The 70,601-nt window shown below is 53.3% G+C and overlaps 1 protein-coding gene and 2 long non-coding RNA genes across 11 annotated transcripts in view; 2 read left to right on the top strand and 1 right to left on the bottom strand.

Annotated features, from left to right (window-relative positions):
• The window catches only part of ZNF407 (zinc finger protein 407), a 530,790-nt gene extending 523,216 nt beyond the window's left edge, over nt 1-7,574 (top strand). For 7 of the 8 annotated variants that reach the window (XM_077135209.1, XM_077135213.1, XM_077135211.1 and 4 more), the window contains one exon: nt 5,169-7,573. In XM_077135209.1, coding sequence (XP_076991324.1) covers nt 5,169-6,508 — 1,340 coding nt within the window. In that variant the 3' untranslated portion in view covers nt 6,509-7,573. Of the gene's footprint in view, nt 1-5,168 lie in introns of all 8 variants that reach the window. The other variant, XM_077135216.1, reaches the window with a different exon arrangement.
• Nucleotides 7,575-32,387: 24,813 nt separating this feature from the next.
• On the bottom strand, nt 32,388-33,879 carry LOC143662507 (uncharacterized). 2 transcript variants are annotated; one of them, XR_013165366.1, is made up of 3 exons: nt 33,541-33,879; nt 33,124-33,236; nt 32,388-33,031 (listed from the first exon to the last, which is right to left on the bottom strand). It is a non-coding gene; the product is annotated as an uncharacterized LOC143662507 (long non-coding RNA). The 2 variants fall into 2 exon arrangements; XR_013165365.1 differs by having other exon boundaries at nt 33,124-33,189.
• Nucleotides 33,880-33,896: 17 nt separating this feature from the next.
• LOC143662506 (uncharacterized) lies at nt 33,897-36,675 on the top strand. Its single transcript, XR_013165364.1, has 3 exons — nt 33,897-34,025; nt 34,301-34,427; nt 35,992-36,675. It is a non-coding gene; the product is annotated as an uncharacterized LOC143662506 (long non-coding RNA).
• The last annotated feature ends 33,926 nt before the right edge of the window (nt 36,676-70,601 follow it).

Below are 70,601 nucleotides of genomic sequence, written 5' to 3'. Positions count from 1 at the left end.
AATATAAAATACAAACAGTGCCTGAGATTTCACCTAGCAGGTTATAAACATTGATATAATTTCAGGAAAAAAGCTTCAAAATTCAAAGTAAACGCTGGCCGGTAGCAACCACGTGGTTTGCGGATAAGGTCAGCCCAGGCTCTCCGACGGCATGAGGCGTCTCACTGGTGGCTGGCCTTCCTACTGCCATCTTTATCTGCTTCACGATGCATGAAATCTACTTTCAGTTTTAGAACTGCTAACAACCTCTGACCCCTTTAGTGGAGACTCAGTGTGACCTTTCTATTGTCATCAGCTTTCATTCTCCCGAAAATTCTATGAATTTTTATTACAAGTTTTTTTTTAAGCCAGGCTGAAGCTTCAGCGAATTACTTGACACAGATGAGATGAAGTTGTTGCGGGAGTGTGAGGCAAGTTTTACAGCCAGCATGTGTGTGTGAAGAGCACACAGCCAGCGTCCTACAATGTCATCCCCCAGTAACTGCTGAGCCCACTATTGGATAAATACATCATTTTATGGAACATTGATTGTTCTATAAACCCAATGGAGTATTATGCTCTGTGATCAAACCATTTAGATTGTGTGTAGAGCACAGAAAATGCCATATTCAGGATGGTACTAAAAGTGCCATTTGTGTATTTTATGGATGTCATTACAGGGGAAACTTCTCTCTGTAGGCCCTGTTTACTGCAAAATTTTTTAGGCTGTAATGACATTTTTCATTCACAACGTATGCCTTCAAGAGAGGGGGCCCTTGTTTTATTTGTTTCATTCGAGTTTACTGCACAAATTCTGTACATTTTAATTAAATGTAAGCTTAACAAAAGCATAAGGTATTTATTCCATGGGAAAAAATGATGACAGTAATGAAAGAATAACATACACACAAAAAGGAAGCAGTCAGGTACTAAACCCTATTTGTAGAAGCACAGCAGACCACAAAACAGAGCCGTTAACACGGTTTTGGGGAGTGCCCCTCTCTACAACACAACCCCTCCATTCCTCCAGTAGAGAGTTGGTGGTTTTCAACTCCAGAGATGTTCTCTTGTAAAAGGACAAATAACAAACGTGACAGCTTTATAATGATATTCTAGAACAGGGAGTGTAATTAGAAATCTTTTCCCTGAAAACAAATCCTCAACTCCCCCCCCAAAAAAAAACTTTTTATTTCAACTGAGTTGTCAACTTACAATGCATTTTAGCTGTTTGAAGGGATTATAATATCTTTGTACTCATGAAAGCAAATGAGCAGTGAGTTGGGACTTCATCGCCTGGCACCAAGCTGCATTTGAACGTCATCTGCACCTCCCACACAAAGCCACTCAGCATTCTAAGGAAGACTGGGTATAGACACACTATTTGATTAACTACTATTATGGTTCTGAAATGTGAGGTTACCTCTGAATAATGTAAAATGTAATAGAAATATTATATGGGATCAATGCTATTTTAAAGACTTGTGTTTTAGAGCTATTCTAATTCAAAACTTTGAATTTTAGAGCTTTAACAGACATCAAGCAGTTAAAGACCTGTACTCAGAGTTCCTGTTTTCAAAATATCTTATCCTTTGGCCATTTGTATTGGTGAGCTCTACCGTTCATATTTACAAGAAAGAACTCAAAAATTGAAGTTGATGTGCCCATTGAATTCTTGGTCATTGTCCAGCTAAAATTTAAAGTTACAGCAGAGATTCACATTAGTGTAAATGACACTTGAATGTCTACATAGCTCAACATTAATTCATTATGGTTGAAATGGAAGAATCTTCAGTGGGTGAATCTTTTTCAATCTGATTGAGGCTGTTACGTTTTATGGGTGCTATTTTTCAAGGCCTTTCTGACAGCACTCGAAGTTATTAAATTGCTGAATCAAAAGACGGACCTGCAGTCACATTTATGAACTGATGGAGCAGCTGGGGCTGTGCTGCGCCGAGGTGCGGTGCCGGCGGTGGTGAGCATTGTCGCAGCCCTTCGTGACGGCAGTGTTTACCCACGCAGTTTGCTTTAATGGTCTGAAAGTGGCTTCACCCACCTCTAGATTCAAATAAACCCACTGAGTAGTTCAGAGTAACATAATTATCAGGGCTGCAAGAGATTTCAGAGCATAATTCTACACCCAGGAGATTTTCTATCCAATTGCAGATTAAAGAACAGAATTGCTCAGACTCAAACTTGGAGCATTTCTTTCAGCGTCTACCTAAGAATGGGATGTTTTCTTTCTTTCCCAACTAAAGAAGTTTCTCCTTCTTTTAATGTAATGGCATTATGCCCTTTTCTGCAGTTAATGGGGCAGGGGGATAGTTTTATAGCTGACTTCTTTTTTTTTATCCTGATCCTTATTTCCTTTTTTTTCAAATGCTGAATTAGACTGAAATGGCCTTGATCTACACACTGGATCAAACTCAGAGTTTAACGAAGGCAAGAAGATTGTGTCCTAGGTAGGAAAGTAGGGTGTAGGTGATAAATTGCAGTGTACAGGAGAAAGAACTTGGCACATACAGTAGAAAAAAGATCTACGGGTTCTAGTGGGTGACAAGTTGGGCAGGTGTCAGCAGCATGCCTGACGTGAATTTTCAGGCTCCACGTGGAGTATGAAAAATCAAGAACACCTGGAAGGTGGCACTCTTATCAGGCCCTTATGTTCCCATAGTGAGCCCAACTCTTGACTCCTCCCAGAAGAGAGAATACAGGGGGAATTAAAATTCAGGAACTAACCACCCTGGAATTAGGTTGAAGCCCATGAGCAGTGGTTCCTCTTTTTCTTTCTGGGATCTGTAAACTTTAATCTGCTTATTATCTGAACTTTCATTCTCCCTGGGACAAGACACTGGGTCTTAGGTGGGTGAAGGATGTGTTGTTGTTGTTTTTTTTTGTAAAGCAGGAGAGGGGTGAAGGGTGGAAGGAAAGGGGACCTCTGCCTTAGGCAGATCAGTTTAAATTCACTGAAGCTGAGGACCTGGAAATCAAGTCCCTCAAAACTCTCCAAGTACCCACCCAACCTTTGGAAAGTCTTCTTGTGCCCTAGAGGTATGAATACCCCAGCTTGAAGTCTAGCACCAAGCCATGCAGTTAGGCTCAATCAGTGCTTGCTGAGTGCATGTACATAGGGGCAGGCAGTCCTTATTCTACTAATAAGTAGTACCTTATTCTCCATCTCTGCTTGGGGATGGGGGGGAGGGGTTAAAACAGAAAATAGAGGTACCCTATAGTTAGGTAATTGTTTAGCTTGAATCCCAGTCATTGTAGACTCACCTGTTGGAAGGTTTCATCAGCTTGAAGGTAGGATGGTTTACTTCTGCCTGGTTCACACACCACCTGTGCCCAGCACTGCCTGTGGCTTGTCACAGTGCACACTCACATGCATAAATGGGAAGTTCCCCTTGCAGGGGCTGGTCCTGATGGACCCTACAGGTCTCTTCTTGACCTAAGACGTTGTAATCTTCCTAAGATTCAGAATAAATGTCCACTGGTCCTAATCTCTGTTTAAACATTGGATCACTTACATATTCTACTTCCTCACTGGACTCTTGGTCCTTGGAGGCTGAGAGAACACAGGCCCAAGGCCCACACTGCTGAGCCCTCCTAAAGATCTTCTTGGCTCAACTCTTATTGCCCTTTCAAAGTATAAGGCTCCCCGCTGGCTTTGCAAGTTAAGGAGAATAAATTGCTATGATTTCATTTGAATTTTGATTACTGAACAAGTAAATTCAGAACTTCTAAACCTTGTTATTGACACATATGGAATGGGCCCAGAAGTTTGCATTTCTGAAACTCAACATGTGATTTCAAATTTGGGCTGTTGTCCTGTAGGGTATGAGTGGACATGTTCTCTTGGTAAACGTGTTTATTAATAGCTCTTGCAGACTCTTATACGAGATATTTTAACCAGTTGGAGAGGATGCCTTGTCAGAAATTGGTACTTTAAAATTAGCTCTGTGCTGAAAAATACTTTCTTCCACCACCAAAGTGGTAAGCAAAATAATTGTTTCTCCTTATTTAGTTATTTATTTTTATATACATGCTGTTCAGTGGCTACAGATGCTCATATTGGCTCTATGGAGTATAATTGTAGAAGCATGCATGTGTCTATGCAATATGAGTTTATAGACTATACATTTCTCTAATTCACTTTCTTTTTAATGCAGTTTCATTGAGATATATCCACACAGCATAGAAGTCATCCAGAGTATACAGTCACTGGTTCATAGTATCATCATAGGGTTGTACATCTAGACGTGCTCCTTATTTTTATGGGATGTTAGCAGTAAATAATGTCTAACAATTCTTAATCCTTTTTAGAGGGCAGAGAGTATAAGGATAAAGTTTGCTTTAAAGAAAATTGACCTACATTAAAGAGAGTAAAAAGGAATATTTCAAAAACATGATTGTCATTGAGATATCTTTAAAGCACCATTCAGTGACAATACTCAATATAATCCATTCTCATATTCAGGAGAGGAAGAAGGCAATAATTAGAAAATGGAAAATTTTGAATTTAAAAAAGTAAACAGGGACTGTTAAAAGAGTCCACTCCTATTTTATGAAAATAAAGAATACAATTCTCAGCTAGATTTTACCCTCTCGAGTTACTGAAAACATTGCCTGGCTCTGGGACAGTGCTGTGTCCGACGCTCACCAGACACCCAGGGGGTACTTGCTGCATTAAACCGTCGTGGCCTCTTATTGAAGGCATATACTTCTATAAAATTTGATATACAAGACTTTTGTACTTTTTTGTTGAATAGATATACTATATATATACTATTTGAACATTAAAAAACAAAAGATTTTCTTTGGTTAGAAGATGCTGCTATTGGCTGTTTACTGAGGCTCACTTAACTACCAATGATGGAATATTAGTGATTGATAGGAGTTGACCGGGCCCCTCCCTGGGGACTGGAAAAGCTACCAGTGCTTGTTCAGAATTGTGTTTGGACAGTCACACCAGGAATCTGGAAAAGCCCATAACAGACATTTCCTCTGTAGACATGCTGGTCCCTCTAGGCCACTTAACGGCCACCCTGAGCCACGTGCATGAGCACAAGTGTGCTCTTGAGTGGGGTCCACAGCAGGCTTTCCTTTGAGGTCACAGAGCTTTTGCAGAGATTGTCTACTTTTGAGGCCACAAGTCATTGCCCTAGGGTCTAACTGGTCACTGTCTTCCATAGGCATTGTCTCCAAGTCCTACGAGTGCCGGCTGAGGGGACAAGGCGCTGCCTTTGTGGAGACAGACAGCCCCTTCACTGCAGCAGCCCTGGCAGAGGAGCTTCCAGCCAAAGACAAGTCCCCCCGAGCCGGCCGGAGACCAGCCCCACCTGCCGAGCACGTGCAGCAGGTCATCATCATCCAGGGCTACGATGGAGAATTTGCCCTCGATGCTTCCGTGGAGGAGACGGCAGCCGCCACCCTGCAGACGCTAGCCATGGCCGGCCAGGTGGCAAGGGTGGTGCATATCACCGAGGACGGCCAGGTCATCTCCACCAGCCAGGGCGGCCCGACCACGGGCAGCAGCATGGGGCCAGGATCACTCCTGCCAGAACAGTTGGCTGGCGGGGCCACCCAGGTGGTCGTGGTAGGTGGCTCGGTGGACGAGAACGACGATGAGTCCATGGGCTCTGGCAGCGCTGTGTTACAGCAAGTGACAAAACAGGAGATGCTGGGTCTCTCGGAGGCCGGAGCACCTCCCCCCGACTCCTCGTCTGCACTAGATGCATTGCTATGCGCAGTCTCCGAGTTAGGGGAGGTGGGCAGCAGGACCAGGCAGGATGAGAAAAGCAGGCTTAGTCCTGAAGTGCTGCTGCAGCTGCCAGTGCAAGAGGTAGCACCCATGCCCACCGGCCCTGAGGCCTCTGAACCCCAGCTGTTCCCAGATGTCCAGGAGGGCCCAGTAGACACAGGGCCCCTGGATGTGCTGACACAGGTGGTCCGACCCTCAGCTGTCATTACGTCTCAGGAGAGAGCCCAGGTGGCCTTCAAGAAGGTGGTGCAGGGCGTGCTTCAGTTCACTGTGTGCGACTCGGCTGCAGCTGACCAGCTCCTCAAGGAGGGTGTCACGCAGGTCATTGTCAACGAGGAGGGCACAGTGCACATGGTGGCCAGGGAGGGCTCCCAGATCCTCATGCAGGAAGCAGGGGCACACGGCCTGCGTGTGCCGGGGGAGCGCGTGGATCTGGTGGCGTCGGACGGGGAGATCTCGCAGATCATCGTCACCGAAGAGTTGGTGCAGGCCATGGTCCAGGGGTCCCACAGCCACTTCCCTGAGGGCGCCACGCACTACATTGTGACAGAGCTGCCCCCAGGGGCACAGGACACACCAGGCGTGTTTGCGCATGCCGTGCTCGAGGCTGCCGAGGCCCAGGAGGCGCTGCAGGCAGGGGCCACCCTGGATGCCCGGGGCCCAGGCACAGCCGAGCCACTGACAAGCATGGTCATCTACACGCAGGGGGCCGCCCCGGCCACCGCCGTCATCCACAGCTCCCCTGAGAGGGACGCACAGCCCGAGGCCTAGAGCTCCAGGCCCTCTGCAGGTCCAGGCCGAGGGACAGGGCCTGGACCGACCCGGCCTAGCCTTCCTGGTGAGAACCCACACTTTCTGTTGCTTTTTTCCACGAATGTTTTCCCGTTAAAGTTATCAAAAGATTGTGCCCCGATGGTGGAAAAGTCAGAAAAATATATCTTGTGGCTTGGGACATGTCTGTCTTGCAGTCAAGCATGTAGCTGCTTAACGTTTTGTTATATATTTGGTTAAAAATTCAGCTATGATTACTGTCATGAAGTAGTTAACTTTCATTCTTTTTTTTGCAATTTTAGGATCAAAGTGTCCCCAGACCAAAGGAAGTGTGTTCATTTTGTGTATAAAACTTCCTCTCTTTCTGCATTTCATGTATGCACCATTGCTCTGGTTGTGTTCTGCATAAAGGAAATATTTTTATTTAAGTCTACGGTTAATAAGAAGCCTTGACATTTATATTCAATTAAAATATACCTTGGTTAGGACAACCTGATGCTTCTCACTTTGACTTCATTTCATACAATAAAGTCTATATATGAAATATGCATTCTGGGAAATATTGTTCATATCAAATTTTGCTTTTTATAACAACTGTTCATATCATTTTTACAGGATTTATTTGTGATTTATGTCAATATGAAAAATCTGACATTAAACATTAACAAGTAGAAAAACATGACCCTGTAACCATTACTTTGACGAGGATTATCTGTGTTTAGTTGTGGATTTACTGCAACTGTTGAATCCAAGTTTATGTTCCAATATTTTTTCTTGATACAATTGCTCTTCCTTTTCAAAACTGTCAAATAATCCCCTCCCCCATATGCAAAGGCTATTTTTGTTCTGTTTCTGGATTTTTTTTTAAATAAAATTATACCATTAAATGAGATACTGATATTTTATTTCAAGCAGCCAGCCAATGGGCAGCTGTACTGTGAGCGAAGCGGTTCTTCTGGTTGGGCCTTCCCTGCCCGCTTTCGGGGAACACCATGCCGGCCCACACTTCGGCCCCCAGCACTGCTTGCTGAACGTGTGGGCTGTGAGCCCCCCAGATGCTGAGGACAGCAGCATAACCCATGGTGGTCAGTGTCCATGCATCCCGAAGCATGGACATGGGAGAAGAGGAAGGAAAAATGGAACCTTCTTTGTTTAAGTAGAAGTACCAATTAACACATCTCCCAGAGATAACAGGAAGTGGTGCCTCCCAGAGAATGGAGCCGGCTGCTCTGGCCCCCGCGTCCTGCCACTCCTGGAGGGCTGTCCATTCCAGCACCCCCTGCCACAGCTGCCCCCCGCGAAAAGGAAACGAAGGTAAAATTACAAGTTTGACACCGAGAGCCATAATTAGCTGAGTATGACTTGCTCATATTTCTTAAAAATGGCAGGCCTATTCACTTCTTCTTAAACACTGTCTTCAGCAAACAGTGACAGGATCAACTCCGTTTGTTAGCAGGAGAAAGGTGACCTTTACAAAATGATGGCCCTCTCCAAGCTGCTCATACGTGTTTAAAAAAGAAAAAAAAAAAAGCGAATGTTTTTCAGTGAAAATATTTCTTCCTGAGCGTTTCTCCCGCTCGCTGTCGCCCTGTGGTCTTGCAGCTCGGATGCTAATTCCCGGCTGCGTGAGGCCTGTATGGCTAACCTTTCTGCTGCAGTACAGGGTGTTGACACTGACACGCCGCAGTTTACCATTTGTGATTTATTTAGGATAAATATGTCTCAGGTGGCATTTAATCCTTCATAAAACCAGTGTAGCCTGCAGTGTCAAACCAGCAATCACACTGTATGCACAATGAAAAGAGCAGACCTTTGCATTAAGAAAAAAGAATTGTACAGAAGGCGTCGTAGGCTCAGAAGTCCCGCGGAGTATGGGCTAGGCCGCCTGCCCTGGGACCGTCCTCGGGCCCCGTTTCCCGGCCACCGCCGTGGACGGGGGCGCAGAGGGGCACATGCCCGGGCCTCCGCGACCCCGGGCACCGCGGCGCTGTGCGCCAGGGCCACGCCCTGCAGCCTAGCCTGGGTGCAGGGGACCCGGTTAGCCTAAAACCTTCCTCGGGGTTCACGAGGTTTTCGCCCGAGAATACACAGCACTTTGGAGGGAAGTAAAACACAAAGCAAATGAACTATTTGCTTGGAGACTGTAACCCAGGGAGCCTCAGTCTGTTATTAAGCGACAGCCAATTAAATGACTGAGCCTCAAGGACGCTGGGCAGGCCGGGGAGACCAGCAGCCGCTCCCTGTCAGCGCGGCGAGATGGTTTGGATCTCAGCTTCCCTGACAGCAGCGCAGTGCGTCCATATATGGAGGGGCCTTACAGGGCCCGACGCGGAGCCCACACAGATGAGGTCAGAGCCATGGAAGGCCCCGTGCCACCTCCTGCGATGCCGCCGGCCTCAGGAAGGGGGGGGCTCACTCCAAACGGCTGCCACCGCGCAGGGGGGCCTCTCCTCCTCCGCTCTGAAGAACCACGACTCTCAAGTTCATGAGCCTCACCGCAGAAACGTGGGCTCCAGAGGCCCAGACGACCCAGGACAAGGGCCTCTGTGGGGAATGGCCCAATCGCCTCCCAGCGCAGGAGAAGAGCCCAGGTCCCTGCCGGCCTACCAGTCTCCTGCAGGCCACGCCTCCCCTGGGGGCCACGCCTCCCTACAAACCGCAGTCTCCCGCGAGCCACGCCTCCCCTGCCTGCCGGACTTGCCTCCCCTGCCGGCCACGCCTCCCTACAGACCAGTCTCCTGTGAGCCACGCTTCCCCTTACAGGCCACGCCCCCTGTAGGCCACACCTCCCTACAGAACACAGTCTCCCGCGAGCCACGCCTCCCCACAGGCCACGCCCCCTGTGGGCCACACCTCCCTGAGGAGTGACTTCCTCCTAGGAGCCATGCCTACCTAGTGGACACGCCTCCCTGCAAGCCACACCCCCTCCAGTCCTTCCTTGCCAAGCCTCCATTTAGACCCCGCCCCATTTAAGCCACGCCTCTGCCAAAGGTTCGAGGCTTGCCTGCTACTGCCCAGTCACCAAGTGTCTAGGAAAACCTGTGACCTGATGGACAGTGTTTGAGCTTTTATATTCTCGCAAACGTTTTGTTTTCGTGATGGTAAAAAATTTTTTTTAAATGGCATAAGGAAAGAATTGAGCCAGCTTGGAATTCCAAAGCAGAGTTGATTCTAGGAAGAGAAGGAATGAGAAATGTCGTTCACTTAGCAAACTACAAGTCGGCCTGGAAGTTTCCACTTGTTTTCTGTTCAGGATTAACCCAGCATTTAAGAGAGCGGGTGGCTGCATTCAGCCACCTCCTCCTGCTCCATCCTGCTCCATCTTGTTGAAGAATACAATTCGTTTTCTCCTCCTCTAGGGTGATATCATTTTACATGAAGAGAAAAGTTAGCTCAGTTGGCAGTTATACGTTTCGGAAGCACCTTCTAATCAGGGATTGGTGTGATTCATTATTAGCTGCAGCGGGCGATCCATCTGACATGTAAGGGGAAAAAATTAGCAGCTGTCACGGCGTGATGAGTTAATTTCCTGATAGGCCTGACTCTGAAAAGCCATTTGGAGACATGGCAATGGCTGAAGAGAAAACCTGGCACTGCTTTATAATTGGAGATAAAGAAAGGGCAGCAGAAGGCCTGGGGGAGGGGCCCCAAACGTCTGCGAGTTGAGTGGGGGGAGCTCATTCTGTGTGCGCCCCAGGCCCCCCACCCTGCAGCGAGGCTGTGGGTGGCCAGGGGGACTCTGCGCCCAGGAGGAGCCTCAGCCCCGCCTTCCTCGGCTTTGGCCCAGGTGGGAGCCGGGGTGGAGCCTCGCCACCGGCCTCTCCCTGGGCAGCCCAGGCGCTTCCTGGGCGCTGTGCTCTCCGGGGTGCAGGCCTTCAACGGGATCGCTTTTCACCACCATAAAAAAGTAACCCCAGGAACTAAACACAGTGGAAACTGGGGCAGGGCGTGAAGCTGTGGGGCGCCGTGTTGTCCCCTAACCGTGCAGGGGAAGGCCAGGCCTATGGAGGCCCTTTCCCATGGGAGCCATTTCAAGCCCAAGTTGAAAAAAAAGGGTTGTTTTTTTCCCTTTTAAATTTCCTGAAGATGGAAATGCTTAAGATGCTTAAACCAAACGTGATATCACCAGGAAGGCCTCACATCTTCCTCCTTGGGGGCATCAGGGGAGTTCTTGGTGAAGGCTTCTCATGTGGGAGTCCAGAGTAAGCACCCTAAAAGTTGTCTGGCACCAGAACCTTCTGAGGAGTCCACCGAATTGGACACGGAAGCACACCGAGCAAGCGGGGTCTGGATGCAGGAACCCTGGGCAAGTGCCACCTCCTCCCTGTTGCCTTTCATGGGCCCCGCAACTGTGAACCCAGGAAGCAGAGCCCCCTGAGCAACCCCATGCTTTAGAAGTGAGCCCAGGCAGGCACCTGGTGTCCGCTGCCTCTGCCAGAAGCAAGGGGTGGAAAGTTCTGGGCTGTGAAGGCCTCACCTGGGCCGTGGCCTGGCGACCAGGTCTCTTATAAGAACTAAGTAAACACACTGGAATCCTCTCTGTCAAGGGGTCACTTACTTATTGTGTGGCTCTGCATATTCAATACTTTTAATCAATCCTTTTCAAGTGACCTAACTTCAGCACAGCTTCCCGCCTCACGGAAGGACCATTTCTAACCGGGGTGAAGGTGCCTGTGGCCCACCCCTCCGCATAGGGTCCTCCTCAGGCCCGGAAGAGCTCACATCACTCCTAGAAGGATTTTTAAAGAAGAGGAATAAAAGCCAGCACAAGGAGGAGATTTGTTTCTTTTCATTTCCAAACTGACTTGTGTTTTAGAGACAAGGAGCTTTGTAACCCTGTGGCTGCCAAGGACTCCAACCAGTGCCAGGGCTGCCTCCTACAGGAAGCTCTCCGAGGTGGCGGCCCCCTGCCGGGCTGCCCCGGAGCCACCCCAGGACCACCACCCAGCAGGAAGCGCGGCACCTCCGGGCTCCCCTCCCTCCACCTCAGCCCCACCGGGTCTCGCAGACGCAGGAGTCCAAGCCACAACAGGAGCTGCTTGAGCAGGCGTGGTGGCGGTGGTGGCGTCACACGGGGGCACAAGCAGCACCCTCTCCACCTCTCCTTCTCCCCAGCTCTGCGGGCCCCGGACGCTGGGCTGTGCGGGCTCTGGACTGCACTGCGCTCTACCTGCAGCAGGTGGACTGGTGGGGACGCTGGAGACGGAGGGACCCCCGCGGCGGCCTGGACGGGACCTGCTCCTGCACTGACCCCCTGACCCTCATGGGGTTTGAGCTGCCCACCCCTCATCTCCAGCTCTACAAAGGCAGCGTCTTGCTTTTCACCTTTGTGTTCTCGGTTCCCGGCACAGCTGGCCACACAGTAGGCTCTCAGGAAGTTGTATTGAAAGAATGGATAAATGCATGAATGTTCAGATTTCTATCAGTGTCTTCTTTTCTTACTCACCTTCCTTTCTGTTCATTTGTTTTTGTTTTTTCGGTCGCACCAGGTCAAATGAATGTATGGTGAGCATAAAGTCTTATTAGCAAAGCTGGTTCAATACGCATTCTCCCCACCAGTGCCCACTGTGTTCCAGAACATTCCTTGATGAGAAGGGTCTGAGACCAAAGCTCAATGATGATCCCTGAGTCAAGGCCACACACCCTCTGATCCAATATATTGAATTGACTCTGAAGCTTTTTAGCAACAGGAACAGATGACGGGAGATTTCCTCTTCTCATGATTTCCGTAATTGTGAGGGAAGCACACGAGTTTGTGCCCGTCACACCTTGCTAAGTGTGTCCTGTTTCTATTCAGGTTTTATCTGCTTGCACCCTGATTTCCTTCCAGCCCTGAGGTCTGGGGCCAGGCCACTTCTTCCTTGGCACGGCGTGAAAAGGAAGGCTGGCATCTCGAAGCTCCCTGGCTTAGTCTTTTCTGGAGGACACTTGCTGAACCCAGCCAGGAAGTGTCGTGGGTCACGAGAGCAACGGAGCTGGTCAGCCCCGATGTCAGCAGGGCCACCGTGCTCCCCAGGCCCTGCTCTGGTGCCGCAGGCCAGGCTGCGTGGCTTTGCCTCTCGTGGGGAAAGCTGGTGCTTTTCTAATTCGGAGACCGTCGAAGCACCAGCTCTCCTCGGAAGGAACAGAAGGACTGGGGCCCTCCATGACAGCCGAGGCCAGGCCGGGCCAGTGCCCTGTCCCCACAGGCCTTTCCTCCCAGACCTTGCAAGGCAGGAGGTGGGAGCAGCGCGTCCGTCAGCCAGGGCAGAGCCAGGCGGGGGCCGGTTGCAGGATGACAGCAGCCCTGGAAAGCAACCCGCCGCCTGCGCCTGCAACCCGTGGAGCTGCTCGTGGGAGGGTGGAGCACAGGAGATGGAAGGGTGGTCGGTGCTAGAACCGAAGGGGTGAGGCCAGGCCCCAGAGGAGGGAGGGTGAGCGGCCAGCCCCACAGGGTGCCGGCAGGGAGCCAGGCGGGGACAGACCCGGGACAGCAGGCTGCAGGGGCCAGGGGCCTCTGCGCTGCCGGGGCTGCCCTTGTGGACCAGGCCTGGGCCTCGGGGGCCCAGGACCCTACGTGCTCCGAGCCCCCCGTCCCCAGGACAGCTGCCACACATCCGCCTTCTTAGTCCCGTGGGGGCTCAGTGGGCAGCCCGGAAGAAAGGAGGTGGCGTCCACGCGGCCTCAAAGCCCAGGGGCCTCCACTGCTTCTCCAAAGCCCCAAGCTGCGCCAAATGTTTTGGGGTGCAGCAGGCCTCTCACTCAGCATCGCCCCAAAGCCATCAGCAGGAGGAGGCTCCACGGCCATCCCATGTAGACCTGGTGAGACAGTTGCCCATGACCTGCAGCTGGGGTGCCAGAGCCGGGCCTGGGGAAAGCACCACTTCCCAGGTCCCCCACGGCACCACGCACTGCCAGGCTGGGCCTGGGGAAAGCACCGCAGGCCCGTGGACCCCGGGGCCCCCCACGGCCGCCCTGCCCCGAGGGCCCTCCTGACCCCCAGGTGAGGGGCCCAGCCTCGGCCTCCTGCCCTCCTTAGGCGCGGTCCCCGCCCACCCGTACCCCCAAGTGGGCCAGCGCGTCCCTGTGGACGGAACAGGTGAGCGACCCAGCGAGGAAACGTCTCGTGTCCACAACCGGCGGGCGCACGGGGCGGCCCGTGGAGTCAGAGGCAGGGCTGGTGGTGGGTGCCCAGGCCAAGGGGCCCCAGGCACCCAGGAGCTGAGGGCAGGCCCCCAGAGCCGCCTGGACGGCCGGCCCATGGCCTCGGGGAAGGAACAGGTCCCTGTCGTAGGCTCCGGGGGCGCCACACCGCAGGCGGTGAAGGGGGTGGGTGCCGGCCCCTGTGCCCTCCAGGCACATCGCCCGCAGGAGTCAGAAGTCAGGGGAAGCCCTGGCCTGGGGGCGCCTTTGGGGGGTCCTTGCTGGGAGGGGGAGGCTGGAGCCAGGACTGCAGGGACGGGGTGCACCGCACACCAGCAACTCAGGGACAAATGCCTGTGCCCCATTGCCCACCTGCCCACCAGCACCCTGGCTTTGTCAGGGCCCCCTCCCCCCACCCCCCACCCCCACCAAGGCCTGGCCCTGAGGGCCCAGGGTGCCTGGGGGCGGGAGCCTGGCCTGGGGGCGCCCCTGGGCCTGCGGGGCCTGTCCCAGGCTGGGGAAGCTTGAATTGCCTCTTGGCCCCGATGCCTGGTGCACCCCAAGCCCAGGGCCACGGGGGGGACCCTCCCGTCTCCACTGTTGTTCCCTGCGCCTCTCCACCCGGAGACCCCCAAGCCGCCAGCCGAGGCCTAGTTTCTTCCTATTTCTCTCTTTTAGTGCCATTTCTTGTCACGTTTCTGGTTGCTCTCTCCCAGCGCCCTCTCGGGGCAGGGCCGGGGACAGGCCACTCAGGGGGACAGGGACGGGGCAGGCCGCTCGGGGACAGGGATGGGGACGGTCCACTTGGGGGAACTGGGACAGCCTAGCTCCTGCCCCAGCGATGTGGCCGAGGGCTGAGGGGCTGGGGGCTGGGGGGTGGCAGTCAAGGCAGGGCCCCCCGGGAGGGGTCTCAGGCCCAGGCATGCGGTTGCCTCTCTGGAGTGACAGGGGTGCTGCCGCCCCGGCCCCCGCCCCCCAGGAGAGAGATGTCCTCGGCAATTTGCTCCTTTGAGTATTCCACCTGTTGCCAGGTGTACCCTTGCGAGGATGGGGCCCCTAAACCATGAGACCCAGAGGCTGGCGCCTGCTCAGCCACCTTTCAAAGGTTGTAGCGTTTTCAGGTTCAACAGCTGTCGTCTTTGAGAGTGGAACAGAGGGTCTCTGGGAGCCCCGAGCATAGGGGAAGGGTCATGCAGGGGGCAGATGTGAGGAGGCCACACGGGGAGGGGGTGAGCTGGGGGGCACGTGGGCACAGGCCGCTTGGGGTACCCCACTAGGCCCCTCTGCTCTGCCGGGCGGACTTTGCTTCCTGTCTGCAAGTCGCCGGCGCTTCCCCCTGCCCGGTGCTGCTGCTCCTGCAGGTACCGGGGCCAACCCCAGGGGACAGAAAAGCCACAGGGTCGCCTCGGGCCTGACGCCAGGGGCGCGAGGGTGCCCACGGGCTGGGGAAGCTGGGAGAGCAGTGGGCGGGCGGGAGGGGGGCAGCGGGCAGGCCGGGTTCCTGACGGCCCCGCAGGAGAGGACGCTAATCACACCCATAGGATATGTCAGCGGCTCCTGTGGGGAAACAGAACCAACAGGGAGAGACACGGACACGAGGCTTATAAAGGTGGGCATGGAAGGGTCCCAGGTCCACAGGGCCGGTGCTGACCACTCCGAGGATGGTCCACGGGAGGGGCGCTGGCTGACGAGGTGAAAATCCTCTCTCCCGGCTAAACATCTTCAACTGGTTGGACCAAATCCACCCGACTGGATTCTCCTCTGTAGAAGGCAGGCCCGTCACGGACCGCAGGTGCCATCAGCCACAGCTATAGCCGTCTGACTACTGATTCGATGCCCCAGCCTCCGGTTTATCCAGCAGCCGCAAAAGGTACTCACAGCCACGGTCAGGCCACTGCTCACCTGGCCAGACCCCTGGGCACCGTGAGCTGGCCACACTGACACCAGAACCCGATCATCACAAGAGCCGTGCACACGTCATATACACAGGTGCACTAATGGTGTGCTCTCAGCACAGGCACAAAAACAGAAGGCATCAAAGATGAAAGAAGCAGTATTTTCAATGTCTGGGTAATCCAAAGGCTCTGCATGACTGCCACGAAATACATTAGAACAAAATCCATCTTTTTGTACTAGAGAGTGAGTTCTTGGTGATGCAGCCTGCCTGGGGCACGTGGGAGGGGGCTCAGGGCACAAGGAGGGCTGGGCAGCCCAGTCCAGAGCACGTCCTGTGAGGGTTTGCTCGGTGCATACTAGGTGCAAAGACAGTCCATCCCCTGACCCAGGTGCAGGCAAGCTGCCCAGGCAAGGCACCGAAGGCCAGGGGTCAGCTGCAGGCCGCGGGTCCTGAGCCTGCGGCTGCCCCCGTGGTAGCACCATCCCACTGCACACACCAGCAGACAAGGCGCCGCCTGGTCTCTCCTACGTTTTGTAAAAACACGTGGAGATGGAAGTTGTAGGACTTTCTCTCTGCACCCACATCCACAACCCCGCCAGTGACCTCCATACAAGCACACAGCCAGAGCTTCCCTTGGCCCCTGCGGGTGCTGGGCTTCCAGGCGGGAGCTGAGCCAGACCAGCTCCCGGGAAGCAGAGATGAGGCTAAAGCTCAGGGAAGGTGGAAGGGGTCGGGGGCGCTGACGGGGCCCAGCAGGTGGGGAGGCAGTGATGGGACACGGCTTTGTGGGGCACAGCGGGAAGCAGGCGCCGGGGACCAGTGGCAGGCAGATCCCACGACACGTGCCAGTGGGGGCTCGGGGGCCTTGGCCAGCTCAGTGCCGTGCCCGGGCGAGGGGGAGCTGGGAAGGGGCCCTCCCTGCACCTGACCTCTGCAGCCGGCAAAGGCCCCCCGCAGCCCCCAAGTCAGGAGATGCCCGTTCTTCCCCCGGAGTGATCCAACAAGGTAGGTGCTGGCGCTGGGGATACGGCAAAGAGGTTGCCAGGGGAATCCTATGATTCAGGGCCCTAAGGGAAATCCTACGATTCATCAGGAGACCCCCTCCCCCCACCCTGCCAGGTTTTGAGAAGGATAGAAAAAACATAGATGTCCCCTCTCAAGTCTGCAAACAAAAAAGCAGGAACTTCTTGTTTGAAACCTGAAACAAAAAGCCAACACCACCAGACAGTTTGGCTGCCCTTGGGGTGGGGCCTAGGGTGCGCAGGGGGTGGGGCCATCTGCGTGGCCCTTGGCCTGTCCACACTCTGACTTTGCAAACCACACACACAATTACTCTGCTGAGAATGAAAATGTATCTAAAGAAATGGCTGAAGCAACAATCCGATTGTTTGCGGCAAAAGCTGCCCGCTGTCCACCCGACCCCCACCTTCCCTCTTCAGGGGCCCCCGTATTTTGAGGGATGGACACGCCTCGCTGTGCAGAGCCACCTTCCCCGCCACGGTCTGCCCTGTGCAGTGTGGACTGGGTTTGGGCCCAGGAGCTGCAAGAAGGGCGAGCGGGACTGGCCGGAGCGCCCCTGGGCGGGGCGCCTGTGCCCCTCTCCTGCCCACCCTCTCGTGCCCCACCACCTGGCAGCAGGTGGCCCCGGGAGGACACAGAGGGTGCAGGGGCTCTGAGGGTCAGCAGAGCCAAACGCTGGGCGCGCTGCGCCCAGGGCTTCTTCCAGGAAAGGACAAACCTTCATGAGCCTCGGCAGGTGGGCGTGGGGGCCGCTGCCTGTGGGCCCCGCTGAGGAATCACTACCCGCAACAGAATGGTGACCGGTCCAGGTGGCTCCAGGCTCTCCCTCGGCATCTTCCAGCTGGAGCCCAGACGCCCCCCGCACTCCGTAGGGAGACGGCTCTGGGTCCCGCACCCCACCCTGACCTGGCCTTGGGGCGGAGCGCCTGCCCTGCGCCCACCCAGACCTGCTGCTCCCAGGAGGCAGCTAAGGGTGCAGCGAGGACCGCAGGCGGCCGGAAGTGACAGCGCAGCTGTGAGCCGAAGCTGAGGGGCCAGGGCGGTCACTTACTCATGTCACTGGCCAGGGGCACGCACAGCCGGTTCCGATCTGTTGGGATCACGAGTGGCAGACAACCCCGCACCCACCCTGGGCGTGTGCTGGCGGCTGTAGAGAGGAGCCTCCGGGAGGCCGTGTCCATCGCTGCGCGCCCCGCGGGGTGGGGAGGGTCGCGGGGGGCTGGGGCCGGCGGGGGAGGAGGGCGCGGGTGGGGGGCCCTCGGCCGCGGGGGCCGGGACGGGGCACCGGACGCCGAGACTCGGCGAGAAGCCGGGCGGGGTCCCCTTCACCTCGGTGTCTCTTCGCCCGCGCCCCGCGGGTCCCCGCCCTTGCCGCCCAGGCCACCGCCCGGGGTGCGGGCTGCTCAGCAGCTCAGCGAGGGCGCAGAGGGGAGGCGCCCCGCATGCAGACGCGTCCTCGCGCTTCCCGCGCGCCCCAGGGGCCGACGCCCGGGGCACCCGTGGCTGAGGCTGCGAGGCTGGGGGCAGCCAGGGTCACCCGTCTCAGAGGGGCCGAGTGGGGCTGAGAGCACGGCTTCCCCCCCTCACCCTGGCGCCACCCACCCGACGGTGGCTGCACGTGCCTGGGCGCCGGGACCGCGCCGGGCAGAGCCCACGGCCGCCGACAGGCCCGCGGCTGAGAGCCCCTCCCGAGGGAGCGCAGCCCCCACCCAGCCTCGTGGCCGCCTGGGAGAGGCCGGGGTGGCTGCGGGGCTGCCCAACCCGACAGGGAGACAGAGGGCAGGAGGGACAATTCCCAGGGCCCGGCAGCTTGCCGTGGACAGGGTCAGGGTTTCCACCAGTTAAAGCAGCAGCAACCCAGGCTTGCAGGAAGCTCAAGAAGGACACAGCCTTAGTATTGTGATAGTTATAACCGCGGGAGACTTTAAACTATAAGTGAATACTTGATGAGATAAGTGAATAATTCTTCATAAAAATGAACAGGTGACGCTTTCCTCTCTCCAAGAACCCAAGCACTGGAGCACACGGCAGCTGACCTGCCTTGCTTGGCTGGAGGTTGGCACAGTGCCGGGCACCAGCCCAGACACACCCGGCAGCGTGGGCAATGCCAAAGCCCTGGCCGCAGAGCAAGACGCCCAGCAAAGAGAGCGTCTCCGTCCAGAGCCCCTGGAAGGAAAACGTCCCCCATCCCCTGCCAGTTGCTGGTATATGTGAAGGCCACTCCCTCCTCTTTTTGGCTACTGGAAAGCAACTGAGACAGTGGCTTCTAATGGATGATAATTCCTACCAATTAGCTGTGTAACAATCATCTTGGCCATGTTTAGTTATGTGAGCAAGAGACTAAATTACAGCCTATCGCATACCAATAACTCCATAATATATATTTAAGTGGTCAGAAGCGGCCAGAAGCACCAGAAGACTCTGTCTCAACTGGTTTTTCTAACAGACTCTGCCATCTCGAGCCTATTCGCAAAACTTGATTTGCGGGTGTAAACAAGGTAGAATAAGGAAAAACATGCATGCTGCAAGCTAGAAAGGGGTGGATTTCTACCAAGAGAGGAAAACTCCCTGGAATGGGAAATTTCATCAGGTCCCATCATGAAGACCAGCTCTGCTCGCTGGAGCAAAGTGACACTAGAGTTCTGCCTTAACCATCCCGGCTTCTAAGGGTTTGTGTTCTTTTTGGTGGTGGGATGGAGGGTTGCCCAACCAAAGAATATCAGGACTGAATGTGAAGTGACTTCCACGTGGGCCACCACTGCCAGAGGGGCCCTGCTGACCCTGGTGTCCCCAGGACTCCATCTGGACCTGCATGGCCCCCAGCCCCTCTGTGAGCACAGCCTGCCCTCACCTGCCAAGGTCGGCAGCAGGTGGACACGGAAGAGCGGACCTGGCGCTCAGGGTGGCACGCGCTGCACAGAGGCTCCCTGGAAGACGCCTGGCCCCTTCCCTGCCTGCCCACTGCTGCCCCGGGCTGCGGAGCCAAGCGCCCAAAGCCTGGAGGCACTGGTGACCCGCTGGCTTGTCTGGCCCCTCAGTCCTGAGTCACCGTCCTCTCTGCTGAGCCAAATGTTCCCCTGGGTGCTTTACCCAAAGCCTGTGTGGAGGGGAAGGTGGGGTGTTCAGGCAAGTGAGTGACGCATTACAGTTACTAGCCTTGGACCTCAGGTCCTTCGAGCAGCTTATTACGAATAAAGCTGCATCCTCATCTTGGTCCACACAGTTTGGTATCTTGATTCTCAGTGGATTCTGAGCTCGGAGGAAAAAGAAGGGGGCATTCCTTCTTTATCACATAACGGCCCCGACATGGGAAGCGCTCGGGAGGCTCTAGCACTTGCTACTGTAAAAGCAACGTAGACCCAGATAGCCGGCCTCGCCTTCCACCCCGAGACTCGGGTCCCCGTGCTAAGCACAGCTTAGAGAGAACGTGGCCCTCCCAGCTTCTGAGACGGGCCCTGAGAGTGGATGGGGCCGCTGGGCTTCCAAGGGCTCAGGCCCCCGCGCTGGTGTCCTCTTCAAGTGGGCGTGCCGAGAAGCAGGACTGCGGCCTCACCGGAAAGCCACGGATGACTCGGGTTCAGAGCTCCGAATCCAGGGGCTCCCAAATTTGGCTGGTCACTGCAAGGCCCCTGGTAGCTTGGTGGAACTTTTTCTCCCAAGTCCCACTCTGAGACTTGAAAAGTGGCCTGAAGTCTGAATAGCTAAAAGCCATCCTCTGGCGGGCCCGGCCCATGAGCAGCCTTGGGAGACAACCTTGGTTTTCCCACGGTGACTGGGCGGCGGCGCTGGGAGGGTTCGGGCCCGCAGAGGCTCAGCAGGGCTGGGGACCCGGGCTGACCGGAGCCGGGACGGGAAGGTCAAGGCGAGCAGGGACGCGAGCAGCGACCGTCCCATCAACCCAGGCGGCTGGGGACACTGGGGTCTCCGAGCCCTTCATGCCGAGGAGAAGGTACCCAACCCGCCTGCGCCCTCCCTCTTGTTTGGCCCTTGAGAAGGCGGGGGCGGGATGGAGGGAGCAGGGACTCGGGGTCTCTGAGGGGCCGTGAAAATGTTCTGCAGGTGCTCACGGTGACAGTGGCGTACCTGCGAACGCACTAAAAGTCACTGACCTGTACATGCGCTCCCAATGGGTGAACTGCACAGCATGTGAATTACACCCCAAAGAAGCAAAAAAAGGAGCAACTAAGGGGCACAGCAACCAGGGGGCATATAGATTTATTTGAATCTTGATTAGAGCAAAAAATACAAATTTTATGTGACAACTGGAAATTTAGGGAAAAAATTAAGGAGAGAAATAGAACGGGATGCATTTGGCTTCATAGCAGTTATGCATGAGACAAGGTCCCCACCACACACGTGCACAGCTGCACACATACGTGCGCACACACCTGCACACACACACCTGTGTCACCTGCCCGCTCAGAGCTCCCACACACAGGACTGCACAGCCCAGGACCCTGGCTGCCCGCAGCCCCACCAGGCACGACGTCCCTGGAGGGCCAGCGCCCAGGGAGGAGACCTGAGACGGCGCCTGCGAGGCCACAGACCAAAAGACCAAGAGGCCGCTGCCCCGCGACGTCTGACCAGAGCACCTGGAGAAGGATGAGCTCCTCAGGTTTCCTACGCTGCAGCCCCAGAGCCCAGGGCTGGAACCCTCCATCCTGCAGACCACCTTGGAGGGCAGCGGGGGGTGGCGAGTGTCCGGGCACTGCCAGGCCTTGTCCTGTGTGTCCCTCCATTTAGCTGGGGAGGAAAGGGGACGGCTTAGTGCAAATCCACCCTCGGCCCCATCGAAGGTCAGCCCCCAGCACTGCCGCCAGCTGTCCACACCTTCCCCTCCCTCTGCCTGCAGGGCTCAGGCCCCCCCCAAGCCCGCTGGCCTTTGGGTCCCAGGGTGACCCTCACAGGGCCCCCTTTCCCTGTTGACGGGGGTTGCTCGTGCCACGTTCCTGCAGGAAGCTGCATGGCCCGGAGCTGTCATTTAACTTGGGAACCCTCCTGCCCGCGGGCAGCTGCCGCACCCCGGGTGCTCAGTGTGGACCGTGGAAGGGGGCGGGGGAAAGGTAGGAGCTGGGGACGCCCAGGGCCAGACCTGGGAAGGGGCTCAGGAGAGGAGCCACTGAGACTCGTCCACACGGGACGTCCTCGCGGGTGAAGAGGACCTCGGATGCTGGCCGGGGAGGCCGGGGCTGGCTTCAAGCTGGGAGCTGAGGGAGCAAGTCAGCAGGGGACAGGGAGCTCCACCTGGGCTGCCCAGTGACCACCCCCGGGGGCCACCCCGGAGCAGCAGAGGCAGTTGAGGCTGTGCGTGGGAAGCCTGGGGCCGAGGTCCCTGTGGCACCCGAGCAGGGTGCGGACAAAGGTGCCAGACAATCCTGGATGGCGTGTCCCAGGTGTGATCCTCAGGCCAGCGGCCTCTGAACCGGCCTGACCCTGGACCCTGATGGGCCGCGAGGCCCCCACCCGCCCGCACACCCCGAAGTGAGGCAGACCTGGAGGGAAGGTTCCCGGGAGCACTTCCCGTCCTCTCCCCGTGACGCCCTTTGATGGGTCCTGTCCTGTCCTTCCCGCTTCCGTGAAACTGCTGGTCACAGCCCCAGAGGGGCTGAAGGCACCGTGGTGCCTGTGGAAAAGTGGTTCCCACCCTCACCTGGGGCCTGCCGAGAACCCGAGCGGGACCCGGGCCTGGGAACCTGCATCCCCGCGGGTGGCGCGGGCTCCGGGCGCTGAGGTCTGCGCAAGAGGCGTGTCCCCGGCTTCAGGAGCATTTTCTTTGTCTCCTGATGTGTCCTCACCGCATAAGCATCAGACACCCTGGGGGGGGTGGCAGCAGCAGGTGAGGTCCATGACGGTCGCCATGGTCACCGCGTACCCCCTAAGCAAGCCCCGAGCCATCCCCCCGCTGCCCAGGCCCAGGCCGGCCATCCCGGCCTCCCGTCCCCCTGCCCTCGTCCCAGTGGCCCGCCGCCCTGGGCGCCCACCCCCCCAGCCCCGCAGCCACCCCCCACGCGCTGTTGCCCGAGCCCCGCCGCCACCCCCAGCTGGGCAGGTGCTTCACAACCGCAAATCAGACCACGTCCCCTCCCTCTCCTGCTGCACAACAAATGGGCCCGGGGCAGCGGCGTCGCACAATGGGCGCTGCCCCCCTCAGGTCTCCGGGCCCAGCGCTGGAGCCCCTGGGGGGGGGTCTCTGACCCGGGGCCTCTCGCGGCATGGGGGGTGGGGGTGCTGCAGGCAGCTGGGACGGGCCTGTGGTCCCCGGGTGCGGGATCCGAGAGGAAGGCTGCAGCCATGCTGTCTTCCAGGACTCCTTCCACCTGCAAGAAGCCAGTAGCCAATCTGCTGGGGGAGGGGCGCGCCTCAGTTTACAGGGCCCCGCGCCCCCCTGAGAAACCTCAGGCCCTTCGTAGGCGCCTGCACCTCTCCCCACTACCGATCGTTCAGGTCCCATCATTTTGTCTGATCCCCATAGGCTGGGCTCCCTGAGCGTCCCCTCTCATTGGTCATCCAAAGCCTTTGCACTTCGTTGTCCTGGAAGGTTTTTGCAGCAGGGCTCATTCCTTCTCGTCGCCCACGCCTCAGCCTGTGTCCCTCTCGCCAAGAGGCCTTTCTTGACCACCAGGCACAAGGCAGCGCCCCGCTTACCGAGGCGGGAGGTGACGTGTTTGGTTTCTCTGCCGTGGCCGCACCCCGGGACCGCGGCTCCCCGAGATCGGTGGCCTGTCGCCGTGGCACAGCCAGGCCTGGGCTGCGCCAGCCAAAGCAGCCCGCCTGGAGGAGGCCCGAGCCCCAGAGCGGACCGAGGAGACGTGACCCGGACAGTCACAACGTGCCGCGACAATCCAGTTCGCCTACATGGAAAGTGAATGTGTTGAAGCTTCAGGCTCATTTTGTGTCTTTAGAAATCGGGCGAAAATGGATTAGGAAAGTGTTCTCATTTCAGTTCAGAAGCCGGGAATCACGCTTCCTTTTTCCGTCATCCATTCTTACATCGTATGGTAAAACCACAATGACTCCCACGGGACACACTTGTGCATTTTTTCATTTATTAATTTCATCCAAAGTCATAATTTTTAGCTTTTCCTAAATTTACCTAAGACTTTTTAGAAAACCACTCACATCCCCAACAGACTGAGAAATTAAATCCTGGTGAAAAGCCTGAGCATAACCAAAGAGGAGCACGGGGGAAGAAAACCATAGCAGCTGTTGCTAAAATGAACTGAAAGGAGGTAGAAATAAATTCTTTACCAGAGGAGCGTTTTTTGTTTTTTCGTTTTGTTTTTCTCTTTGCTGAAAAGATTCCCGCTCCCTGGAGGATTTGGGGGGGACACAGCTAACTGGGAACGGGGCCTGGCTTCTCTCCCCGGAGGCCCCGCAATTCACTCTGTGTGTGTGCTCGTTTCAGACATTGCAGAAAACACATATGTTAAATCATTTTTATTATTGTCGGGTTCAACAAAACCTCTTTCTTCTCCTTTAAAAAGTCTGTTTAATTTTGAGAACTCTCCCACTAATCATTTCTCCATCGCTAATGAGCCTCTCCTTCCATGAAACGACTTCTTTCACGTCTGTCTTCATTTCATATCTCGCTTTTTCTTCCCTCTCGCTCTCTCCCCCCAGATTTCCCATTTTTCAAGCTACAAAGCGGACTCAGTCTGTTGAGCCTCGGTTACTTCTCCCTGCCTTGGATTGCTGATTACCTATTGCAAAGGTCATTTTAAGTGTCATTCAGCTTGAATTACTTATTTTTTGTAATCACCAGATCGTCTCCTCTCTCCACCGTCCTCCCTCCTGCTCCTCCTACCCCGCCTGAATTTCACTTTTCAGGGACTTCTCTGCTCCCAGCAGGAGTGGCTGAAACCGTTCCTTGGACCTGCTATTTTAGAGGATCCGATGCATCTGCTCAAGCCTGGCCGCGGAGGGGGAGGGAGGCACTTTCTAGGGTAAATATAACCGAGAAGTCTGGTAGCCCCCGAATAGCAATCTGCCATCTAGGAACATCTGGAGTTGCCACCCCTCACCCAGGTTCAAACTCCCCAACAGTCTCGACACTAAATGGGAGGGGCGGGCGGGCACCAAATCACTTCCACCCTAGAGCCTTGGCGAAGTGCGCGTGCTCGTGCACGTGCCAGGGAAGCTGGGCCCCACCTCTCATCACCTCCCCACCCGCCAGCTCCTTCCAGAAGGTTCTGTTCCCAGCTCCTTCCTGGAGCCCTCTCCTTCCTTCGGCCCCCACCTCCTGCACCTCCGGGCGGAGGGCTCCGCGGGTCTGCAAATGGCACGCCAGTCTCCCAGGGCGCACAGGGATGTGCAGGGTGCACCCACCCGAAGGACGAGTGGGCAGCGGTGGCCCGGGTGCGGCCCCCAGCAGGCAGGGGGACCCCGGCAGGGAAGACCCTGTGCCGGGAAGGGGATGTGAAAACAACACGCACTCAAAAATAGAGCAAGAGGCAAGAGTGCAGCCCAGGCCTGAAGGGGAGGGGGTCCTTGGTCAGAGCTGGGGTGGGGGAGTCCAAGGTCAAAGCCAGGGTGAAGGGGGTCAAAGGTCAGAGCTAGGGTGATGGGGTCTTAGCACTGGGGTGAAGGGTCAGAGCCGGGGTGAGGGCTGCACAGTCTGAGGAGGGGCCTGGCTGCCTCTGCTCACAGCTGATTTGGAAGAGAGAGCTGTGGGCTCTGAGCTCAGGGGAGCTTCTCCCCAGCTCCCACGTTCCCCCTGCCTGGGCCTTTGGGACCCCTCCCCCCATGAGTTGACACAGCTATGCCTGCAGGTTCAGGGTCGCAGCTCTGCCCCCCAGCCCGGCTCTGGGTTGATTCCCTTCTGCTCCGGAGAGGGGCCTCAGCAGTTGACCTGAAATTGAACAAGGAATAAGCGCTGGGGGGTGGGGGCTCGGCCTTCAAGCTGCTGCAGCCCCTGGGCCGCTCTGCCCCGCCCGCCCCGTCAGGGCTCCCAGAGGTGGTTTTATTGGCGGATCGTCCCATCTGCCTTTCCTGGGTGCAGGCGGGGTGGTCAGCAGGGGCACGACCAGGTCCTGCGTGGGCGGCCGGGAGGCTCAGGCGGGCCATGCGCGGGGCGGGTGGCGGGGCACCGTCCCCCACAGCCGCGCGCCAGGGCAGCGGGAGGCGGGTGCCGCCTGATGAGCCCCGAATTTCCCCACAGCCTAATGGCCGGGCCCCCGGGCCCATCTGCCATGACCGCACTGCGGGGAAATGCGCCCCCAGGCTCCGGCAAATTGCTATTTTTATGGGATATGATAAAGGAAATGCTGCCTTATGTTCCCATTTTTAACTGTCTGGCGCATGGGAACCACGGCGTGGGGCGGAGCTCGGGGACCCCAGGGCCACGCTCGGCCTCACGGGGAGCAGCAGGAAGGGCAGCCCCTCCCCAGCTCCCCTCCCCCTCCGCCACCTCCCCCACCCCAGACACTCAGCTTGCTGGCCCTCTCTTTTCTTGCCTCTTGTTCTATTTTTGAGTGCGTGTTGTTTTCACATCCCCTTCCCGGCGCAGGGTCTTCCCTGCCGGGGTCCCCCTGCCTTCTGGGGGCCGCACCCAGGCCACCGCTGCCCACTCGTCCTTCGGGTGGGTGCACCCTGCACATCCCTGTGCGCCCTGGGAGACTGGCGTGCCATTTGCAGACCCGCGGAGCCCTCCGCCCGGAGGTGCAGGAGGTGGGGGCCGAAGCACCTGGCCCCGGGCCGGCCTCCTGGACTGCCCAGTGGGGTGCACTCGTCTGGAAGGGCCGCTGCTGTGAGGACCCTCCAGCCCCAGCTCCCCGCTCCGGGGCCGGTCAGGGGGCAGGAGGCTGACCCGGCTTTACAGCCGGGCGTCTCTGCGCACACAGGCCGGAGCCAACCCTCTCCAGACCTGCTGCGCCCCTCCCTGTGTGCGCGGCTGCCCCAGCCATGCTGCAGGCCCTGGGCTTAGGGACGCGCCCCCGGGTTTGCACCAGCCTGCGTCTGAGGGTGGAGCCAGGTTGAATAGTGACAGACGCCAGCTCATCCTGCTTCCCAAGGCGGGCAAGCCCATGTCATGGGGGCAGCAACGGTGTCCTTCGCAACCTGGGGGTCGGCGGGGGCGTGTGGCCCTACCCTTTGCCCAGGGTAGAGATGCATAAAAGATGTAGCACCCAGGGGTGTCTTTGCGCCAAGCCTTGCAAAATTCATTCAGCTGCTCACCAAATGCAGACCCATCTCACCCCTTCTGATTGACATTAGGGTTTCGATGAAATAAGTCCCAATAAGCCTGTGTCATCGTGCCAGAAGTGTCCTTGCACCAACCTGTATGTGTGGGAGGGCGGGGGGGCCAGCAACGTGCCACATGGTCCCAAAGGGGCTCAGCTCCAGGCCAGGGCGAGAGGACATCTCACTTCTACCCCACGTGCTGGACTTCCGTTCAGACACCGGACCCCTCCCCAGCCCCTCTGCCAAACTCCCCATACCACCCTTTATAAATAAATTCAAGACACTAAAAATAAATTCATGCATCTCAACAGATTCCTGCATGGTTTCTGTAAAAATATATTCATTTGTGATGCCCATGGATTTCAGGGCTGCACAATCCCCCCGCCTCTGGGAAATGGGGACCTGGCACGTCGCCACCCCTCCTTGCTTAACTGCAAACGTAATCGGGTGGTTTTGAGGATAAACAGCAAACATTCTGAGTTCCTTGGGGGAAATATGTTTTACAAAGTTTAGAAATTATATTTTAATCTTGTTATTACAAACACGTGACACAAAGTGTAACTGGTGATGACACATGTAAACCTGAGCTGAATCAGCCCGAAAGGTCTTGGGGGAGGGGTGAGCCCCTCGTCCCAGGAGCCCTCTCCGTGGTCTACATTCGTCCCCAGGTCCTGTCTGGGGCCCCAGAGGGAGTGAGGGACTTGCAGCCCTTCCCAAGTGCCAAAGCGAGCGGGACAGGCTGCTCTGAGCCCAGGGCCCCAGGGATGGTGGGGACACAAGGCGCGAAGAGGTATCTGCCAGCGGAGGTGGTAGAAGGCCGCAGGAAAGTGGGGTGCCAGCGTCACAGGCCGGGGGCTCCAAGAGGGGAGCCCACGTTCCAGAGGTTGGAGTGCGGCCAGGGAGGGGTAAGCAGTTTAGGGTGGCGGTACTGGTGGCCGAGAAAGGGCGGTGCAGAGCAGCGCTCTCCTCTGGAGGGTCCGCAGACACGTCCTCAGTGGATCCAGACCCGCCACCCCGCGGGGCCACCTGTGGCCGGCTCGGGGGTGTGCCGCGGGTGCCCGGGAGGCAAGCAGCGCCCCCCACAGCAAATACTGCGGCGCCCACAGCAGCGAACACCGCAGCACCCAGTGCAGCATCCACTGCAGAGCCCACCGCAGCGCCCACCACAGGGAACATCACGGCGTCCACCAAGGCACCCATCGTGGTGCCCACTGCAGCACCCACTGCAGCACCCACCTCAGCGAACACCACGGCGCCCACCGCATCACCTACCGCAGCACCCACCACCTCAGCACCCACGGCAGTGAGCACAGTAGCGCCCACCGCAGCACCCACTGCAGCACCCCTCGCGGGACCCACCTTGGCGCCCACCACAGCAGCCCTGTCCTGGGGCCCTGGGGCAGGGACTCGTGCCTCTCAGAAGAGAATTCCGCATCTGAGCCCAGCCGCCACCAACCTTTACCCTCCCTCCCTGGGCCTCCGCATGGGTCCCGCCCAGGTGCAGCCCTCAGCCCCTCCCTCCCCCTCTCCATGGCCATGGACACCATGGCCACGGCTCCTTAGTGTTTCTAAAGTCGGAGGAAGGCAGCTCTCAGGTCAGGGGAACAGCTTAAACACCAGACCAACCTTCCAAAATACTGAATAAAACAGTGACCCATGGGTTCCCTCTTCAACATCTGGCAACTCTTGTTACAGAAGCTTGCGGGTGTCCCTGCACCATGCTTAACATTTTATAAAAATACTATACACACATGTGTACACCTGTGTGCACATGCACAAAGGCACATGCATACACATGTATGCACACATGCCATGCATGCACACAGCCACATGCACAGTGCACATGCATGCACACATGCAAAGGCATATACATGTGTACACACATGCACACGAAAGGCATACACATGCATGCGCATGCACGCATGCAAAGGCACATGTGTGCACGCACATGTGCACATGCACATGTTTGCGTACACACATGTGTGCACACACAAAGGCATATACATGTGCATGCATGTACACACACACAGAGAAGTGGGCACCAATGGCAAGGGCATCGTTTGATGACTTTTCACAACCTGGTATTGTGCATTTCCAGGCCACGGCTGATGGGCACGAGGGCTTCCAGTTCCGGACTGTGGGATGGCACACTCTGTGCCCCTGCATGGTCCTGACCTAGTGAGCGCATCTGCACACCTTCAGGAGGGTCCCCGGCAGCCACCGCCCCACGGGCTGCACCTTTGCCATCACTTACCTCCTATTTCCTTGTCCGCCTTCTTCCTGGTTGTTCTGGCCCTTATGGAAAGCGGGTCCTGGAGCTTCAGCTGTCCACAGCCAGCTGTCTACTCCGTGCCACGCTGTCCGTTTCCCTCTGTGCCTTCTGGGCCTCTGTTTCTAGGTGCGTGGAGTTTATAGTTATGTGTTCCTGTTGGATTGTTTTATCACGGTAAAGTGTCCCTCTTGATCTCTGGCAGCACTTTTTGACATAAAGTTTGTCTACTACAGACACAGTGTGCACCGCTCTCAGGGCTGCTGTGAGCGCGGGGTCTCTCCTCCCAGCCTGTCACCTTCGCCTTTGCGTCTTTGAACCTCGATCGTGCCTCCTGGAGACAGCAGATACATAGACCTTGCTTTTTTTTTAACCCAGTCTACTGATCTGCTCCTTTAGATTTTGTATAATTTGCCTGTTTCTTCACCGCACATGAGAAGGGCTGCGTTCGCCACCCCCTTCGCTGCATGGCACCATCTTGTCGTTGGTCCACGTGAGGCCTCTCTGGTTTGGTTGGTTTGAAGTTCATTCCCTTTTTCTCCATCTCCGCCCTGTGCCCCCCCCCCCCATAGACAACCATTTTAATGCGTTCATGTCTATCTTTTTCTTTTCTGGTGGATGTGTGGAGTTTCTCACATTTGGCAAATTCATAGTTCATATTCCTTGTTGGAATTCATTCCATGGGTGTTGGCTTTAACTTGCTGAACTTCAGTATGTCCACAATTTTCTATTGGCTTCTAGAGCAGAGCATCAGAGGAGAACTGTCCACACGGGACTGTCTGGTTCCTGCACACTCATCAGCAGTGGGGACAGAGTGAAACTGTACTTCGGGGACTTCTGCCTCATATGGGTAAGGAAGGTCCCCAAGTTAATTTGCTGGTCAAGCTTTCCTGCAGGGAAACAAGGTACGATAGTGCTGTTTCCTCTAAGCCATAGTACAGGCCTAGTAGTTGTGGGTGGAGCTACCTGCTAGTGGTGCCAATAAGCTAGGAGTATTTGGGATAGTAAGTGAGTGCTACGTCACTATGTGCCGGTGTCATCTCACCATGAGTTCACCAGTTGACAGTGGAAATGTTGAGATGCTCCCAACTTATGCACTACATGTATATAAGAGTCTGATAATGCTCAACACCATATCAAGCTTTCTACAATAAATATGAAAGACCTTATCATGATGCTCTACTCACGTATTATGAAAGACCAACTCTTACACAGACACGTCCAAATCCATAGCCTTCAGAAGGAAGTGAAACCCCAACTTGCAATTGTGCCTTAAAGCAGGAAAGCAAGGGCCACTGTGGGCTGAGCTGGATGGAATCTTCTCGGGATTGGGGCTCATTTGCCATATTCTACCTGTCTTGTCTGCCTCATTATATCGGAGTTTAGTTTGTCCTTCCCATACCTTGTTTCATACATCTGCTTGATATATCTTTGAGTTTTCATTGCTTTGTTAGAGGTAAGTCTCAAAATACAGATAATCCTGGACCTTCGTTCACCGAATGAAGCTGCTGTATCCCAGGCTCAGTCAGAGGCACTGGAGATAAAAGGATAAGTGGTAGTCCTGTCCTGCCCTGACTCACAGATCCTCCAGGAACCAAGGGCTCAGCAGGGACGTCCACACAACACTGTAAAAGACTGACTTGAGCCTTTTTCCCAGGAGCCAGGTGTGGACGTAGAGGAGGAAACTGTGGTCAACAGCAGGATGCGAGAAAGGGGCACAGAGAGGGGCAGGACAGCCACGGAAAGGAGAACCTGTGATATGGGGAAACGGGTGCTACATAATTTTCAATTTTTCCCTGAGCCTGGTCAACATATTCTCAATTCACTGAGCAACTGACTTGTGTAGATCCAAACCAGTCACATCAAATTTTTGCAATATGTTCTACCAAGTCACATTTATTTTCATGTTTGATATACCTGACATCAAATAAACAGTTATTTTTTAAAAATTGGGTACATCACAACACGATGACACAGCCAACCTTTAAGAAAAATGAATGACTTATTTAAAAGGTTGGATGTGTCATACGAGCATCTGAACCAGCAAGTGAAAAGTCCAACATCCCAGCAGCTGGGGCGGCCGGCAGAGAACAAACAGAGGGAAAGTGGTGCAAATTAAACAAGGATCTTTTTCCCCAAGAAATTAGAAAACAGTGAGTAAATATGACAGGGTTGGAATTAAAATGACCAGAATGTGTTTACTTTGCATTACCTTGAAGAATACTTGCTCAGACCTTATGTGGTAAACCCTTTTTCACTGGAATCACTTTTAAAGGTGTGCTACGTCCTGTGTTGAGCACTCAGAAAGCTTGGGGTGAAGAGGAACCTACCAATAAATGTGTGGGGGTTAAATGATTTCCTGACCTCTGATGCCTACGGGATTTCTAACTGCAAAGGAAGCAGAGCAAATCGGCAGGACTCGAGAGTCACCAGGACGGACATGTCCCTGCATGCTCTCCTTTCTCTCCCACAGTGCTGCAGTCCTGTGGGCCTGCCTGGGGCTGGGGGCTCAGGGAGACCTGGGCCCGAGGCCTTGCACGCGGGCTCTGAGCCAGATGGCTGTGAGCAGTGCCCTGCGCCCTGGGGTGTTCACACGTGCAACAGGAGGCTGGGGCCAGCGGATCCGAAGGGCTCTCTGCTTTGATCCCCCGTTCCACGGGGTTCTTTACCGCCGTGACCGAGGGTCCTGTGCCTCACCCGGGTTTGTCCCCAGGGTCGGGGCAGGGAGGAGGTGCTCCGTCCGTGCTGGCGGAATTGCAGCAACCCCCAGAGCCCGAGCCAAGCCCGTGGGCAGGCTGGCAGGGGAGGGAATCAGCAACCTGCGGCGGCTGTGTCGGGAAGAGGGCAGCCCAGCCCTGAAATCCACAATTGATTTCCGTACAACCGAGTGTGGGATTCAGAAGAGACTGTCAGGGAAAGGTGGCGGAGCCCCAGACAGGCCGGAGGAGGAGAAGGCTGAGGATGACACAGGTTGAGAATCATCTGTTTAGAAACAGACGAGGTCTCGGGATGCATGTGGGACTCAAGGGAAACCTACCGGAGGGTGGGAGCAGAGAGAGAGGTGGTGCCCTTAAGCCACCTTCCCTGTGCCATTGCTACCTTCCCTGTGCATTGCCTGTACCATTTCCTGCAGCCTTACCTGTGCACTTCCTCTACTGTCACCTGCAGCTTTACCTGGGCCACTACCACCTTACCTGGGGATTACCTGTACGTTGCCTGCAGCCTTACTGTGCTGCTGCTTGGGGTTGACCCAACCCCAGGGCTGACCCGTGGCGCCTGCGAGCCTGTGGGATCGCACACCCCAGGGAGCCCCTCACTCCCGCCAGGCCTTGGGGGGTCAGCTCTTCGCTCCAGATGTTCCTTTTGTTCAACAAAAATGATTTTAGGGCAGCACCTGGGCAGTAGCCTCAGAGGTCAGAATTGGGGGGGAGGGGCAGAGAAGACCAGGTCGGGGAAGGACAGGCTGCCTGCCCCTCCGGGACCACCTCCCTACTAGAACTCCCCAGGTGAGAAGTCCATCCCACCTCCCACGCATGGGGGCTGTGCTGTGAGCTGGGCCCTGCTTGGGGGACAGGGCACGGGCTTGGCAGGACACATGGCCACTAAGCCTCCCTGAGCTGTTGCGGCACTCCCGCAGTTTATAAGCATGAACCCAGAATATGAGTCTATTTGTCACCCTATCAGGGTCCCCCTGGTAGTTGTGAAGTGCCACCTGCCTTACAAAAATTATTTGAAACTAAAATAGGGGAAAGCTTCTGGAAAGGTTTTGAAAGTAAAGACAGCACTGGCATCCATGATGCTTTATTTCACGCCTTACATGCGACGTGCAGCCTTCCAGCTGTGACGGGGTTGGGGCCACCATGGCGGGTGACAGAGGGCTTCCCTTCGGCAGCCGGCCACCTGCGGGGCCCCCGCTGCCCCTGCCCCGAGCTGCCCCGGGCAGGGCAGGGCAGCGGGACCCAGAACCCGCCCCTTCTCCTTTGAGCCCCCGAGTTCTTGGCCACAAGTGCACGGTGCTGGGAAAAGGTCACGTGATCTGTACACAAAATTAAGGGGGCAGAGGGGAGTCCCCGGCTTGGGAAGCAGACCCCCCACCTCCCCGGCCCTGGAAGCGGAGAAAGAACCAACCAGTCCTCAGACCATGCACAGCGGGCACACGTCCTCACACAGCACGGCAGGGAAGGCGCCGGCACCCTAGGAAGTCGGGGTCCAGACGGAAGTGCCCCACTTTGCAGAGAGGCCTGGGGAGGGTCTCATCACGCTCCGTCTAACCCCCTCTACTGCCCTCCCGGCCCCGTGGAGAACTTTCTAGAACTGCTCACCAAGGTGGGCCTGAGACCCTCCACCCACCCTATAGGCCGGGCCTCCCAGTAGAGCATCTTCTGGTACCTTGCCCTGGGCCCCACCTGGGCAGCCCCTCTGGCCTGGCTCCAGGACATGCCCTCCCCTTTGACCCTGGAACAGCTGGAGGACCTGTGTTCCCTCCTCTGAGTGTCTGGTTAGCCCCCACCCCTTTCTCCAGGACCTTGGCGAGCCCCTCCGCACCCAGTCACCCCAAGCGGCCAGCACGTGGCGTCCTGCTTCTCCCTGGCACGTGGCGTCCATGCTGGGAGGTGTGGTGGCAGCTCCGATCAGGCCTCTCAGGCTGCATAACCAGAACATGCGTTCACTGGACGTGCTCCCAGGTGCCGTCTCCGCCACAGCCAAAGCCCCCCGCTCTGACAGTATCCCATCAGCTCACTCTCCTGGGGCTCTGCTGGCAATAGAACAGCCACTCCTGTCACACAATACTTGGTTAAGAGGGGATAAGGGGTAAACCAGTCAGCTCAGGTGACACCAAGCAGGTGGGCAGCTGCACAGCGGGGGCAGCACTCCAGCAGTGCCGTCTGTTATGTGCGCTCTGCTTTGTGACGTCATGACTATCGTCTCAAGGCCCTAGGATGGCTGCTGCTGCTCCAGACATCACACCCCCCCTGGAAGAAGGGGCAGGGAAAGGGATGGGCTCTTAAGAGGCCCCATCGCTTCACCTGGTAAGAAATTCTTTTCTGTAAACCTTCCCCACGTGTCCCATTGGGCAGACCTGGGTCACAGGCCTGCTCCCAGAGCAGTCACAGAGCAGCTTGGGGAGGGGAGCACTCTCACTCCTAGGGCCTGGGGAAGGGCCCTGCCTTCCCCAATATCAAGAGACCTGTGCCCAACACTGAGCCAAGTCAGAGTCCATTCATCAGGAAAATGGGGGCAGACAACCAACAGCATGTACCCCACTTCTACGCTCCCATACCCCCTTTCTCTCTCTGCTCCCCAGACTTGACACCATGCTGGCTTGCTTGCCTGTCCCACACTGCCTTCTGACCCTCTTCCCAGGCCTCGGCCCGATCCAGGAGGTGACCTGACCCCCGGGACAAGAGACCCAGGATCCAAGCCTGCCTCAGGTGGGGCCCCACAGCATAGGGTTGGGGAGAGAGCCCATGGGGACCCTGGCTCTCGTTCCTGCGTGACCTTCCAGCAGCCCGAGGCTCCCCCTGCTTCCCCCTCACACGTCGGGTCTGTAACAAACGCAGCCGGGCTCCGTTTGCAGCCCAGGTGTGCTCCGAGCCCTGTCACTGTCTCCCTTGGCGCAGAGGGTCGTGTGTACCTCCCAGGCTCCTGTCGCCGTGTGGGGAGGTGACCAGTCAGCTGCACCCATAAAAGAGCAGCTGATGTGGGCAAGACACACCGTGTGGCTGGAGTTACAATGTCTCCCCTTGGCCTCCCCTTGCTTAGACCCAGAGGAGAGACCCCACTTCCCTCCTTCCCACCCCCCCGAGCGAGCAGAGGGTGGCAGCAAAGCTCCACGCTGGGAATCTCAGGGGCCCCTGGCCCTCACGTGCCAAAATTCCAGTTTTGTCACCCATGAAACGAGAGGACTGAGTCAGGACAGTAAGCATCCCCCGAGCCCTGGCAGTGGACTTCAGGCAATGCGGGGACCGTGTGGGTGAAACTGAATGACAAGGAGCAGGTGGGAGGAGGATGGGCTTGGGGGGGGGTGTTATGGTGGGGGGATAGTAAATATATCACAGCCTCTTCACAATCCCATAAATATGACTCCCCAAATCCTGCCCAGGTCCTGGTCGTCTCTCTCTAGAGGGCAGGAGGTATTTCAGAGCCTTCCTGTACGCTGGGACACTGTGTTATTATTTGCACACTCGTATCCGCTCAGCCTCCTGCGTTGTCCGCTCCGCCGTGCCCGAGCCCCACCGCCTCCCGCGACCCCTCTGTGCCTCCCGATTCCGGGCATTCATGGCCCAGCTGGGGGGTGCCGTTCCGTCCCCCTGCGGCAGGCCAAGCCTTACATCGTCCGGTTTCTTGGCAATTAGAAATGCAGCCGTACGGCTGACTCGTGCTCTTGGGGACACCTCCGGAGCCTTCCACCCTGGACCCTGCACTCGCGCAGCTCTCTGGTCTGCACTTACTTTGTTTACTGGAGAATTTAGCGCAGGTGGGGGGCAGGGGAACCCTTTCTTCCTCTTGGGAAGATTTTTATCAGGCTGTGAAAACATGAATTCACGTTGCGGCGGGGCCTTGGGGAGCCGAGTTTCCACTCGAATCACGGCGCCTGGGTTTGGCCCCCGTGGCTCCCCAGGGCGCCGAGCTGGGGCCACCAGCTCCCCACCCCCGCTGCTGCATGTCCAGCCGTGGGCCAGCATCAGGTGCACAAGGCCATGGCCACGACTCCCAGGAAACCCCCCCCGTGCCCCCCCCGCCCCGTGTGCCCGCGACAACCTCCCCCTCATGTCTCCATCCCTTTTGATCAAGGAGAAGACCAGGCAGGGGCAACACAAATCACGGGAGTCAGGCTTTCCTTTTTCCCCACTCGAATGCTGAATTCTTTGGCTAATGGAGTCATTGGTCTGAGTTCAGGGAAACAGCCAGGGAGTCGGGGTTTCGCTTTAAATCATGTGCCTGGGCTCACCAGTATATTCCTGCAGTAGAAACACTGTGATTTATTCTCTGCAGCTGGAAACTAACCTTTCACTCTCGCTCGTCTCCACTTGGGCCCTTGAAGCAGCAAACGTCTTTCCACCCTGACCTGTGTGCAAGGAGGCAGGCCTGGATCCTGAGCCTTCTGGAAGCTTCCATTCTGCCCATGCCATCAGAGGCTCCTGTGGTCCCAAAGCCCTCTGGCTTTCAGGAGCTCTGGAAGGCTTCGTCTCTCATGGCCCAACACAGAATGCTGCAGAGAAACGTGCCAGTCGCCGCTGGAGTTTCCAGAAATCAGATGGCGGCCCAGCTGTGTGGGTGACCGGGCAACGTTCCAGCAGAGGGAAGCGAGGGGTGCGACCTAGGTTTATGGAGGGAAAGGGGGCTCCCCGTCTCCAGTTCCCTCCCCTCCTAGCCCTGGGATGACATTTCCCACTGCAGACCCTCCGGTAGATGTTCAGCCATGGGGAGGGGAACAGGGGGTGGACAGAGCTCCTGGACCAGCAGCACCCCAAGTCTCAAAGCCAAAGGAGCCTGGGCAGCTGGGTGCTGGGGCAGCCGGAGTGGGTGGTCTCCCTTGCCCCCAGGCCGGCTTTCTTGGGCTCTCTGGGCTCCCTCCAGGCAGCAAGGAGCTGCCACAAGCTCTCCCCGCATCCCCAGCCTGCCAAACGGATTAGGAACTAAATCGTGATAATAAAAAGAATAAATACGCCAGGTGAGAACCGGATTATTAATTCAAGCTGTGCCCTCCAGCCCAATGATAAACGACCCCGCGTTAGGGAATGCTGCCGGTGACATCCGCAGGGCTGCAGGGGCACGGCCGGCCCCCGGCCTGCAGGGGTTGGGGGGCCCTGGCTGGCTCCCCTCCCTTGCCGCCGCCCTGGCCCCCACCTGCCGGTCCCTGCACAGCCCAAACTGACAGCCCTTCAAAACCTGCCGAAGGAACCGGCATTAATTAAGCCATTGCTGGACCGTAATTTCCTTGAGAAGTAAAAAATTCTCACACAGAAAAGGTTACAGAGACCTTTTCTGTGTCAAAATTACCATGCCGCATGAATATTAATGCGCTTAATGAAGACAACCTTTTTTTCATCAAGAAGGGCCTGGAACAGGTGCCAAACCTGAAGTCTCACCCCGTGGGGCCTGCAGCCGGGGGAGGGGGCTTGGGGCTTCCCAAGGAGGCAGAACCCCCAGGGGCCCCGGGCCTGCGCCACCCCCACCTGGAGCCCCCCCTACTCTGCTGTGAAAGCTGGCCTTCGGACACCAGGCCCTGCTGTGCCCCCACCCCTCCCGGGGGCCCCTGGTTGCAGCGCCCCCCGCCCCCCAGAACCCGTAGGCGCCTGCTGGAGGTGGCCAGATCCCGGCTGCTAAAAGGGCATCGGGGCCTCTGTGTGGCGGGGGGGGGACGGGGGAAGGGAGGGGCTGGGAGGGTTCTAGGGCTGGGGCTGGAGAGTCCCCAGGCGGTGGGGGGGCGGGAAGTGTCCGGGAGGTGGGGCAGGGCAGGGCGGACCTAGGAGCTTGGGTGCTTGCTCTGTTCGAGGGAAAGGGTGATTTCTCCATAACACTGGGTTTTAGTTTTTCAACCAGAAAGCAGACTCCCAGCCCCCTCCCTCGCCCAGCCCCTTTAGATTCGGGGAGGAAATGAAAGGGGTAATTTGGAGCTTGTCAGGAGAGCATTTTAGCACCTCTAATAGGAGAGGCTAAAAACATAAACATTATTATTGGTAATAACCCAAGGAAATATTTTTGGGGTTCGGCCACAAACGCAGACATCGTGCCTGTGCTGGGAGGGGCACAGGTTCCCCCAGGGCAGTGGAATTGCAGGCCCTCGGTGGAGAGAGATGTCGTGGCAAAGCCAACTCATGAACGAGCCGATGAGCTGGAAGCTGCTCCTTCCTTTCACCGTGTCTGTGCCTCGTCCCGTGGCCTCCAGCTCCCACCGTGTGGCGGTGCAGGGGGCTGCGGGGTCCATTCTCTCCTGTCCCCATAGAAAAGCCAGGAAGTGAGCGCCTGCCATCGCGGGGTCTCACCTGCTGGTCACTGGTGACATAAGGCATCTGGCTGTTGGGGTCGAGCCGCAGGACCCCGGCGCCACCCTTGAAGGTGACGGGCGGCTGTGGCACTGGCTGTGGCTGCAGAGGAGCAGTTTCACGGTGCCCCGCAGTCGCTTACACTCTCCCCTGGCACTGCTGGCGGGTGTGCAGGCCACAGCGGGCTGTGCTGCGCCTGGAAACAAGCAGGGGTGCCGCCGTCCTGGCCAGCATCCGCTTCAGGTCTAGGCCGCCGGGCCGCGAGCTGTGGGTACGCCTTTGCCCCCCACAGGGATAGGAGCGCTGGGCGGCCTCTTGGCCAGGCTGCAGGCTCCAGGCAAGGGTCGCCGCCAAGCCTGTCCATCTCAGTGTCTTCTGGGTTCACCAGGAGCAAACTCAGCCCGAGGGGCTCTGCCGTTTGGAGTCACCGGAGCACGAGCTGGAATCGCAGCCATGTGGGGAAGTTGCTGGAACCTTCCAGGCCGAATGCCATGTGGGCTGGATCTGATCACGCGGCTGGGAACTGCGAGGTCCCACGTGGTGCTGCACATGAGCTCACTGTGAGCCGCTCTTGAGAAGCACACTTTATTTGCAGCCAAGGAATCACCATGATTTTCACAGCTATCCAGATTTCCCTTTGCATCTGCAGCCCTATTGAAAGTTGTAAAGGAATTAAATAAATCAGAACACATGCTCAAAATTGACAAGGTTTTTCTATTTTTATTTTTTTACGGAACATTTCTGAGCTAGGACAGTTGGATTAAAATAATCCAGAAGGTTGTGGTTTGCTCTGTGCGCCCTGCCTCATGTTTGGGAATCTTCTTATGCTGACCTGATTAGTCACGGGACAAATGAGGGTGAGAAACGCACTCCTCTGGTCTAGGCTGGAAGTCCACATCTGATTTCTTCTCTGGACTTTGTGTTGCTGACTGCATCCCCTCCTGCCAAGGGGCATTTGGCATTCTTAGTTTTCTTCCTGGAAGCTGAGCTGCCTGAGCCATGGGTCCCTCGGCGCAGCTCTGCGTCCCCCTGCAGCGTGGTGCACACGGGGAGTGTTGGATGCATCAGCGAGTGTCTTCCCTGCCCCTGCGCACTGCCCCCCTGCGGCCCAGCCACTGCCACGGGTGCTCTGCAGGCTGCAATCATCACCGGCGCGGCACGCGGTGTTCCTGCCTTTCAGTGCCACCTTGTTGCCAATGACACACACACACAGTGGGCCAACTAAATACCCTGCACAACTTCCAGCGCCTGCAGCCATTCACACTGGGGGGCTGTCACGCACAGCGATGTGTCTGTGAGGACCAGAAACACTGGTCCCAAGCCATGGAGCCTGGGGTCTGTCCTCATTACTGACTGTTCACTCAGAGGCAACTGGGTGACGCTGTCCAAACACAGCCCTTGAGAGAGCAGGTGCTCAAGAAATGCTTGTCCAATTACATGGAAATGGACTGCTTCCACTTACACCAAAATACAAGCTGGTGGCCTGAGAGAGGACCAAGAGGTCAGCCCAGGAGGACCGCCACTGAAGGGTGTGGGGTTTGCACTCAGGGGGCTGTGCCGGGATCAGCTCTGCAGGGGTCAGCTCTGCTGGGATAAACTCTGCAGGGGTCAGCTCTGCCCAGGTCAGCTCTGCAGGGGTCAGCTCTGCAGGGGTCAGCTCTGCTGGGATAAACTCTGCAGGGGTCAGCTCTGCCCAGGTCAGCTCTGCAGGGGTCAGCTCCACCCAGGTCAGCTCTGCAGGGATCAGCTCTGCCCAGGTCAGCTCTGCAGGGGTCAGCTCTGCTGGGATAAACTCTGCAGGGGTCAGCTCTGCCCAGGTCAGCTCTGCCCAGGTCAGCTCTGCAGAGGTCAGCTCTGCCCAGGTCAGCTCTGCAGGGATCAACTCTGCCCAGGTCAGCTCTGCAGGGGTCAGCTCTGCAGGGGTCAGCTCTGCTGGGATAAACTCTGCAGGGGTCAGCTCTGCCCAGGTCAGCTCTGCAGGGGTCAGCTCCACCCAGGTCAGCTCTGCAGGGATCAGCTCCGCCCAGGTCAGGTCTGCAGGGGTCAGCTCTGCAGGGATCAGCTCTGCCCAGGTCAGCTCTGCAGGGATCAGCTCCGCCCAGGTCAGCTCTGCAGGGGTCAGCTCTGCCCAGGTCAGCTCTGCAGGGGTCAGCTCTGCCCAGGTCAGCTCTGCAGGGGTCAGCTCCGCAGGGCGGAAAATGGAACGTTCCACAGCCAGACACCTCATGGTGCTGGAAACAGCAACCAGCACCCACAGAGGACGGTCTTGTTGGAGAGCTGCCGCCTGAAGCAATGCGAGCAGAAGGGCTTCGTTTTGTCTCCCTTGGTGTTTCCTTGCTGCTGGGAGTGGGGTGCTCGGGCCCAGCAGAGCCTTGGCTCCCCGGCCTCCCGGGTGGGCGGGCGGGTGCCTGGTGCAGGTGCAAGCCGCACGTGCTCACTCAGCCCAGCCCAGGTCGGCACGCAGTGACCAGCGCCGACCAAGATGGAATGATCCTGAGCCCACCAGGCCCTGCGTGCTGTAAAATGGCATCCTGAGTGTCAGGGCCCGTGACATTTACACACCACTTGAACTTTACCTCGGAGGCTTATATATTACTATCAGCAATCCCTTACAAGTGTGGCTTCAGAGTCCTTCATTCTCTGCATTAGAATTATTTCTAGACATTGATGCAATCACATTTCACTGGCCGCCAACAGTTTCAAGTTCCTCATAACAGCTACCGTGGAGCCTTCTACCACAACGAAATGCTAAGGCAGGCGGTAGGTTTTGTAAAAATAAAGCCACGAGACAAAGTTTCTGTGCGCCTGACAGCACTGAACAACAAGACGCTCTCCTCACCTACACCCTACCGCACTGGACCTGGAGAACTTCTCAAACAGCCCAGCAAGAGAAAAGCTTCCTTCCAGCCTCAGCCCGATTTCTGCCGGACTCATCTCAGAGCCAAGGAAAGGGCAGCATCTTCCATGGGCCACTGTTGCCCCCTGGTCCCATGCCAGCCCCAGTCGGGGACCCTGCCACTCTCCGGGACCTCCCCGGGCATGTCCTGGCGGGATACGTTGGACTGGGGGTGTCCCGCCAGGCTGCATCTCACCCACCCCCACCCCTAACCCTGAGGGTCAGGCATTCAAAGATGGCGCCTCCTAAGCCCCTGCCGCCGCTGGCTCTCCTCCTGCCTCTGCAGCAGGCAGTGAGCATGCCTGTGTGTGAGAGTGTGCGGTTGGGTGTGTGAGGGTGTGAGTATGAATTGTGGGGGTGGATTGCGTGTGTGTGAAGTGTGTGACTGTGAATTGTGCTTGTGAGTATGGGGGACTGTCAGTGTGATTATGAGTGGATGTGTGAGTTGTGCATGGATTATATACAAGTGTGTGAATTGTGAAATTTGAGTTGCATGTGTGAATGTGTTTGGTTTTGGATGAATTGTGTGGGGCTGTGAATCCTACATGGGTGTGCCTTGTGAGTGTAAATTGGGTGTGATGTGTGTGTGCTTTAATTATCCGTGCGAATCATGTATGGGTGTGACTTCTGCGTGTGAATTGTGTGTGAGTGTGTGTTTGAATTGTATATGAGTGTGGATCGTGTATGGCTGTGACTTGTGAATGTGAATTGTAGTGTGAATTGTTAGGGATGTATGCTTCATGCAGGTATGAGTTGTGAGTGTAAATTATGAGTCTGTTTTAATTGCATGAGTGTGAATCATGTGGGTGTGACTTGTGAATGTGAATTGGATGTGAGTGTGCTTGAACTGGGTGTGGACGTTTGCTTCATGGGGGGGAGAGTTGTGAGTGTGCCCTGTGCATGTGTGAGGCTGTGGGTGAGGCTGGCTGAGATGGGGTGACTGGGGGGCCCTTGTCTGCAGCTGAGGCAGATGGGTCCTGAGCTGGTGCAGGGAGGGGAGGGCCCGGCACAGACCCTTTCCCTCTATTTGGCCTCCCCCAGCTGTTCCCATTCCTATTTCACCAACTCCCTGACCCCATCACCCTGGGTCAGAGGTGGATGGATGGACAAGGAGCAGTGGCAGGGCCAGGGGCAGGGATTTATGTCCTACATGACCTCTAAGATAACAGGGTTTTCTTGTTTTGATGACATTTGTCACGTGCAGTCGACCAGAGAAGATGAGGTTCTGGTGGGTCTGTCTGGGAAGGCTGGGCCTGGGGTGCCAGGCCCCACGTGGAGGGACGCTGGGTTTCCTGCTCCCTGCACCCCCAAACAGGAGGCTGGAGCCAGCACCCACCACCCCATACCCCATCACCCTCCCAGGAACCCAACACCCCAGGTACCCCCAGCTCCTCTCCCAGCACCCCTGTACCCCAGGTACCCCCAGGACCCCTCCCAGTACTGCTGTACCACCAGGTGCCCTCAGCACCCCCAGGTACCCCCAGCACCCCTCCCAGTACTACTGTACAACCAGCTACCTTCAACATCCCTGGGTAATCCCAGCACCCCTAGTTTTTCCCAGCATGCCCAGGTACCTCCAGCTCCTCTCCCAGCACCCCTGTACCCCAGCACCCCTCCCAGAACCCCTGCATGAACCCACACCCTTAGTTACCTCCAGGTACCCCCCAAACCCTCACATAACCCCAGCATCTCCAAACCCCCTAGCACCACCTGCACCTCCTGCAGCCTCCAAAACTCCAGTACCCCAGCACCCCAGTACTCTCTAAGCTACCGCCCCAGCAACCCCCAGTACCCCTTCAGCACCTTTCTGGCTGCCCAGTCTCTCCAACCCCCATGTTCCCCCACCCTGAACCCCCACCATGTCGCTGAGCCTGGGCCTGAGTAGGCTGACCCCTCAGGGTGGTGTGCGGGGAACACAGCCTGGCTTTGGGTCTCCAGCCCCCCCCAAGCCCCTCCCTGCCCAGAGCGGCCCCTACCCAGCTCTCAGCTCTGCAGCTTCTCCTAGGCTCCCAGCTCACAGGGTGCCCATGGCAGTGATGGTGTCAGGTGACTGGCAGAGCCCCTGCTGGGGACACACATCACAGTGGCCTCTGTAAAAAGGAGCAGGCCATCCCCAGTGTGTCACCTAATCCCACAAGTGTTTCCCCAACAGCAGGTATGAGGACTTCCAAGAGTGCTGGAGTGTGCAACACCAGGTGTGGATCCCGCTGAGGCAAAGACTTGTTTGTGTGTTGGCACAAGGTGGGGACAGTGGGGGGACAGTGGCTATAGCCCCCATTTAACCAGGTCAGATGGAGGAGCAGAATTACATGCTGTTCTGTGACGTGCATTCCCCCAGTTACTGCGTCATGTCACGTCATGCCTGTAACTATGAAACAATGGCACGTGCCCACCTGAAATCATATTTGAGAACACTCTTCGCCTCACGCGTCTCTGGGGAAACGAGCCGCGGTGAGGTGGTGGACAGGAAGCTGAGGGAGAGGGGAGAGGAGAGTTCACCAAGAGACCCTGCATTTCAGGAGAGCATGAGAACTTCGGTGAGTGCAAACCCACAGCAGAAGGGGCTGAGCTCGTGATCCTAAACACCAGTTTCCAAAAGGAGGCGTGAGTCTGCCGGGCAGGGGCCTCCTGTGTTCCGACGAGCTCTGCAGCTCTTCGTGAGTCCTGAGCAGAGCAGCCCCTGGACCAGTGGTGGCTCAAGGGGGCCATGATGTCAGGTACCATCATCGTCAGGACCTGGTATGCGGCAGTCAGTGTCCACCTACGGGAAAGACCCGCGAGGACAGGAGTACATTTCCCTTTTGACAATACTTCCCTATTTTTACAAAAGCATGGATGTCTGGCTGAAGGAAAATAAGAAATGATGTGATAAATGCAATGAATCATTGAAAGTCCTCCGAAGGACACATTTCAGTCCTTTTCCTATTGAGGCACAAAGGCCGGCTCTGACATTAATAACACGCAAGTATTTATTCAAGTAAGAGGGGAAGGTCTGTTGTTTGAGAAGCATGACATCTTCTCCTCTTCTGGACACCTGGAGAGTGTCTTCCTTCCTGGTGCCGACCATCCCCACGTCCCTCCCAGGTCCCTAGCCTGCTGGCCATGGCGGTTGAGGCAGTCTTAGAGAGGCTTCCTTCTTTTCCAGCAGTTCCAGTTCAGGAGGCGAGGATGAGAGGGATGTTGGGAACGGGCCTGGGGTATGGGAGCCCATGTGGTAGAAAGGAGGGTGGCAGGGGAGGGGGCCCTGCTTAAGGCATGACAGGAAATGGGACTGTGCTGGGAAAACCCAGAGTATTGGGTCATTCATTTGTAAGTGGATGAAAGGAAACAGGGAGGGGACAGGCTGGCCAGAGATGGGGTCCCCGAATGGCACAGCTGCCCCAGCTGGGGCCCCTTCTGGGTTGGGTGAATTGAGGCTGGGTTCCTTTGTGTTGGGAAAGGTCACCCAGGATGTGAAGGGACACCGAGGCGCAGCCCTGGCACGCCTGTCTCTCAGCGGGGTCTTGAGTGGGAAAACTGCACAGTCAGGGACACCCAGGCCTCCCCCGGGAGAGTCACGCCGCCACCACCTCCTGGCCAGTTCCCAGGGGCTTTAGTTGGGGCCTGGGGGAGGAAGGAGAGCCAAACAGTGACCTCACTCAGTCCCAGGGTGGAGCAGGAACTTAATTGCAGGTGCCAGAAACCAGTTTTCTCTCTAGTGAGTGCCACTTTCTAGATGGAGAAGGGGGTCTTCAAAGTGCCATTCCATCTCTTGCAGGGGGCTTAGTGTGTGAGTGGTGAGCTGCTTGGGAGGTCCTGCAGGCGCTGCCTGGATTCCACGGGCCAGGTGGGAAGGAGGAAGCTAAAGGGAGCTCACTCCCAGGACCATACCCCAAAGCAGAGCCTGTCATGTGCTCTGTGTGTGTGTTCCGTGTGCTCCATGTGTTCTGTGTACATTCTATGTACGTGTTCTGTGTATGTGTCCCATGTGTTCTATGTCCCATGTGTGTGCTCCATGGATGTATATGTTCTGTGTTCTGTGCTGCACATGTGTGCTCTGTGTGTATGCTCCATGTATGCATGCTCTGTGCATTTCTGTGTATGCTCCATGTGTGTTCCATACATGTGTTCCGGGTGTTTCGTGCATGTGTCCATGAGCATATCTTCATATATGTTTTGTGCACAGTCCATGTGCTCCATGTGTGTTTCATGTGTTCTGTGTATATTCCATGTATGTGTTCTATGTATGCATCACATGAGCTCTATGTCCCATGTGTGCTCCACACATTTTCCATGTGTGTGTTACATTGCTCCATGTGTGTACCAAGTGTTCAGTGTGCTCCATTTATGTGTTCTATGAGTGCTCCATGTACGTGCTCTGTGTGTTCCATATGTGTGCTCATGCATGTGTTCCATGTAGGCATGTACTCTGTGTTCCGTGTGTGTCATGTGTTCCATGGGCATGTGTTCCGTGTAGGTGTGTGCTCTGTGTGTTCCATGTGTGTGGTCCATTAATGTGTTCCATGTGGATGGGTTCCATGCATGTATGCTTCATATGTGTGCTCTATGTGCCCTGTATGTGTCCTATATGCATGCTCCATGTTTGTGTCTGTCCCAGGCCCACAGAGGCCCTTCCAAAAACATGTCCTGCCCTGACTAGAAACAAAGACTTTGGGATTTTCTCTGCTGGTTCCCTCCCAGAGTGAAGTGGGAGATGAAGCAGAACAAGTGAAAGCATCCAAAGGAAGCCCTGCTCATGCACTGAGCTCCCAACCGCTGCAGAAACAACGGCCCACTCGAAAAGAGCCTCCAGCTAGGCAGGAGATGAGCAGTCACCAGTCTGGGGCTCAGAACCCAGTCCTTCTCTGGTAGGTGCAGGAAGCACGGCCTCTTCCACCACTGCCAGTGTCTCCATCAAGAATGTTCTGGAAACGGAAATGTTCACCAGATGCCTTGCTGCAATGTTCAATCTTTTAGATTGTCAGCAGAAATGGGTGGAATTGTTGGTTTTTGTGTTTTGAGCCTGGCCTGCTTTGGGGACAGACGTCAACAGGCACAGCCTGCTGCAGTGTAAGCCTGCATGGCAGCCTTGTCCTGGATGGGGTAGGCAGCCACATCACCGCACACAAGAGCAAGTGTGATGCGAGTGCCTCGACTTGCAAGCAGCTCCACCCTTACACATGCACTTGCATCCGCTGCTCTACTGCGATGGGGAGGCCCCCTTTGCTGATGGGGAAACTGAAGCTTGAAGAGGCGGGGCAGTGGCCTGGAGCCAGCATGCAGTGCCTATCTCCTCCATTTTCATACCCTCTCCTTCTGGGTCATGTCCTGGGTACAGTGAGGGCCAAACCTGTGTTGGAAGATAAAGAAGCATTGGAGGCGGGCACTTGATGGTCATCAGTGCCAGGGCAAGTGAACCCAACCTTCAGGGCCTTCTCACCGTCACTGGCTGGGGGTGACAACCACGGATCCTTGGACATCCTGCCGCACTTTGCCCCTTGCTTCCTGAGAACAATTCCCTCTCTAAGAATTTTCTTGTGCTGGGCTTGATGTCCTTGTGGGGTGGGAGGGAAAGGGTCTGGAGTGTTCTGGGTACACACTGGTCAAGCCACCAAGCTGGAGGTCTGCTCCCCTGCACAGAGGCCTGCTCACCTGCACAGAGGCCTGCTCACCTGCACAAGAGCCTGCTCACCTGCACAACGGTCTGCTCACCTGCAAAGAGGCCTGCTCACCTGCACAACGGCCTGCTCACCTGCACAGAGGCCTGCTCACCTGCACAACGGCCTGCTCACCTGCACAACTGCCTGCTCACCTGCACAACGGCCTGCTCACCTGCACAGAGGCCTGCTCACCTGCACAGAGGCCTGCTCACCTGCACAACAGTCTGCTCACCTGCACAGAGGCCTGCTCACCTGCACAACGGTCTGCTCACATGCACAGAGGCCTGCTCACCTGCACAGAGGCCTGCTCACCTGCACGATGGCCTGCTCACCTGCCTGAAGGCCTCCCAGCCCCTTTTGCAGGCTCCTGAGGGTACAGGTGCAGTGAGCTGGCTTGGTGTGGGCTCCCACGGCCCTGCCCACACACCCCATGGAGTCACGGTGGACCCCTCCAGCTCAGCTTTGGGGAGATGTTTCCCTTTCATGATACAGCTAACCAGCAAGAACCACAACACAAAAAAATGGGCATGAACAGTAAAATGATGAATTTAAAATCATTATGTTTTTGTTGTATGTTTGAATGAGCATTAAAATTCATCGTGGGGAGATGTGGAACACAAGGCACAGAGCCCCAGAAGTGCCCTAATCCTTCTCCTTAATACATGCACCAGAGGGGGCCGAGCCTGGGGCTGGCCGGGAGCATTAACCATCCCAGCACATTTAGGTTGCATTAAAAAAAAAAAAAAAAGGCAAAATGCCTTACTGTAGATTTCTGCTTCCCTCTAGAAGAAAAAACATGATACTGTTTTAAGTTGCAGCAGTGAAAAAAATAAAAAAAACATGTGAAATATGTGATGTGGTGTTTTTACCAACTGTCTAAATAAAGGTTTAGTGAGTCACTATGGAAAAGAGAAAATCTTTCTTTATTTTAAGAGCTGCAGTTTAAGAGATTTTTTTTTTTTAATGCAAAAAGCTTCCCTTAGGTTTGTAACTTAAACGTCGCCCATCTGCTAGCTCCTCCCTGGTTGGAATTCACAGCAAATCTGAGATTTTCTTTTTCAAAGAATCCTGCTTAAAATCTGCGGGGTGGCGGCAGTGTCTACACCGACACGGAGAAGCCGCACCAGGCTCTGCCTCTCCTTATTTAGCTTGGCCAAAGTGTTTGGAGGGAGGCCCCGAGGGGGCCCCAGCTCTGGGGGCAGGAGAGGGGGCCACGCACCGCTCTGGGAAGTCACGCGGCTGTGTGGGGGGTGGGAGCCGGGGTGGGTCCGTTTTGCGCCCCTCCCGTGGCTCTGCTCTGTGCACGGGTTTAAGGAGGGCTCCTGGTGGTTCCCATGGCCCCCACCTTCCTTCCAGGGCCAACAAGCGCAGGAGTCGGGTGGCCCAAACCTCCCTGGGACCCTCCACGCGTTATTTTTTTCTCCAGGCAGAAAAGATTGTCCCAACTTCAAAAATGACCGCTGAGGGCGAGCTTCCAACCTCGTCCACCGTGGCCTTCTGCCTGGGCCCCGCTTCTGATGAACTCGTTCACTTTTATAAGCACACCTGCGCAAGTGTCCCTTACCATGTCCAGAAAACTACTGAATGCACTTTGTGCAACAGCCAACCTTCTGGTGGCAGTAACTGCGGTTTTGCCAGCCCTTTAAATGGGACGCAACCACTGATGAAGTTTTGCCATGAGGAGCCCATGAGACAAGTTAAACATAAAGGCACGATTTACTGGGACCGCGGCCCCCCACGGGCACCCACGCACAGCTTGGCGCGGGCTGAGACGGGAAATCCTGCTCTGCGCTCAGCTTTATGGCACTTACAGGTTGCAAGTAGTAAAGGGGAAAATGCTGGATTTTACAGGAAAATAATATTCGTAAATCTCCCGCGGTGAATTACAGTGTAACCCAGGGCTGTCTTTGTTTCGCCGCAGCGATGAATTCAATTCTGTTGCCAGGGTGGAAACAACAACCCCGAGCACCAAAGTGGAAACGGCTCCCCTTGCACGTGGCAGGCGGATCCTCAGACGAGCTTCGGGAATGCCGGCAAGTGCCAAGCCGTTCCCGGGATTTTTATTTTATTTTCTCAAAGGTGCAGCAAGCCAGGGCTGCGAGGGGAGCCTGGCGCCTGCGCCCTCTCCCAGGCTGCACTGTCCTGGGGACCCCCAAAGCGCCCCTCACCGACGGCCCCGAGAAACGGTACCTGCGGTGTCCGCCAGGGCGCTCGGGGGCCAGGCCGTCCCTCCCCGCCAGGCCGCGTCCACGGGCGCCGGGGAAGCCCTTCCGTCGGGGCCTTCCTGGGGCCTGGCACCCAGCGGCCTCCCCAGGGCCCTTGCAGGCGGGTGGCTCTCACTGCCCGGCCAGGGGCACCTCCGCGGCCCGCCCGGCGCCCTGCCTAGACCCCGCCCACGGCCCCGCCCAGGCATCGCGACCCCCTGCGCCCACCCTCGCCCAGTCGGCTCCACCCTGGCCTGAGCTCCTCGGCGGGGCCCTGAGAATGGAAGGGGCGGGAGGGGCTCGGTCGCCTGGTCCATTGGGTGCCCCACTGAGGAGAGGGGGGCCAGCTCAGGGAGCAGAAGAGCCCCCCCTTCAAAGGCCTGGAGCAAAAGCACCCCAAAAAGAAACGGTCTCAGACTACTGACACCCAAACACCGACAGCCCCGGCTCCCGGAGGTCGCGCCTTCTCCCCCCCTCCCGTGGCATGCGGCAAGAGGTCCCGGATGGGCCGAGGCGCGGAGCAAAGGGTGTCGCGTGCGTAGCCCCGTGCGGTCTCCAGGACCCCAGGCTTCCGCAGCCACTGGTGCGTTTGTGGCCGAGAGCCGGGTGGGTGGTCCCGCCGCTGAGAGGGATCTGGGCGCGAGCCAGCCCAGCGGCGCCCGGCCTTGCCTCCTGGTGCCACCCCGTCATGGGCGCCATGGACATGTGGCAGGTGGGTGTGCCGGGGTTGGTCTCCACGCAGCAGCAGAAGCAGGCAGGGATTTGGGTGCAAGAAACCTGCTGAGAGGACATTGGACATTGCTACACAGTCAGATGACGGCATGCCTGTGCTTGTGAGCAAGTGTAAGAATGTGCGTGGGTGCGTACATGTGAGGGTTTGAGAGTATGTGAGCACTTGTGTGTGAGAATGTGCTACTTTGTGTGTATACATTAACATTAGTATATGCGAGCCTGTGTAAGTGTGTGAGCATGTGTGCATGTGTGAGAGTTTGTGCAAGTATGTGAGCATATGTTTGTGTATGCATCATGTGAATGTGTGTGTGCAAGTGCATGGTACATGTTTGTGAGCATGTGTGTATGTGTGTGTATGTATCTGTGTATAGGTGTGTGAGCGTGGTGCATGTGTGAGTGTTGTATGAGCATGTGTGATGTGTGTATGCCTGCGTCTGTGTAAATGTGTGTGTGAGTGTGTGGTGCGGGCATGTGAGCATCTGTGTGTGCAAGCGTGTGGTGCATGTGTGTGCATGTGTTTGTGTGTGTGTGTATGCATCGTGTGAGTGTGTGTGTGTGCCATGTGCACATGCATGCACACCTGGGTGAGATGGGTGGCTCACCAGGCTCCCTGAGCACAAGGGACAGGCCAAGGCCTGGGCTCCAGCCGCCCTCCTCTTTCGCTCTTGGAAACTTGCTTTCCGTTCTCCCAAGGCAGGGACTTCAACTGGCCGGTGCCCCTGCTAAGGCACCTGGAAAACCCCAAGCCTAATCTGGAAGAGCAGTGGGGAGATGCGGGTGCCACAGGCTTGCCGTCCCCTCGTTTATCCTCTTCCCCAAGGCTGTGTTTTACTCAGGGAGTTTTCTCATGACCGCAATGCATTCTAGACCCTGTGAGTCCAGGCTAGAGTGGGCCGGCGCGTGGTGGCATGTGTCCACGTGGGCCCCAGGGCGCCTGCCCCAAGGCTCAGGCCAGCCTTGACTGTCACACCCTACCTCCCCCAAAGACACCGGCTACCTGGCCCCCAGGCCAGCCTCTCTGGGGTTCAGGGCTGCTGCTCCCCGGGGTCTCATCCACGTGTGCCAGCACATCGGGGAGAGGGTCCCTGGGAGAGGGTCCCAAAGAGAGGGTACTGGGGAGAGGGTCTTTGGGAGAGAGTCTCGAGAAGAGGGTTCCGGAAGAGGGTCCCGGAGAGAGGGTCCCGGAGAGAGGGCCTCGGGGAGAGGGTCCCGGAGAGAGGGCCTCGGGGAGAGGGTCCCAGGGAGAAGGTCCCAGGGAGAAGGTCCCAGGGAGAGGGTCCTGGGAGAGGGTCCTGGGAGAGAGTCCTGGGAGAGGGTCCCGGGGAGAGGGCCTCGGGGAGAGGGTCCCGGGGAGAGGGCCTCGGGGAGAGGGTCCTGGGAGAGGGTCCTGGGAGAGGGTCCTGGGAGAGGGTCCTGGGAGAGGGTCCCGGGGAGAGGGCCTCGGGGAGAGGGTCCTGGGAGAGGGTCCTGGGAGAGGGTCCTGGGAGAGGGTCCTGGGAGAGGGTCCCGGGGAGAGGGCCTCGGGGAGAGGGTCCCGGGGAGAGGGTCCCAAGGAGAAGGTCCCAGGGAGAGGGTCCTGGGAGAGGGTCCTGGGAGAGGGTCCTGGGAGAGGGTCCCGGAGAGAGGGTGCAGCTCCTCTTCTTGTCCCAAGCGCAGGCCACGCAGCGCTCCTTCTAAAGCTGCCCAGGACACATGGCATGTGTCTGGCCGGGCGCTTTCCCTGCCCCTGCCAGACATTTCCTCTGACTGAGTCCCACCCGGTCCACCCATGTCCCTGGCCAACAAGATGGGGGCCCTCGGGGAGGGGGTTGCTGAGGACACTGGGGAAGGGAACTCCAGGAACTGGAGCGCCTTAACCCATAAGGACAGGAAGATGTGGGTTTGGGGATGCACAGGGGGCTGGTGTTCCCCAGAAGACAGACTTCTGCAGAGAAGTGGTTAGGGGGGCTCGGGGGCCTCTAATGAGCAGGTAGGGACAAGTCCAGGGGACAGGTGTTCAGGGATATGTCCAAAGCCAGGACCCCCTCTTGGTCTGCAGGTGCTTCATTTGAGGGGACCCGGTTGCTTTGCCTGGCATTTAGCGCTGGGGGGGAGTGGGGGGTGGTCTTTGAATTTTACACCTCACCCTGCTATGTCCCCTCCAGTTTGGACTTTGGTAGCTAAGTTGTTAAACCTGAAAACCAACCATCACCCTAGAAATGCCACTTTAGCTGTTAAGGAAAGAAAAAAATGTAAAAAGCGAATTTGCATGTACACGCTGGTGGCATACAACCGAATTTAGATTGAAGAAATATTTTTTGATAGAAGTCAAGCTTGATAAAAAGCACGCACGCGGCCGTGTCTGAAAGTACGGTATTAATAATTAAGTCGTGCGATCATTACCTCAGGATATTATTTCTTAAATATCTCTTGCAAAGGCAATATGATTACATATGAATGATATCAATTTTCTACCAACAAAAAAATCTGCAGAAATCGGAATTGAATTACACTGTCCAATTTGCGTGTAAAGTTCACTGTGTGTGAAGGAATTAATCAAAGCCACCACCCCCCATTTTTATGGGCACATAAAATGATGTGAACTTCCATTTTTAATAAAGATGCATAGCACTTTTATGAAGACTGACTAATAACACTGTAATGAACTGAAAAGCGACTGATAGCGTAAGAATGAAAGTTTTGAGGAGTGTATTTACAGAGACTTTTTCACGCAAAGCTGGGTTTTTGTGAAGTCCCCATTTGAGCTGTTCTGAAACAGAGGAGACGTTTCCAGGGAATGCGCGGTAAGAGCCTTGTACAAATCCTTCCTGGAGATGTGAAAATGCTCCTTGGCCCCATGCACGCCTAGGACGTTGTTTGCGCTCTGGCAACACCACCACCAGGCCTCCTGGCTGGGCCTGGGAGGAGGGGGATCCGGCTCGCTTCGGGCCTTGCCCGTTTTCTCTCCCTGCCCGCTGGCAGCCCGGTCTTCCACAGACGGCTCGGGGAGCAGTGCAGAGAAGCCTCTGGAACTCCAGGGGTAGGGACGTTTGTGCCCAGTGCCTCTGAGTCTCCCAGGAGGGCTTCCTGGAGGCGGCGGCATAGCATGACACACTCTGGACCCGGCTTCGGGGGGACCCAGTGCTCAGAGCCTGCCCAGGCCCGGAGCCCTCCAGCCGCCTCTTGGGCATTTGTCCTGGGGGGGCGGCCTTGCACCCCACGGCCCCTGCAGGAACAACGCGAGTCATTGTCACCTGCGGGTCGCCCACGGAGTCAAAGGACCCGAAGCAGGCCTTGGGGCAGCGGCGGGCGGCAGCCCCCAAAGGGGCCTTCAAGCCGAGGGAGCGCCATTGCGCCTGCCACGGGGTGTCACTTCCCAGCCCCATCCCGAGGACTGCAGGCCTCCAGGATTTTAGCATCTATTTTTTTTTTTACCCTTTTTGCATAAAAATTAAGATATGCTTACTATAAAAACTGGAAAATAAAGAAAAATATGAAGCAGAAATTAACAGTCATCTCAAATCCCCCCACCTCTATTATCACTTGGGTACATATTCATTCATTCACACTCACGCGCGTGTGCGAGCACGGACAAGTCTTTATTCACACAAATACACTTAGCAGTTATCAATCTCACTTTTTTGTTTTTTTAATACTTTTAAAATTTAAGTTTGAATGGTTACTCATATTCATGTTTCAAAAACCAGAAAGTGGGAACTGTTTTGTGCCCTGATATTTGTTATGAGCATTTTTCCAGGCTATTAATATTTAGTAAAGGTCTTTCTTTCTTTCTTTCTTTTGGTATGCTATCTGCCTGGGGTCACATTTCATTCTTTTTCCATGTGAGTATCCCTAACCATTTGCTGAGTTTCTGTTTGTTTTTCTTTCTTTCTTTGCTTGCTTGTTTTTGGGAAGTGCACGCACCGGGGATGAAACCTGGGTCTCCCACATGGCTGGTGAGAATTCCACCACTGAGCCACACTTGCACCAGAAAAGGTGGTTTTTAACAGCTTTGAAGCACAGCGCCTGTGGATGCTGGGAAATCACGTTGCCGCCCCGCAGAGGAGTGGCTCACCTGCTGCATGCCAGGTCCCCCGTAGGAGCTGGTGAGCGGCCACCGTGGGCCCTGGGAACACACCTGCCCTCCCCTGCCCTGGGCCTGAGTGGGCCGAAGAGGGCCTGGCACCCACGCAGGCCCGTCTGCACACTGGAAACATGCGTTCAGGAACCGTGCGAAACCTCCACACGCTGAGCTCTGACCCTGAGTAGTAGGGGAGGAAAGGGAGACCCAGAGAAGCAAGGAAGAGGACCGGCATTCGCGCAGATGGAAGGGCAGCGGCCTGACCTGTCACCCTGACCTGTCACCCTGACCTCTTCCCCACAGACCTTCCCCACAGGCGGCCTCTTTATCTGCAGGGTGCTAATACTGTACGACTCAGCCTCCTTGGAAGTCACCGCCTCCGGCCGAGAACCTCCTTAGGATCCCCCCTTGTGGTCTCCCCTCTGCCTCTGCCTTCTTCCATCTCCGGACATTTGCTTCCCTCCCTCCTGTCCCCCCACCCCAGATGCTCACCCATTCCATCTCTCTTCCTCTCTCTCTGTTTCTCTCTTTTTCTGTTCCTTTCTCAGTCTTCCCCTCTCTCTCTCAATCTGTCTCCCGCCCCCTTTCTCTCTCCCCCCTCCTCCTTCCCCCCTCTCTCTTTCTCCATCGCTCGCCTCCCCTCCCCCTCTCCCCGCCCCTCCCGGCGTCCTCGTGTGACCCCTGCAGGCGCTGTCCGCCCGCTCGGCCCCCTCCTCGCCGCCGGCCTCCCGACATGATGAACTCCCCTCATTCTTCACCTTCAAGTCTCTGCTCAAATGTCTCCCCCTCTGGGAAATCTTGCTAACCTTTGCAGACGGAGTAGAGCTGTCTCCTGGAGCCCGAGGGGCAGCCTGGCTCCCTGGTGGCGCGCAGGTGAGGTTCGGCTGCACATCTGTCTCCTGCCCTGGGCGCCGGGCCCAGAGGCCTGGGGGCCTGGAGCTGGGCCTGGGCTGAGCACAGAGCCGGGAGCAGAACAGGCGGCCAAGGAGTGGGACAGAGGCCTCTCCAGGGGACTTGAGCCACGGGCAGCCCCATCAGCAGAGCCGGTCCCGAATGAAACCACGTGCCGGGCCTCCTGGGACCTTCTTGGAGTCTCTGGCTTCAGAGGCAGGCACCTGGCCCCACTGTGGTCCTGACTAGTGAGGAGCCCTTGAGCTCACCCCTGTCCCCGAGACTCAGTTTGCCTCTCTGTACAATGGGCACAACCCTCCAGGCGCAGTGGGCAGACAGGGCCAGGATCCCCTGCGAGGAGCAGCCCGCAGCCTGCTCTGCTTGCTCTTACTGTGGTCGCTGCCACTTTTAGGTCCTTCTTGTGACAGATCGTGTTTCCCCAAAGCGGTCCCCACCTTATTACCAGAAGCTGCGAACTGAGCACCTTCCGAGGCAGAGGGGCTTGGCGCAGGAGCCTGGGTGCAGGGCCCTGCCATGGGGGTTCTCCCAGGTTACCAGGTGGCCCCTGTCACTGCAGGGGTCCTTATAAGAGGGAGGGGGTGCACTGGAGTGGGGAGGGGACATGAGCCCAGAGGAGAGGCTGGAAAGGGCAGGGGTGGGGGGCGCTGGCGCTGCTGCTGACTCTGCAGCCTGGAGGAGGCTGTGCAGCGGTGCCTCCCCCAGGAGCTCGGAAGGGCCAGGAATGGGACCCCTGGTGCCTCCAGAAGGGTGCAGCCTGCCCACCCACGATAGACCTCTGACCTCCAGAACTGTAAAAGGATAAATCTGTGGTTTTTTGTTTTGTATTCTGTGTGGTGGGGTCACATTTCATTCTTTTTCCGTGTATCACTTTATTGCAGCACCATTTGTTGAAGTTTTGTTTGCTTGCTTGCTTTTTTGTTTTGGGAAGTGCATAGACTGGGACTCGAACCCAGGTCTCCTGTATGGCAGGCGAGAATTCTACCAGTGAACCACCCTTGCACCTCCAAACTGTGTGGTTTTAAGCCACCAAGTGTGCAGAAATTTGTTGTAGCAGCAACAACGTTGCAGACAAAAGCTCTGATGGATCCCCTCAGCCCACGGTGCAAAATTTATTTTCCTTATTGGGGCATTCCATTCTAGAGCCCACTTACTAAAAGCTTGACTTCCACTTCCACATTTTTCCTACTTATTTACAGAAGGCTTAGCCTGACAAGCTGGTTGACAATGAAATTGGGATTCCCTGGAAATCCGGGAGCATGAGGCTGGACGCTCACTGAACCCCCAGGCCATCCTCCTTGTACCCCCCCTGCTTTGAACTGCCCCTCCCCATCCTTCCTCATCCTCTGAATACCTGCTTCACTCCTTGCTCTTCCAGGCACCTTGCCTCCCCCTTATACTGGTCACGGTTCTCCCCTGAGAGCCCATGCGGTGGCCGTGGTGGCACACACCTGTGTGACACGTGAGGTGCTGCTCTCTCGCCTCACTGGCCCTGCCCCGCCCTCTCAAAGAACTCCCAGCCCCCAGCGCTGCCTCGTGGGCGCTTGTCCGAGAAAACGGGCTGCTGGTGGGTGCGGCTGAGCCAAATGCGAAGGGTGGGGCCCGGAGAGAAGGCTGCCAGATAGAACCTGATGTGCAGGTACATCACATTTGCTTAAGATCCACAGGGAAATGAGAAAAATGTGGAGGGCCCTTAGATCGAGTGGAGCCCCCAGCTGCTGGCTGACCGTGTTTCTGCAGCCAGGAGTGGAGAGGGGCTTGGAGGCCCATCCACTGTCCTTTCCACGTTTCTAGAATTCTTGGAATTTTCCAGAAGAATGTACTACTTCTGTAATATTAATTTTCCAGTTAAAAACTTTTTTTAAACAATGAAGTAAAAAACAAGCACTTAAAAAAGAAGAACTTTCCCTCGGCCCCTGCACCCACTCTTTCTTCCCAAACGGGAGAAAATGAGTTAAAAAACTAACAGCTCTGCTATAAACGGCAAAACCCCACACAATTTAAATTAATGATTTATTTCTGTAAGGACAGCAAGGGATCTATCACTGGTGTGATAAGCTGCTAAGTGTCTTCTATCTGCATAAAACCGTGTAGTGCAGCAATCTCTGGCAGGGAATACAAAAAAAAAATCAATTTTTCCTTGGTTCAGGCATATCTCCTGAGCCTGAGATATATCGGGCTTGTTTTTCAAATATTGCCGCATGTAAGTGAAACTCCCTTCCAGGAGGAGTGGGTGGGTGGGTGCGTCACCTGTGCGTGTGCCGGGAGCTGACTCTCATCCCAGAATCACAGCCCTGCGCAAAAAAGGCAGCCACCTCCCTCGGAGGCTTGGGCTGGGTCTGGGTGAGCCTGGTGGTAATTACCGTTGATTAATAGCACAACAATCGCATTTCTGATACCAACACCTCCTCAGCAGCAGATTATTTTGCTAGCTGCTCCAAAACTCCTTCTGGCGTGGTGCACTGCCTGCTGTCCTGGACGTGCCCGCGGACACCATCGCTCCCGCAGGGACATGCTGCTGCTTCTCCAGGGCGTTTTGGCTGAATCCATACACAGCTTTTAAAAATGCTCTTTTTCACTTTCTTTTTCAACAATTCTGTGTGTGTGTGTGTGTGCAAAGCCTTATGTTTACTGGGCAAACGCAATTTTCATTCATCAATGTGTGGTTTAAGAAACACAATTTGTAGTTTAGTCATCTGAAGCCCCTCCATTTCTCTCTTGCCTCTTCATTGCATGCAAGTCAGAAGTTGGTGCCCGGAACTAGAGAGATGGAGCTTCCCAGGGCAGAAGGGAAGATTACAGGAAATAGATGCATGGATTCCTCAACTTCCCCTGGCAAGTGGGCTTTCTGCAGCTGCCTTCTTAGTTGCTTTTTCAGCCTCCAGTCCTACAGGCACCAAGAAATCGGGATACACTGTGCTCCTGAAAGAACCCTTATCATGAGCTGGGCCTGAGCTGCTGCAGGCCCAGGTGCATTGTGGGAGAATCCCGGGAACTTTCCGGGTAGAGGACGATGCTCTGGGAGCCTGGAGCGGCAGGCTCAGCTGAGATGGCTGCAGGGGGTTCGGCTCCTGACTAGATCTGAGGCTGCAGGGAAACCTCCTTCTCATGAATCTTCTCAGTCCCCGAATGCTGTCAGGGGCCTCTGCCGACACACTCAGCCTCCCCATCAGGGACACTTTAGTGCAATGCTTCTCAGCGTGAAAGCCAGCTGGGAAAGGGGCTCCACTCCCCTTTCAGATTTCCCCTGCCCACCCTACCGCTCCTTCCAGGTCAGGATGGTTTCTGCTTGTCCCTTAAGAAGCCCCTCCACTGAGAATCCAGGCCCTTCCTCCAGCTGCTGGGTCTCTCCCTCCAGTTGTTTGCTCACTGCACAGACACTTACCACCTGGCTTCTGTGTGTCGGTGTTTGGTGACTGCGCAGTCAGGACTTGTGGAATTAATGAATGAGAGGAGGAGAATCATAGATTTTAGACATGCCAAAGGTCTCACAAACCATTGGGCCCAAACCTAACCCAACGGAGGCTGTGGCCGGCAGGGTCGAACTGGGGCGACTGCACCGCGTGACATAAACACGAAGGTGTGCCTGGGTTCCAGGGAGGCAGGCGTGATGCTGCTTTAATGTGCTTTTGAGGTCTAAGGCAGGCTGAGTTTTCCCATGGAGGTGGGGGTGCAGCACCAGGTGAGGAGGTGGGGGGCCAGTGTGCAGGGAGCCCAGGCCTGCAGACTCCCAGGAGGGCAAATGCTGTCTTCACACACTAGATTTTCTAGTTGAGCGCTGAATGCATCGAGCTGTGGGTGTGTTCTCTCTCGCATGCTTGTGTACCTCTCGTGCTCTTCTTTCTCTCAGCATTCTGTCTGTGAGACTTGTCAACGGTCTTGCAGGTGGCTTGTTCATCGTCATTTGTAGTGTTACATAAGAAGATACCAGCATGCATTTACCTACTGCACCGTGGGCAGACATTGTGGTCTCCAGTCATCGGCCATTGCTAATAAAGCAAAATAAAGCCGTGTAATTGTCTCGTGCTAAACTTACATATGCACTTCATGTCATCTATTCTTGATAGTCTTCAGCTTTAGCATTGGCTATTATCAAATGGTTTTCCAGAGTGATGGCACCCATTTGTTCTCTCACCGACGAAGACGAGAGTTCCAGTTGCTCCATATTCTCCCCAATCCTTGGTCTCCTCAGATGGTTTCATTTCAGGTATTCAAGTGAGTGTATTTGGTTTTCATTTCAATTTCCTTGATGACTAACCAGGCAGAGTTTTTTCATATGTTCTTTTGGCCATTTGTATATCTTCTTTTGTGAAGTAATTGTTTTTTGGTTTGGCCCACTTTTTAAATTGGGTTGTTTTTGCTTATTGACTTGTAGAAGTTCTTTATATATTACAGATATGTTTCTTGTCATTTTTATGTATTTCAAATATGTTATACTATCCTCTGATTTGCCTTTTCACTGGCTTAATAGTGTCTAATGATTAACACAAGTTCTTGATTCTAATGTAGTCCAATTTATCATTTATTCTCTTCTGGTTAGTGCTTTTTGTGTCTGTTGAACAACTACTTGCTTGTCCCAAGGTATTCTCCAGTGATTCCTCCCAAAAGTTGTGTTTTACATTTCATGTTAAATCTGTAAAGTACATCTGGGGTTGATATATCTAGGTACACCAGGAGATAGGGTCCAGATTTATTTTTCCCCATGTGGATATTTGACTGACTCAGCTCCATTATTGAAAAGAACACCCGTCCCTGCTTCAGTGACGCTAGGTCACACATCAAATGACTGCACACACGTGGATCCTCTTCCAAACTCTTTTCTCTTTCATTGGTCTGATTGTCTATTTTCATACCATTTCCACACTGTCTTAATTTCTTTAGCTTTATAATATGCCTTCATATCCGAAAGTATAAGTCCTCAAGCCTTGCTTTTCTTCTTCAGGATTGACTTGGCTATTTCTAGTCCTTTGGATTCCCATACATTTCTATAATTATCTTTTCAGAATATATTGAATTTATTAATCAATTTGGGATGTTTTGATGAACTTCTCCTAATACTCTTTTGTAGTTTTCAGTTTTGTACACAGTTTATTAGATTTATTCTTGCATAGTTGATGTCTTTTATACTATTGTATACGGTATCTTCAAAATTTTTTCATTTTCTATTTGTTGTTGCTATATATTTAAAAATAGAAGTGATTTTTATCTATTGATGCTGTATCCAGTTAACTTGCTAAATTCTCTTTTATATTCTAAGAGTTTTCCTGTAGATTTTTAAAAGATTGTCTATGCATAATGACAGTATATGTCTTTATCTCCAATCCTTATAGTATTTTGTTTGTTTGTCTGTTCATTGCCTTGGCTAGGACTCTAATAAAATATTGAATGAAAATTGTGGCACTTGGCAATTTCATTCCAATTCTGATCTCTTGGGAAAGCTTTCAACATTTACCATGAAGAATGATTTGGGTGAGCTTTTGTATATATGCTTTATAGATAGTGAATGTTATACTCCCTGTTTGCTAAGGATCTTTTTACATGACCAGGTATAGAATTTTATCACATTTATTTTCATTTTATATTAAAATAACTGATTTTGTCTTTTTTCTCTTAATGATGTGGATTACATCAATTTATATTCTAATGTTAAATTTTCCTTACATTTCTAGAATAAACTCAACTTGGCATGATGTGGTATTTTTTCAGTATACCATAACATTTGCTTTACTAATTTTTGCTAAAGAATTTTGTACTTATGACTGTAAGAGAGGCTAGCTTGTACATTCTATGATGTCTTTGTCAGGTATTGATATCAAGAGCATTTCCATTATAGATTTACAGTAAACATAGGCTTATTTTCTTTCACTGAGACTCTCATCTTATCCTTATTATTTCCTCCCTTTTTCTTTGGTTAAGTTTAATTTGTTGTTCTTTATCTAACTTCTTGAGATAGGCATTTACATTGTACATTTCTCTGTTTTCTTAAGGCTATACATTTTCCTCTAAGCACAACTTTAGCTTCTTAGAAACAGGCACATTTTACATATCTTATTTTTATTATAATTTAGTTCGAGATATTTTCAAATTGTCATTGTATGTCCTTCTATGAGCCATGAGTTGTTTAGAAGTATACTGTCTAGTATTCAAACCTTGGGGAAATTTCTAGCAATCTTGTAGTTACCGTTTTCTTGCCTAATTCCCTGCTGTCAGAGTGGGCTCTTTAAATTCTTTAATCCTTTGATGTTTGTTAAGATTTGATTTATGGCTAAGTATATGGTCAATTTGGTTTAAGTTCCAAGTGCACTTAAGAAGTGTTCAGATTTTCTATAGGCTTGTTTATGTTTACATCTGCATCTTCTATTTGTGATTGTGGAATTTTCTATTTCTCTTTTTAGTTCTGATAATTGTACAGAGCATATTTTGAAGCCATTTTTTTAGGTACATTCTATTTAAGAATTGTCTTCTTCCTGTAGAATTGAGCCATTTATCATGATGAAATGTACCATTTTGTCTGTGATGCATCTTGCCTTAAAGTCTCCTTTGTCTGATGTTAGTACAGCTACAACAACTTTCTTTTGGTTAGTGTTTCATGGTATCTTTTCCCATCCTCTTTCAACATTTCTATGTTCTTATATTTAAAGTGTCCTTTTTTTGTAAGCAGCATATTGTTAGATGAAAAGATATGCTGTCTGACAATCTTTGTCTTTTAATTGCAGTATTTATTCCATCTACAGTTAATATTATTATTGAAATATTTGGGTTTATCTCTGCCATCCTTCTATTTGATCCTTATTGTCCCACCTCTTTTCTGTCCCCTTTCCTCTTCATTATTTCCATACTTTATGTAATCAAGTACTTTTATTATTCCATTTTCCTCCTTTATAGCTTGTGAATTATACATTCTTTTACTATCCTTTTAATAATTACCCTAGAGATTATAATCTTTGAGTAATATAAATTAGTACTTTTGCCACTTATCAGACCATACCAGAGACTTAGAACCTCTTTACTTTCCTACTGCTGACTTCTGTGTTCATGCAGTGAGGTAAAAAAAATGTCACGCATTTTAATTAAACTCTATGTGACAGACCCCATGTGACATATTATTATTGATGTGTTCAGTCAATATTTATATGTGTGTTTTAAATATATGTATCCACATATTTACTCATTTCTTTTCATTCAGTCCTGTGCTTTTATTAATTTATCTGGGATAATTATCTTTCTGCCTGGAAAACATTTATTTTTTTTTGTGCAAGTCTATTGGTAATAAAATATCTGTTGTTATTTGCTAGAAATATGTTTGTCTTCATTTTTGAACAATATTTTTGTTGCATAGCGAATTCTAGGTTGGCAGGATTTTTTCAGCACTTTAAAGATGTTAATTTATTAATTGTCTTCTGGCTTTCATAATTTCTGTTGAGACAGAACTGTCAATAATAGGGTTGCTTTTTTGAATGTATTGCACCTTTTAAATGTCGGCTTTAAGAGTTTCTCTGTGTCTCTGGTTTTCAGTAGCTTCAATATGGCCCAGCTAGGTATAGGCGGGTATGTGGTTATGCTGCCTGAGTTTCATGCTACTCTTGAATCTGCAGCTTAAGGTCTTTCATCATTTTTTAAAATGTTCTGCCGTTATCTCATGAAATGTTGCTCATGCCTTCTCTCTTTCTCTTCCCTCCCTTTCTGAGACTCCAGTTACACATACATTAGACTTTTGCTATGCCCTATATGTCTTCTATTTTCTTTTCTATATTTTCCATTGTATTTGCTGTGATTCAGCCCAGATGTGTTCCATTCATTTATGTTTCAATTTTCTAATCTTTTCTTCTTGCTAAGTCCGATCTTCTGTTACATCCATCAATTCATTTCTTGATTTGAAGTTTTCACTTTTCGTTTCTATAGTTTTCATTTAATTCCTTTATTTAGATTCTGCTTCTCTGGAGAAATTAGTAATTTTTTTTCATTTATTTTCTTGACTATAATAATCATAGCTATTTCAAAGTGCATTTTGGACAACTCCAATATTTAGATCAGGGCATCTGTTTGTCCATTACTATTATCTTTTTTCCCCTTAGTCTTATTTCTTGGTATGCCTGTTCATTTATGGTTGAATGCCATGTATAGCGTCTGAAGCAGACATTTCACTCTTTCCTCTGGCAGCCAGTTGGAGGAGACCATCTCCCCTTTAACCAATCAATGACTGAGCTGTCTAAAGCGTCACTCCCCATTTTTTTCGTCTCTATCTATTTTTTTTTCACCTCTGCTCATAGAGTGTCACTCTCTAGAAGTCCCCAGTGACAGCCTGTGTGTTTAATAGGATCTCTCCTCCTTGGTGGGTCCAGAAATCTAATTATTTTTCCTTGGCCAAAAATAATGGACTGGGTTTCAGTCCCTTTCCATGAGCGTCTTAGCTTCTTTTCCTCCTCTGCTAGAGGATGTGGTGGATGCTTCAGGTAGAAACCCATGAATGGTCAACTCACCTCGCTGCAGCCTCATTCTTTGTGGGATCTTGACCCCTCAAGTCCTGCCTGCTTTGCATCCTTGGGATGCAAGTTTTGTCTCTGTGGCCCTGAGCGCTCCCTTGCATCTTAGTCACAGCCCCTGGCCAGGTTCTCATAACAAAAATCAGCAATTGCCCTGAGGAAAACGACTCATGAAATGTCAGTTCACCTCTCTGAGATTCCCTCCTCTTAGCACCTTGACTCCCAGGTCGTCGTGACCTCAGCAGTCCTCCAGTGCCTTTCCAAGAAATGGCTGTCTCTCTACCTGTCAAATATTGATATCTATCATCTCTCTTTATCGGTCACCTATTTCATCCCTCTGTCATCTATCAATATCCATCTCTCCAATCTCTATCATCTATCCAGACACATCAGCTTCATCATCATCTACCTGTCATTAATCAATCAGTCTAGCTATCACCACTGTCTGTGAGCTATATCATCTGTCCTCTGTCTGTCTCTCTCTGGCTATACCTGTCTATCACCGCCATCATCATCCATCAACTATCTATTAATCTAACTTATATATCTGCTATCTGTCTGTCTGTCTATCATCATCTATCATCTATATCAACCATCTGCTAAACTCATGAGCTTCATCACCCATCTGTCATCTCTCCATCTCCCTCTATCTCTCTATTGTTATCACAGTCCATGTAACAGGTCTAATCTATTTCTCACCTGCCGATCTATCGTCTATCTAAACTATCCAGTTTTCTAGATGTTCCTGGCAGAAGCAGTATCTCTTCACTCAGTTGGTGTCCCCTCTGCAACAACTCCACCAGAGGACAAATGAATGTCAGGCATTGATTGGAGATACGGAATTCCTCAGTAGAGTGTAAATCAGCATCTCCCAGGGTGCTTTCCCGGGGACTGAAGTTAGCCACACACTGCTCTGACAGACAGACATATGCTTAAGTAAGTTTGGGAAATTTCATTCATACTATTATTTTCTTCTTGTTTATTTGACACACACAGTTGCACATTAAGAGTTCTAGGAGTTCTGTGGTAAAGAAACCAGCTTAAGTCCACTGGCCCGGCACGCGGTGCCCACGCCCCGCAGCAGCCAGCCCGCCCGCCCTCCTCTCCCCTCTTTGTCTGCCGGCCCGGCGCGCGGCGCCCACGCCCCGCAGCAGCCAGCCCACCCGCCCTCCTTCTCCCTCTTCCCCCTCCTGCTCCGGCGGCTCTCCAACCACCACGGTGTCCTCTTCTGCCTTCACCGGCTCCTCCGCCACCGGCCTCGACAGCCTTGCCACCCTCACCTTTCCTCCTCCAGAATAGTTACTGGGGGAGGGGAGACAATACAGAGCAGCTCCCGGAGCCACGACGGAGATCAAAGGGATGGCGTACCCCATCCTGGAACAGCTGTCTGGGAGAACCAGCTCCGGTGAGATCGCTGAGGGGTGCGGGCTTTCCTGGGTGGGACGGCTAGCGGCCGGAGTCCTTCCCTTCCTCCTTCCCAGGCCAGCTGGCAGAATTGGGCAGGCAGTCCCCGTGGACTGCAGCGGCTGGTGCCCCCACCACGCAAGGCCCCCCGGACTAACTGAGAGAGTTGGGTCGGAAATCCCCAGACTGTGGAGAACGGTGACCAGGGGGTCCCTTCCAAACGCGTGACTTCCCGGGTCCGGCTGGGAACAGTGCACTCTCCCGGGCTGTGACAGCTGGCGCCCTCCCGCCACACTTGGCACCCCGGGCCGACTAGGAAATTCGGTCGGGCGCTCTCCCGTGCTGCGGCGGCCGGCGACCCTCCCCGCGTCCAGACCCCCGGGCCGGCTGGCACTCTTCCAAGATGCTTTGGCTGCCGAACCTCCCCTATGGCGAGAGTTTTCCAAAGTTAAAGGACCCACAGCAACTTTCACTGGTGGAACCCGTAGACAAACGTGTGCCACGAGCGCCACCTACTGGGCAGGATAAGAAAAACAGAACCCAGAGATTTCACAGAAAAATCTTTCAACCTGTGGGGTCCAACACCCAGGGAAATCTGACTAAATGCCCAGACGCCAGCAGAAGATAACGGATCACGCTCAGAAAATTGAAAATATGGCCCAGTCAAAGAAACAAACCAATAGTTCAAATGCGATACAGGAGCTGAAACAACTAATGCTGAATATACGAACAGAAATGGAAAACCTCTTCAAAAACGAAATCGATAAATTGAGGGAGGACATGAAGAAGACATGGGCTGAACATAAAGAAGAAATAGAAAAACTGAAAAAACAAATCACAGAACTTATGGAAGTAAAGGACAAAGCAGAAAAGATGGAAAAAACAATGGATACCTACAATGACAGATTTAAAGAGACAGGAGATAGAATTAGTGATTTGGAGGATGGAACATCTGTATTCCAAAAAGAAACAGAAGCTATCCGGAAAAGAATGGAAAAATTTGAACAGGGTATCAGGGAACTCAAGGACAATGTGAACCGCACAAATATACGTGTTGTGGGTGTCCCAGAAGGAGAAGAGAAGGGAAAAGGAGGAGAAAAACTAATGGAAGAAATTATCATTGAAAATTTCCCAACTCTTATGAAAGACCTAAAATTACAGATCCAGGAAGTGCAGCGCACCCCAAAGAGATTAGACCCAAATAGGCGTTCCCCAAGACACTTACTAGTTAGAATGTCAGAGGTCAAAGAGAAAGAGAGGATCTTGAAAGCAGCGAGAGAGAAGCAATCCATCACATACAAGGGAAACCCAATAAGACTATGTGTAGATTTCTGGGACTTCCTGGAAGATGGCGGCTTAGTAAGACGCGCGGATCTTAGTTTCTTCTCCAGGACACCTACTAGGGGAGTAGAAACGATACAGAAAGCGCCCAAAGCCACAACAGAGATAAAAAAGACAGCGTACCCCATCCTGGAACGGCTGGCTGGCTGAGAGAAGCAGCTCGGGTGAGATCGCCGAGGCGCGCGGGCCTTACCGGGCGGGGTGGCAAGCGGCCGGAGTTACTCCCTTCCCCCTTCCCGGGCCGGCTGGGAGAATTGGAGAGGTGGTCCCCTGAAACCAAGGCGACTGGCGCCCACACCACGCGCAGCCCCCGGACCAACTGAGAGAATTGGATCGGAAACCCCCAGGCCGCGGAGAACGGTGACCCCGTGACTCCCGGGGAACGTGCACTCTCTCGGGCGGGCCGCTGCCGCTGGCGCCCTCCCGCCATGCTTGTTGCCCAGGGCCGACTAGGAAATTCGGACGGGCTCTTTCCCTGGCTGCGGCGACCAGCAACCCTCCCTGCGTTCGGACCCCGGGCCGGCTCAAGCCGCTTCGGCTAGCGAACCCCCAGGACGGCGAGAGTTTTCCAAAGTTGAAGGTCCCACAGCACCTTTTACTGGTGGGACCTGCAGACAAACGTGTGCCACGAGCGCCACCTGCTGGGCAGGATAAGAAAAACAGAACCCAGAGATTTCACAGAAAAATATTACAACCTTGCTGGGTCCAACACCAAGAGAAATCTGAATAAATGCCCAGACGCCAGCAGCAGAAGATAACTGTCCACGCTCAAAAGATTGAGAATATGGCTCAGTCAAAGGAACAAACCAATAGCTCAAATGAGACACAAGAGCTGAGACAACTAATGCTGAATATACGAACAGAAATGGAAAACCTCTTCAAAAATGAAATCGATAAATTGAGGGAGGACATGAAGAGGACATGGGCTGAACATAAAGAAGAAATAGAAAAACTGAAAAAACAAATCGCAGAACTTATGGAAGTGAAGGATAAAGTAGCAAACATAGAAAAAATAATGGATAGCTACAATGATAGATTTAAAGAGACAGAAGATAGAATTAGTGATTTGGAGGATGGAACATCTGAATTCCAAAAAGAAACAGAAACTATAGGGAAAAGAATGGAAAAATTTGAACAGGGTATCAGGGAACTCAAGGACAATATGAACCGCACAAGTATACGTGTTGTGGGTGTCCCAGAAGGAGAAGAGAAGGGAAAAGGAGGAGAAAAACTAATGAAAGAAATTATCACTGAAAATTTCCCAACTCTTATGAAAGACCTAAAATTACAGATCCAAGAAGTGCAGCGCACCCCAAAGAGATTAGACCCAAATAGGCGTTCTCCAAGACACTTACTAGTTAGAATGTCAGAGGTCAAAGAGAAAGAGAAGATCTTGAAAGCAGCAAGAGAAAAACAATCCATTACATACAAGGGAAAACCAATAAGACTTTGTGTAGATTTCTCAGCAGAAACCATGGAAGCTAGAAGACAGTGGGATGATATATTTAAAATACTAAAAGAGAAAAACTGCCAACCAAGACTCCTATATCCAGCAAAATTATCCTTCAAAAATGAGGGAGAAATTAAAACATTCTCAGACAAAAAGTCACTGAAAGAATTTGTGACCAAGAGACCAGCTCTGCAAGAAATACTAAAGGGAGCACTAGAGTCAGATACAAAAAGACAGAAGAGAGAGATATGGAAAAGAGTGTAGAAAGAAGGAAAATCAGATATGATATATATAATACAAAAGGCAAAATGTTAGAGGAAAATATTATCCAAACAGTAATAACACTAAATGTCAATGGACTGAATTCCCCAATCAAAAGACATAGATTGGCAGAATGGATTAAAAAACAGGATCCTTCTATATGCTGTCTACAGGAAACACATCTTAGACCCAAAGATAAACATAGGTTGAAAGTGAAAGGTTGGGAAAAGATATTTCATGCAAATAACAACCAGAAAAGAGCAGGAGTGGCTATACTAATATCCAACAAATTAGACTTCAAATGTAAAACAGTTAAAAGAGACAAAGAAGGACACTATCTACTAATAAAAGGAACAATTAAACAAGAAGACATAACAATCATAAATATTTACGCACCGAATCAGAATGCCCCAAAATACGTGAAGAATATACTGCAAACACTGAAAAGGGAAATAGACTCATATACCATAATAGTTGGAGACTTCAACTCACCACTCTCATCAAGGGACAGAACATCTAGACAGAGGATCAACAAAGAAATAGAGAATCTGAATATTACTATAAATGAACTAGACTTAATAGACATTTATAGGACATTACATCCCACAACAGCAGGATACACCTTTTTCTCAAGTGCTCATGGATCATTCTCAAAGATAGACCATATGCTGGGTCACAAAGCAAGTCTTAACAAATTTAAAAAGATTGAAATCTTACACAACACTTTCTCGGACCATAAAGGAATGATGTTGGAAATCAATAATAGGCAGAGTGCCAGAAAATTCACAAATACGTGGAGGCTCAACAACACACTCCTAAACAATGACTGGGTCAAAGAAGAAATTGCAAGAGAAATTAGCAAATACCTCGAGGCGAATGAAAATGAAAACACAACATATCAAAACTTATGGGACGCAGCAAAGGCAGTGCTAAGAGGGAAATTTATTGCTCTAAATGCCTATATCAGAAAAGAAGAAAAGGCAAAAATTCAGGAATTAACTATCCATTTGGAAGAACTGGAGAAAGAACAGCAAGCTAACCCCAAAGCAAGCAAAAGGAAAGAAATAACAAAGATTAGAGCACAAATAAACGAAATTGAAAACATGAAAACAATAGAGAAAATCAATAAGGCCAGAAGTTGGTTCTATGAGAAAATCAATAAGATTGATGGGCCCTTAGCAAGATTGACAAAAAGAAGAAGAGAGAGGATGCAAATAAATAAGATCAGAAATGGAAGAGGAGACATAACTACTGACCTCACAGAAATAAAGGAGGTAATAACAGGATACTATGAACAACTTTACGCTAATAAATACAACAATTTAGAGGAAATGGACGGGTTCCTGGAAAGACATGAACAACCAACTTTGACTCAAGAAGACATAGATGACTTCAACAAACCAATCACAAGTAAAGAAATTGAATTAGTCATTCAAAAGCTTCCTAAAAAGAAAAGTCCAGGACCAGATGGCTTCACATGTGAATTCTACCAAACGTTTCAGAAAGAATTAGTACCAATTCTCTTCAAACTCTTCAAAAAAATCGAAGTGGAGGGAAAACTACCTAATTCATTCTATGAAGCCAACATCACCCTCATACCAAAACCAGGCAAAGATATTACAAAAAAAGAAAACTACAGACCAATCTCTCTAATGAATACAGATGCAAAAATCCTCAATAAAATTCTAGCAAATCGTATCCAACAACACATTAAAAGAATTATACATCATGACCAAGTAGGATTCATCCCAGGTATGCAAGGATGGTTCAACATAAGAAAATCAATTAATGTAATACACCATATCAACAAATCAAAGCAGAAAAATCACATGATCATCTCAATTGATGCAGAGAAGGCATTCGACAAGATTCAACATCCTTTCCTGTTGAAAACACTTCAAAAGATAGGAATACAAGGGAACTTCCTTAAAATGATAGAGGGAATATATGAAAAACCCACAGCTAATATCATCCTCAATGGGGAAAAATTGAAAACTTTCCCCCTAAGATCAGGAACAAGACAAGGATGTCCACTATCACCACTATTATTCAACATTGTGTTGGAGGTTCTAGCCACAGCAATTAGACAAGAAAAAGAAATACAAGGCATCAAAATTGGAAAGGAAGAAGTAAAACTATCACTGTTTGCAGACGATATGATACTATACGTCGAAAACCCGGAAAAATCCACAACAAAACTACTAGAGCTAATAAATGAGTACAGCAAAGTAGCAGGTTACAAGATCAACATTCAAAAATCTGTAGCATTTCTATACACTAGTAATGAACAAGCTGAGGGGGAAATCAAGAAACGAATCCCATTTACAATTGCAACTAAAAGAATAAAATACCTAGGAATAAATTTAACTAAAGAGACAAAAAACCTATATAAAGAAAACTACAAAATCTGCTAAAAGAAATCACAGAAGACCTAAATAGATGGAAGGGCATACCGTGTTCATGGATTGGAAGACTAAATATAGTTAAGATGTCAATCCTACCTAAATTGATTTACAGATTCAATGCAATACCAATCAAAATCCCAACAACTTATTTTTCAGAAATAGAAAAACCAATAAGCAAATTTATCTGGAAGGGCAGGGTGCCCCGAATTGCTAAAAACATCTTGAGGAAAAAAAACGAAGCTGGAGGTCTCGCGCTGCCTGACTTTAAGGCATATTATGAAGCCACAGTGGTCAAAACAGCATGGTATTGGCATAAAGATAGATATATCGACCAATGGAATCGAATAGAGTGCTCAGATATAGATCCTCTCATCTATGGACATTTGATCTTTGATAAGGCAGTCAAGCCAACTCACCTGGGACAGAACAGTCTCTTCAATAAATGGTGCCTAGAGAACTGGATATCCATATGCAAAAGAATGAAAGAAGACCCATCTCTCACACCCTATACAAAAGTTAACTCAAAATGGATCAAAGATCTAAACATTAGGTCTAAGACCATAAAACAGATAGAGGAAAATGTTGGGAGATATCTTATGGATCTTACAACTGGAGGCGGTTTTATGGACCTTAAACCTAAAGCAAGAGCACTGAAGAAGGAAATAAATAAATGGGAACTCCTCAAAATTAAACACTTTTGTGCATCAAAGAACTTCATCAAGAAAGTAGAAAGACAGCCTTCACAATGGGAGACAATATTTGGAAATGATATATCAGATAAAGGTCTAGTATCCAGAATTTATAAAGAGATTGTTCATCTCAACAACAAAAA

The sequence above is a fragment of the Tamandua tetradactyla genome, chromosome 18, assembly GCF_023851605.1.
Source record: "Tamandua tetradactyla isolate mTamTet1 chromosome 18, mTamTet1.pri, whole genome shotgun sequence".
Classification (NCBI taxonomy): Eukaryota; Metazoa; Chordata; class Mammalia; order Pilosa; family Myrmecophagidae; genus Tamandua; species Tamandua tetradactyla.
This window is presented reverse-complemented; position numbering and strand designations above follow the sequence as displayed.